The sequence below is a fragment of the Rattus rattus genome, chromosome 9, assembly GCF_011064425.1.
Source record: "Rattus rattus isolate New Zealand chromosome 9, Rrattus_CSIRO_v1, whole genome shotgun sequence".
NCBI classification, from domain to species: Eukaryota; Metazoa; Chordata; class Mammalia; order Rodentia; family Muridae; genus Rattus; species Rattus rattus.
In genome coordinates this window covers 79,578,870-79,650,958 of record NC_046162.1, presented here as the reverse complement: position 1 = coordinate 79,650,958, position 72,089 = coordinate 79,578,870, and the positions used below count along the sequence as shown (strand labels likewise).

The following is a 72,089-nucleotide window of genomic DNA, read 5'->3' as shown; positions in this document are numbered from 1 at the left end:
TAAGATCTCTCCAGTTTCATTACCAGTGTACTAGCTGCTGTGAATTTTCCTCTTAGCACTGCTTTCTTTGTGTCCCATAGGTTTGGTTATGATGTGACAACATTTTCTTTAATAACAGAAAGTCTTTAATTTCTTTCTTTATTTCACCCTTCACCAAATTATCATTGAGTAGAGAGTTGTTCAGTTTGCACAAAGGGTTATTTGGTTCTCTGGAGTCTAACTTCTTGAGTTCATTGTATGTATTGGATATAGCCCTCTATTGGATGTAGGACTGGTAAATGATCCTTCTGTCATTTTGTCCTATTGACAGCGTGCTTTGCCTTACAGAAGTTGTGCAATGCTATGAGGTCTCATTTATCTATTGTTGATTTTAGAGCATAAGCCATTGGTGTTCTGTTCAAGAAATTTTCCCTTGTGTCCATGTGTTCAAGGTTCTTCCTCACTTTGTCTTCTATTAGTTTGAGTATATCTGGCTTTATGTGGAGATCCTTGATCAACTTGGACTTGAGCTTTAACCAAGGAGATAAGAACCGATCTATTTGCATTCTTTTGTATGCATGCTGATCTCCAGTTGAACCAGTACCATTTGTTAAAAATGCTATCTTTTTTCCACTGGTTGTTTTTTCCCTCCTTTATTAAAGATCAAGTGACAATAGGTGTGTGGTTTCAGTTCATTCCTGGGTCTTCAATTCTATTTCACTGATACAGCTACCTATCTCTGTACCAATGCCATGCAGTTTTTATTACTATTGCTTTATAGTACAGCCTGAGGTCAGGGATGGTGGTTCTCCCAGAAGTTCTTTTATTCTTGAGAATAGTTTTCTATATCCTGTTTCTTTGTTGTTATTATTACAAATGAATTTGAAAATTGCTTCTTCTAACTCTATGAAGAACTGAGTTGAATTTTAAGTGGGGCTGCATCGCATCTGTACATTGTTTTCAGAAAAATGGCCATTTTTACTATATTCATCCTGCCAACCCATGAGCATAGGAAATCTTACCTATTCTGAGATCTTCTTCAATTTCTTTCTTCAGGGAGTTAGACTTCTTGTCATACAGATCTTTCACTTGCTTGGTCAGAGTCACACCAAGGTATTTTATATTATTTGTGACTACTGGGAAGGGTGTTGTTTCTTCCTCAGCCTGTTCATCCTTTGAATAAAGGAAAGCTACTGATTTGTTTGAGTTAATTTTATATCCAGGCACTTTGCTGAAGTTTTTTTTTATCAGGTTTAGGAGTTCTCTAGTTGAATCTTTGGGGTCACTTATGTATACTATCACATCATCTGCAAAGAGTGATATTTTGACTTATTCCTTTCCAATTTGTATCCGGTTGACCTCCTTTTGTTGTCTAATTGTTCTGGCTAGTACATTGAGGACTAGGGTTGTTTGGTTCTCTGGAGTCGAACTTCTTGAGTATTTTTATATATTGAATATAACCCCCATCAACAACATTCACCAAAACCGAGTTAGAAAATCTCACCTTCAATGCATACCACACTGTAGCCAAATATAAGCAAATAGAACAACCTATAGAATCTATTATATAATGCTAAACTACTCCTGAACATCAGACCTGTCCTGGACATACCCAGTGCCACTCTACTGGAGAAAATTTATTTTAATTCTCCGTCCTAAAAGGTATAAGGGAATGTTCACTTGTTAACTTTACCCTAATGGCTTGGTTCTTTTTTTTTCCTTTCCTTTTTCTTTATTTTTATTAGTTTGTTTCATTCTTTCCTTAACAAAATAAAATATAAGATAAAACAAAACCTATCATATTGAAATTGGAGAAGACAGAGCATCAAAAGCAAAGGAGTCCAGGAGAAGACACGAGAATCACAGACACACTCATTCACACACTCAGGAATCCCATAAAAACACTAAGCAGGAGGCCATGATATACGTGCAGGAACTGTACAGACCTGTGCAGACCATGTGCATGCTGCTCCAGTCCTTGTGAGTTTATGAGAGCTTTGCTCAGTTTGATTTAAAGGCCCTTATTCTCCCATTGTCCACCATGCTCTCTGGCTCCTATATTTTATTCTGCCTCCTCTTCCATGGGATTCCTTAAGCTCCAAAAGGAGGGATTTGATGAAGATATCCCATTTAGGGCTGACTGTTCTCAGTCTGTATAATGCCTGGCTGAAGGTCTCTCTATATATTTGTTCTCACCTGCTGTAGGAGAAAATTTGTTGAAGATATTTGAACAAGGCACTGATTTGTGAGTATCATTAGGAGTCATTTTAGGACTACATTTTTTCCTTTCTCTTTTCAGACATTATTTTTTTAACCTAGGTTCCTGAGCTGTCAAGTCTTAGCTTCTTGGTTACCCAAGCAGTTTCATGTATGAACTACTCCTTGGGAGTGGGTCTTTTGTCAAGTCAGTTATTGGTTTGTTATACAAGTGTCGAACCAACATCACCCTAAAATACTTTCCACAGAATACCATTTAAAATGGTGATTATTTTAAGTAACTGGGAAAATAAAACAAATGCCTGGGATATATAGGATTAATAAAAAGTTATTAGAAATCCAGGTCTGTAGACACTCCATAATTTATTGACTGTAGCAGATTTAGAAATATATTAATTTTTTCCTTTTATAGAAGCTTTATTGAATTGATTTTAAATCAAGTTTACAGACAGGCCAAAGTATTTGATCATCAAAGAATATGTACACATCATTTTTAACTAAGAGACTCTGAAATTTAGTGTATACAAAAATAATACATTCATCTATAAAACACTGAAAGATATAATGGTGACATTTATAGAGAAATTCTCCTGTGTAGAGTTAAATCCCCTACACCAAGCTTTTATTCAACAAAGCTTTTTTTAATTACTTAAATTTTCCTGTAGTTGATCTGAGGCTTGTTTTAGAATATTTGCTTGAGAGTAATAAAAGCAGGGCCTTCTACAGCAGACATTAGTTGTATTTCCACCTTAAGAAAAATTTCTTTTTTATATATTTGATTTGCATTTATGCTGCTGTTATTAAAACTAAGTCTTTATGTATGTTAGCTATGTGCTCTGCCGTGAGGCTCTGCCTCATTACACTTGTAACTTTGAAGACACATTTTGCTTTTAATCATGTGCGTGTGTGAGTATGGATACGATATCTAAATATATTAACTTTATAATGTTTTAAAAAAGAGACAGGTTTCACAGAATTTCAATTTTGTCATAAGAGGAGGCAGATAATGTATCAAAGCTTATATTTTTTGTCAAGACTAGAGGTTAACTGTACCAGGACTTTGACAGTCTTGAAGGTCTGAATAAAAATACTCTTCATTAGCTCATATATTTGAGTACTGGGTCCCTAGTTGATAGAACTCTTTGGTAACAATTAAGAGGTATGGCCTTGTTGGAGAAGGTGTGTCACTGGGGGTGGGCTTTGGTTTAAAGGAACACATCATTCCTAGTTAGCTCTTCTGCTTCTTGCCAAGAAATAAGCATCCATCCATTGCTCCAGTGCCAAACCTTACATGGCTGATGTCGAGTTCCTGCAATGAGGGTCATAATCCTCAGAAAGTTGAATAACCAAATAAATGCTGTCGTTTATAAATTGCTTTGGTTATTAGCCAAAGGAAAATATCTAAGACAATGGTATATAGTCCAATACTGCCGAACTACTGCCCATATTGTGGGACTGAGTTCTGAATCCTTAGAATCTTCAGTGATTTTTAAATAGTGACCGAATTGAATTGTATTGTAAACATTCTGTTGATATTTGAGAATTGATGGCCGTTGCTGGAAAATTCTACAAGTTATTCCACAGGTGGGGTGTGCCTACATGACCATGAGAGACACATCCCTATCTCGGTATTGAGCAGATGCTGGGTTTTCTGAGGTTAAGCTGAATTATTGGTTATGCTTCTATAATGGACACAAAGTGTGCCCTGCAAGTCTAACTGTAGGTGGGAAGGATGCCTGCACCTGAGGTCTGGGATACTTTGAACTGTAATATTCTTCTCTTCTTGTTGTAGTTTAGTGAAGCTCTTCCCCAGGTATAAAGTGTTTTTGCCCTATAACTCTCCCCAGTAATTGAAAAGTTGGGTGGTTAATGCATAATTAATGCAAATCTTTAAAGCATTCTTCTTTCTCATTCTTAAATCATTTCAGTAGCTAGTAGTTGAAGGTAGAAATATATTTAAACATCCATTCTAGGAAGAACATAATCTTAGTAGATACTATTTTTTAATTAGCTTTTAACCCACGTTTTCAAAACATGGGAAAAAACTTTCATATGAGAACTTTTAAAAATGTTCAGTCCTTTTATTAAGTGTGAAGCTTATGTAAAATCTGAGAAATAAAATATTTAGTGTAGAACTTGACAACTCAGCACATTGGTTTCTTTTCTGCTAGTTTTGCTTTTATTAAGCCTTCTCATGGAACCTATTTTAAACAGTGACACAGGAAAGAATATTCACTGACCATCACTTTGTACATTCCATACCATAATTATTTCAATAACAAAACAAAACCTTTGGTAGTCTACAAATTCTCATTATTTTGAGTCAGAAAAGAGATGTGTTACATTCATTCATTTCCCTATACAAGTATGAGATGTTTCTTTTATTAGTCACTTCAGGATCTTTGTGACTACACATAATTTTATTGCAATAAATATAGGTGAAAATCTGAATCTTAAACAAGTTGTAAGTAATATCAATGTGCATAAATGTTTAATAAAACGAAGTATTAACACAATAGAATTCAAATAGATCATGATAACCATGTAAAAGCAGCAGCATGAGTAAGTGCTTAATTAGCTCATCATAAAGATAACATTGACTATTGCAGTATTAATCAGTGATGACTTGGCAGGTACTGTAAGAAGAAAGAAAATCCTATTCATATAGTTAATTGACAAAGTCTTGCTTTCAATTCTTTTTCTTTCAAAAGAGCTGTCTCATTCACGTTTGGAAGGCTCCTGACCAGGCAGTCTGTGCATGGCAGATAAATCCAAGCAATCACATTGCAATATGAAATTTAGTATTTTCGGACACTCTGTGGGCATCTTCTGCTTTTGACAGACATCCATCCTCCCTCACGAACACCCCCACACAATGAGGAGTGAAGTGGCAGCCCTAGACTACTATTGGCAGGGGGAGTAAGAGACTAAAAATGTAACACATATTTGAAAGATGGGAAAAAACACTCTCTTCCCTACCATTAGAGCCTTTTCTCAAGAATAGTTACTATTTACCTAAGTCTGCCTTTCAAGATGGTATTTTGGATATAATTTTTCAAGTTATAGACTACCTATTAAATAGGATTCCAATTATTTGCATAGTTTGTTTTTCCTGATATCAATATGCGTATCAGGCTCTTTGATTGTAGAAACTGCCAATAGCTAAGGTTATATTTTTAACATTAGAAAATATTGCCGGGACCAGAATATTGAGCTCAGGAAAGCAGGAACTGGATATTTTCTCCACCGTCAAGTGTATGTGACAAAATCCAAAGTTGTCAGTCAGTTTCACTAAAAATGATCAATATCAAATGGTCGGCACTGAAAATATAGATATGTGTGTAAACTTATACAAACTGAACAGGTTATAGTAAGGACAAAAGAGGCCGTTAACTTGAAAGGGAGGAAGAAGGGGCCACGGGAGGACTTGGATGGGAGGAAAGGGAAGGAGAAGTGATGTAATTATATCATAATCTAAACAATTAAAGAAATAATTTTTAAAGTGATGTATCAAGTGACCATGGCCTTTACTGCTAATGCCTGTACCAGCAGCTTGACCTTATTGCTGGACCAAACCCTGGCTAAATGGAACCCATGACAAGCAGGTTCATTTGATTCCATGGTTTAAGAGACAAAGGAACAGGCTGACACGGTGAAGAGACTGCTCCATCCCATCTTGGTAGAGGCGAAGGGAAGAAACTGGTGGGCTTTTTTACTTCTTTCTTTTGTTCAGTATAGAACTATAATCTACGGAATGGCACTGTGAACATTCAAGGTGAGTATTCTTTTCTCACATATATGTGGGACAGATGCAGGTTCTTTCTATGTGCATGCCTACTGTATACTTCTGCAATTACAAAATATCAGACTCTCACTCAAAGCTAACTGAGATGCAAATTTGCTAAAATATAGCTACAGAATGAAGGAGGCATTTGGTGACTTAAACTTTCAGGCTTTATTTTTCAGACAAAGTAAATAAATCTGACAAAGCCATGTGCAGCCTGACTGGTATAGTATAACCATAGATTCCTAGTCCTCTATAAAATAAATATTTGGTTATTATTTTAATATTGGCTAAAACGTAACTGAAGGTTAATACTGAGAAACAATTTTTGTACTTAATGCCACATGTCTTGGTAAGTTATAATTGTATCAATTTCTAATACGTGTGCTTGTATAAATCTTGGGGTTGTCTACATTATTCAAGGTTGCTTTTGATATCTCTTTCTTTTGACTGTATTAAGGGATCGATTTAAGATGAATGTACTTTCATATTAATATCATATATTTGTAATTCATAAAATCCTAAATCCATATCACATGGATATATTGTTAACACTCATCATGAAACTCTGAGGACAATATTCCTGCATCAATCTGTCACAACATGCTTTGCACTGGGCACCAAGCATATACTAGTCCTGATTAAGCACAGTTAAAGAAATTCCTTTTTCTAGCTGTCTTTCTTATTCATTACTTTTTTTAGATGCTTAGCTGAATTCTTTTCAAAATGGTTTTATTCTCATGTGTTCATGTGTGTGTGTGCATGTATGTGTGTGTGTGTGTTTGCACGCATGTGTGTTCATGCATGCTTGTATATTAAATGTGTCACAGTAAATTTGAAGACATTAGCAGTAAATTTGCAGGGTTTAATTCTCTCTTTTCCTCATATTCATCTTGGGAATTATACTAAAGTCTTTATACTTAGCAACAAGTCACTTTTTCCACTGAGCCATCTTGCCAGTCCAGATAATAATTAGTTAGAGGGGAGAAAGAAAACTTACATGTTTACAAACATTATTCCCACCTTGTTCCTTGGTAATCATCATCTTCGCAGCCTTAACTTCATTTAATCAGCAAGATTGTGTGTTCTTATTATTACTATTGTTCTCATTTTGTGTGAATAAACACTAACAGTGTTTGTGACTATACGGTTTTTATATTTATTACTTGAGAGAGCACTCCCAGTAATTGGTTTTGTGACAAATGCATGTGATAACCACAGCATTTCCCAGAAACAAGATGCCACTTCAAAGAAACATGTATTAAATTAAAAAAATATCATTTTATGCATGTACTGAAAACTGAGGCTGTGCTTGCAATAAAACAAGCAGCTTTATTAAACTTTGAAGAATATGTGGCTTTTTGATCTATATTAAAATTGCCTAATTCTTTGCAATTAATCCCTAATTCCACTTAATTTAAAGATGCTTTTTCAATTAAATTAAAACTCTGCTGTTGTAGTGTTAGCCTTGCAATGCTCTGCCCTCTAAACTGAGTTCTATTAAGTCCCATTGTTTCATATGTTTATGTTTCACAAAAAAAGCTTAAAAATAACCTGTACCATTAATGATAACCTTTGGTATTGCTTCTTTTTAAAAAATTTTACATTTGAAAATGTAGGATTTCCCAAGGCAAGGCAGTAATTATATTTACATTTATTCACCTACTCTTGAGGAAACAGCGATCATTGAATAACTGGTTAATTGATAGATCCTTCCTTAAACTAATATTATTTGTGCACAGTTATATTATTAAGCATTGATCAGAAAGTAGAACCTGATATGGTGGAACAAATCTATAGGGCCAGTAATGTGGAGGCAAAGGCAGGATGAAAATGAGCTTGGAATCTCTTAAAATGAAGAAGTCTGGAGATGTGGCTCAATGGGAGAGCCCCTGGCAACATGTCCAAGACCCCGGGAGAGAAGAGGCATGGACAAAACCAGGTAGAAGATTTTTTTTTAATTAAAAACAAATTGCATGGCTTTAAGAAAATATTACTTAGGATATCATACTTAAGAAGGTAGAACCAAGTCTGAGTCTGTGTGTGTTGTTAGAAAATCAAAGAAAAAAAATTAAAAAAAAAATTTCCCAAAGAGAGATGTGTTAATTGGGTCGAGTTAAAATAGCCTCAGAGGCATCAAAAATCATCAGGGTCACATTAGGGTAAGAAATGAAAATGCTTCCTCTTGAAATACTTTGACTAAGAATGAGCCCAAGTGTGAATTCTCCACTTCTCTTCCTGTGTCTTCTACCTGTCTGTAGCGGTGTCTTCTACCTGTCTGTAGCTCATGGTTTTTTAGCGCATTTGTAATCTGTTGTTTAATTCTCACTCTGTTTCTACCTGAATGCTCTCCATCTTGCAAGTCTGTCCATAACAAAGGGCTTTGGTTTCTTTTCTATTGAACAGCACACGAGCTATTACATGTTTTTTATTGAAAAGTACCACATGAGTAATACTTTACAGAAACTTTTAATAGAGTTTTATAAGGCAGTATGTTATTAACTCCAACTGGCCCCAAAGCACTACAAGCAAACATTCACTTATCAAATAATATCCATCCCCTACTTCCTGGAATAATGGGGGATATTTATTAGCTAAGATTTGCTTCCAATATATTTTCTTTTCTCAGCACTTAACACACACATATACACATGCATTGCCCATGAGTAATGCAGGGTAGAGTACATAACTTAAGATTAAAACTGTGTATTAGTTTAGGTTTCATAAGTTCATTTCATGAGACATCAGAGGCACGTAAGCTTGCTAGTTCTGTTGTTCCCTTAAAGGCATGTTCAACAAGTAGACTGAGTACACCTGAAAACATTAGCCTTAAGTCTTAAGTGACCCCAAAGTGCATTATTAACTCAGCAGTAAGGTACAGCACAAGCACCAGTCTCTTTGAATGTAAGATGTATTTTCATAATATTGTACTGGTGTAGACAGAAATAGAAGAAAAGTTTCAGAAATCCACTACAGAAGTGAAAGGATGCCAGAACAAAAATAGCAGGAAAAAAAGACACAGTGCAGAAGGGGAGGCCCATCACGTTCTATGCTGGTCCCTAGTGAGGAAGAGAACTTGGAAGTTCCTTTCAAAAGATAGGCAAGAAGAGTCAGGCGATCCTTTAAAGATTTACTTACTTGTTTTGTGTAAGCACACTGTCATTGTCTTAATGATATACCAGAAGAGTACGTCAAATTCCATTACAGATGGTTATGAGCCACCATGTGCTTGCTGGGAATTGAATTGAGGACCTCTGGAAGAGCAGCCAGTGCTCTTAACCACTGAGCCATCCCTCCAGCCCAAGTGATCCTATACTAAGGACAAGACCTTAGTTCTCACCAACATTCTAAACAGTCAGGGTTTGGTTGACTCTTGCAGTGGAAGGTTCAGCAGAGGGAGATAATCTGATGTTGTCAAGCTATGTGAATTAGAGCATGGTAGTCTGCTGCCGTGTTGAAAGAGAATCTATTAGGAAAACTTGAGTTATACTGAGGGCCTGAAGTCATGGGAGCAAAAGAAAGAGAGAACCAAAATTAAGAGCATTAGAGAAAAAATATTGAGGTTGTTATAGAATCCATGAAATATAGATTATCATTAGGGAATATTTTGAAAACGTATATTCCCCCGAACCTGAAACGCCTAGAGAAAATGGATAAATTCCTTTAACATATGACCTACAAAGTTAAAGATAGAAACTTTGTAATTGTCCGCAACAATGAGATTGAATTAGTAATACAAAGCTTTGCAACAACAAAAAGCTCGAGGATCACTGTGATTACTTCTGAATTCTGCCACACTTTACAGAAAACAAACTCAGAAACAAACAAAAACAGAACCACTACCAACAAAATACCTTACTACAGTGCTCCTCAAACTGTCCCATGACACAGAAATTAAAGGGTCACTGTCAAGCACACTGCATAAACCTACCATTACCTCATTGTACAAACATGGTAAGAATGCAAAAAGAAACCAAGCTGGAATCGTTTCTGTAGTACAATTTAGGCTTATCCCTGACCAGCTTGCAAATAGATGAGACTCAGACTATGGTTTACTTGGCTTTGACAATTACTATGTCTCTTAGAATTGCTGACCTGGCTACCTGTCCAGCAGTGTTCCCCAGATACTTGCTTTTTCTCCTGACCAAAGTTCATGCTCCATTTCGCTTCATGGCAGCTTCTTCCTCTACCTTCTTTCTTCCTTCTTTTTTCCTCCTTTTTCTTCTTCTTTTGTTCTCCCTTTCTTCTTCAACTCCAACAGGTAACTCAAAACCCACCTCTAATCCCTCCAGTAATTGACTACTGGCAATTTTATTTAACCAATAGTTATAAAATAAGGAAATATTTGAATAACAAAAGCTTGTGCATGTGAGAATTCACTCATAGGGCTACACCTTTTGGTACAGAATTTAGCATTACAATCTATAACATCAGATCAAACATTTTCCTTAATAAACAGAGATGTCAAAACTACCAATAATTTTAATGCAAACTCAATGCAAGAGTATGTCAAGATGATAACGCATCACAGGCTATTTAGCTTACAGGATAAGGGGATGGTTCAGAATATGTAAATTTATAACTATAAATCAGCATGTATAGATTTAAGGACAGAAATCATAGGATCATATCAACCAATGCAGAAGAGGTCTGTGATTAAGTTCAAGATCCCATCATGGCACAACTGATTAAACAAGGAACAGAAAGAAAATGCATAAGTTTAGGAAGGCTTCATGCAGCTAACCTATAGCCTAGCACAGACTGCATGGGGGAATGAGATCACTTTCTCATTAGAAGTAGATGCCCCCTCTTTTTACTCTTATTCAGTGCAGTGGTTGCAGACTTAGCTAGATCAACCAGAAACAGAATTGTTTAAAATGGAAAGCATAGAGAAGGACCAAGTTGAACCCTCTCTCTTTGTAGATGATATTATTCTATACCTAAATGATCTAAGGACTTCACCATGCTGGACTACACAGTGAGTTCCATGCCATTCAGATTTACACAGTAGGACCCTTTGTCAACCAATCCATACCAAACCAAACCAACCAAACCAAACTAAACCAAAACAAACCAAACCAAACTAAACTATAACAAACCAAACAAAACTGAAAGATATAGTAATTAAAATTGCATGATACAGGGGTTGGGGATTTAGAACAGTGGTAGACACACTTGCATAGCAAGCGCAAGGCCCTGGGGGTTCAGTCCCCAGCTCCAAAAAAAAAAAGAAAAAAAAATGCATGATACTTGAAGGAAGCAGACATGAAATACAGTATAAAGCAGAATGATAAGAATTTTCTTTCCATTATTTTTAACCTCTTGAAATGGTTGTGTCTATCCTATGCCATTTCTCAATTGTGTTTTTGGGAGCAGTTATGTTTCCTTTTCTGTTTTAACAGGTTTACAAGGATAGAAATTTCCCTCCAAAATGGACTGAAGTCTCACACATAAATGACTTAGATTATTTACATGATACTGGCATCTTAAAAAGTTGATAATTGCCACAGGTAGCAAGGGGCAGAGCCAGCTCTCTGGCTGTCATTCCCCCAGGGCTGGCTCATCTGATCACATACCCATGAGGTACAGGATTCCTTTCTCACGCTGTTGGAACTGACTTACCCACTTCGCCCCTTGTTGACTGCACACTGGACAAACCAGCTGGACAAGGCAGGAGAACTGGCTCAGGTTTATGGGTGTGGGAGAAATGGCAGGCTGACCAGCTTAGATAACTCTCAAGCTTAGATCCAGGGCTTTAAGTAGGGCTACCCCAAAATCTACACCATCAGTGAACTGCTGGAATGTGTGAAGTGCTGGTCCTACAGATCCAAATCCAAAGGATAACTAGGACAACAATGGGATATATGAGGATAGTCCCATTGACTATCTAAAATTGCTAGCATAGTAGAAGCCAGGGGCCTCAAACCAGATCAACAACTCATTGTAATGAATATTTGAAAGTAGAGAAATGTGGACAAAAGGATATGCTGTGGAACACACTGTGACATAAACACACCTCCACAATAATATATGTTTTCTTCTCTTTTGGGATGAAGGTTGCGAAGGTGGAAGGCAGGTATGAGGGAACCTGGAGATGATTTGAATTTAGGGTCTGTGAAATTCACAGAGAACCAATAAAAAATGTTTTTACAAAAGTTGATGGTTGAATTTTGGGATCAAATATTGATGTTCCAATCCATTAAGATTTTGGAGAAAGCTGGAATCACATATGAAAAGGATTTTCGGTGATCTTGTTATGGATTAAATTGTGTCCTACAAAAAGGTTGTTCAAATTTTCATGTGGCCCAAAATGTGTTTGCACTTGGAACCAACATTTTTGTACATGTAATTGCTTAAAATACATGTAAGTTATGCCAGAGTATAGAGAGTTGGCTTAGTGACTAACAATGCTTGTTACTCTTCCAGAGGATCCAGATTCTACTCTTAGCACCAACATGGACATTCAAACCCAACTGGAACTCCAGAATATATGACCCCCTCTACCAACCTCGGCAGATATCAGGCATGTGTATGATACACAAATATACATGCAGAAGAAAACACTCATACAAATAAAAATAAGTACAATGAAGGAAAGATTGGTCTATGCTGGAACAGAGGAGATGCTTTATTCTACTGGATTGAAGATTGTCTGAGAGAAAGGCATGTAAAAGCCATTCGATAACATAGGCCAAGGACAGTGTGGTGCAGATGGAAACTCCTGGAATGGGATGAATGACAGCCACCAGAGTTTAAAAGCAAGTGTTTCCCTGGTCATGCTCCAGTTGTAGACAAGGATTGGAAAAGAGAGCACATCTGCTGTATGAATCTGCACAGACTGTGGAACTTTGCTCTGGCAATTTGTTTCTGTACAATGGTCTCAAGCTGACTAGCTCTTTTATACACAGAGCATCAGAACCTCTGTCTTTACATGTGACCTCTGTGATTCCACAAGAATAGCTCCAATCACATGGGAAGCTAAAATAAAAACCCCAAGGCTTCCAAAGTCTAGAGTGGCTATAGCTGTTTCTCCTATGTTTTATGGCTTGAAGTCCTCAAAGGACAAACCCAGATTCACAGAAAGGGGGAATAAGTTACTGTTCTTGTAGAGAGGAATGTGAAAGCATTTTTTTGTCCATTTCAATCCACTCCTAATATTGGAAAATGTAGACTGACATTGTACTTTAATATCAGATGTGAATTTTTATCACCCTTTTAAAGGCGCAGGGACAATCTGCCAGCCATTTGAAACAAATACCCTTTATGCAGCTGATCTACCTCATGCCTGAGCAGCTGTTGAAATGCAATGGGACTTTTTCACAAGCTGGAAGACCTTGAACTCCAATAAAAAAAATTCTCCACTCTCCACTCAGAAGAAGGTCAATTCAAATACAAACCACATGAGAAAGCTTACAACTGTGAGGGTAATTAAATATTTACAAAGAAAGAATAAGCCCTGAGCTCTGTGGATATAACACAAGAGACTCAAGTAGGATGATTTTCAATGATTAAAGATGACAAGTGTGAAATTACTCAAGTAAAGGGAAGTAATCACCTTAAAGAGACCACAAGCAAGTATATAGTAAAACCAAACTGTAAGTTTTTCATTTAAAATTATAGTTAATTAATATTAAACACAATAGGTTCAGTGGAGGCATTAGACTTAAGAAAAAAATGTTAAATTATGTAATAGAGCTAAAAATTCTGAAAGAGTTAAAGAAGAAAAAATCTACACTGCAACATAAGTACACACACACACACACACAGACACATTTACACACACATATAAACACACACACACACACACACATATACACACACACACATACACACACAAGATACACACACAGACACATACACACACATACAAGACAGACACACACACAAACACATACACACAGAGACACATACACACACACACAGACACATACACACACAGACACACACAGACACACACAAACACACACACATACTACACAAATACACAGAATGGGTGTGCAAAAAAGTAGATATCAAATGGAGCAAACTGATTATTATATGAACTGATTTTTAAAAAAATTTTTCACATGCATATTTAAAGGTATCAAATTTCAAATGCATGGCATTCTAGACACTTGCCAATATCCACAGAATATGTACCACAAGTAATGAACATTGTAGTCAATAATCTATCTACACTGACTAGGCAGTGGCCCAGGCACATAACCCCAATACTTCTGAAGACCATTGAAATTTTCTGCTCTGCCTAGTAATTCCAGGCTAGAGTTGTGACATGATAATCTTACTCAAACATAAAAGTAGTTTCCTAGTTTGGAACTGCACTCCTCTTCAAAGAATCTATGAAAAAAGTACAGGAAAATAAATCCACCAAAACAAGGTCATTTCTTGGATAGCTAAGCATTTAGCGAGTCCAACACAACACCTTCAGGAAATGCTAAAGACATTGGGAGTCAGCTGGGTGTTATTAGATGGATGGATGCTGATTTGTCTGTAGACTTTCCACTGTTCTGTTAGAGACAATAGGAGGCATTTTTGAAGACTGATATCTAGGGTGTTTTTAGTCATTATTGGAGACAGGAGATATTGTTCTTTGCTTCTCCCATTGCTTTCAAACTAAAATAAAACCTTGACATTGGCATATTTGGGATTGGCTGATTGAAATTCTGTGTACAGTTTCTCCTTGTAAAGTTTCTCATGATCTTCTTATTGTTTTGAGCACATTCAGGACATAGCATAATATCTTCCTCTCCTGAGTTTGGGAAAACACAGGCTGATAACAGGAAGAGAGACTTCATCCTTTGGGAAATGTCTGGAACCCAGGTCTCAGCAGCATGAATTGCAGGTGAACCAAGGCTTTCCTCTCTGCAGGGAGCTGTGTGCCATGGACAAACACACCATCTGCATTCAAAGTCTGCATCCAAAGACTTGTGGTAGAATGGCTTCTACAGAAGAAAGATAAGGACAGCGATTCACATCCATAGACTGAACATCTCTCATAGTAATTCTTCCCCAGGCTGAAAACTTGGACTCTGGAGTTGAAGCTGCAATTCCCACTCTTTCTACTCTTGCAGCTGTATTGAGGCCTGGGTCCTCTGGAGACTATCTTGAGTTTCTTAGGACCGGATTCATTCCGGCCTCAAGAGATGTGTTAGGAATATGCTATTTTTGTTTAGAATATGCATGTATCTGGAGTCTCAAAAAAAAACCCTTAACTTTTTTGTCATTCATACTGAACTCTCAGAGTATTCTAGAACACATCATTAATAGGCAGTAGGGTGGAAGGCAGAGAGTTCTCTGGTATGGATTTTCTTTAGGTTTGATTTGCTAAGAAGTGAGTAGAGAAGGGAACTGGTGGCTTAGGATCTATTTCAATGTTTGAAGAAACATTTGATTCCATAGGTTGTACTGTGGTGGGCTCCTCAGTAAATGGAGCAGCTTAAAACCGCAAGTTGGTTTTTGTCATAAGTGATCTGGCTGGACTATGGCATTTTCAGGCAGGTTTGAGAGAAGACAAAGGCAGTAGTGGTACAGATGCCAGCAGCTCACATTTTAAATATTATATATCATGAGTGACAATCAATAGTAATTGCATTGTGATAACCAATGTGTACAAATGTATTCAACCTTCAGAATACCTTGAATACTTAAAATTTTTATGAATACATATATTCCATGTTTGTCGATTAAAATATTTTTACATAAAAAGTACCATAGCTGGATAAATATCTCAGTGTTTGAGAGCTCTTCTTTCTTTTCTAAAGGAACCAAATTGGTTCCCAATACCCAGGTCAGGTTTATAACGTCCTGTAATTCCAACTCCATAGAATCCAACACCCTCTTCTGTCTTTTGTGGCCAGATACTCACAGGGCACACATGCATACACATAAATAAAAATCAAATAAATATTAAAGTATTAAAATCAACTGGGAAGGGTGGTATATACCTTTAGTACCAGCACTTGGGAGGTCAAGGGAGAAGAATCTATGTAACTCTGAGGCTACTTGTTCTACATAGAGAGCTAGAGACATATCCCGAGACCCTGTCTCAAAAGAATAAGTTAACTAAACAAATAAAATGAAAAAACTTAAAAATCAAGTAAAATGAGTAAATTGTAAAAGCAAACTGGACAGACACCATTTGAACAGGTAATTGTCAGATTGACTGCACATTTCTAATTATGTAAGACAACTATTAAGGAATGGGAACTGTTGTATATTTTATTTCTCAATCTTTTGGTAAAGGTTTCATTATCCCATGAAAGTATGGTTTTAGAGGTTTTTTTCTTTTTGAGACCCCACTTTGCTAGTCTAACATGAGCTTCCAGTGGGTTCTAAGTGTTTTGTTGCCTCGTTTACAGGCTCAGTACTAGTAATTGCTTACCAAACTGGATGGTGCCAGAGTCCAAACACTTGAAAAAATTTCTTCTCAATGGGAATCTTTACCCATGTGAGACATCATTCTCTTGCATGTACAGGCCAAGGAGATTTCAACAGCTTAGAGATTTGCATTATGCTTTCAAAATGTCATGTCTGGTCAAAAGCAAAATGAAAACATTTCTTTCTAAATGCCTATATTTAACTGCACATTTCTTAAATCTTGCTTCCTTTGGATCAATATTTTAGATATATTTCTTAACATTTAGAAAGACATTTGTACCATACTTTAATTCAACCCGAAGTTGACTGCAAAGCAGAAGGTCATTAGGTTGCACTGTTTTGTCTAGAACTTAATGGGGTCTCCTGCCTCCAAGACCATTAAGGAATAAACATTGAAGCCACTCCATCCATCCCATCCATAGCGAACTACTGCTCTCTATGCCACGCACGAACTGGACTGACTCTGCCTTTCTTCTACTGCAATTGTTGTCTCGAGAGTGCTAAGTAATGAAATACTTTGTCTCTGGTGGTTTCTGAAACAAGACACCTGTTTTCTGAACATGACCACCATTTTAAAATTATTTTATTCTGTCTCTTCTGTGTGGCTAAAGATGAAGACATTTTTAGGAATATAATAATATACAGTTCAATTGGAAAAATTACAAATTAGAAGGATGTCACTCATGACTGACTTTAATAAGAGCATAAGAAGTGTATCTACTAAGGAGAGAGGCTGGCATGTTAGCAGAGTGGCACAGCGGATGCGTGCTGGGTCAACAACCCAGAGGTCAAAGGAGAGAGGTTGGCATATGTTCCAGACTATTCCAGCATTCATTCTGCTTGCAGTTTACTTAAGTGACTTTTACTGTCCTTTGACTTTAGTATGGAATTCATAGAAATTCTCCAAGCAGAATAAGAAAGAGTCCTGTACATTACAAACACAGGGACTAAACACAACCAAGGACAAAGCTCCCACTGTAGGAGAGTGGGCTGCAGAAGCAGCCGTCTAGGGAAAGAGCAAGCAGTAAATTCAATGAAGATTTCTTCCAATTTCAAAATTGATTTTTATAGTGCTTGGCTGAGAGTAGATACTCTTATGACAACACTATAGTGTCAAGTAAATATAGTTTCTTGAATCCAGGAAGCTTTTGGCCTTTAGCCTTGTTCAAATAAAAACGAAGTTACAAACAGAAGCCACTTGCTCCTACGTTCCTCCTGAATTTGCAGAAGGTACATGGTTGGCCCTAGCCTGCCAGGAAAGTAGCGTCAACTTCGATAGTCAACAGAGGCCAATTTAGACAATCGCAACTTGTAGCAAGCAGTAGCATATTTCTTGCATTCATGAATATACATTCTTAATGTATTTCAGCTATAGAAAATGGATAATATGTAGTTTAGTTATGCATATATTACTATAATTTGGAATGTGACCAGTCTCTCAATGGCTCATCTTGGAAGCTTGGTCTCCAGCTGCTGATACCACCACTCGAGATGACAAGATCAGGGAAGCTGTGGTTTCATCACACATTACTTTCTCGGTGGATCATAAATTGATGGCACTTGGGGGAGGTGGTAGATATTGTGGTACGGTTGGAAGCAGTAGGTATAAGGAGGCTTTTGAATTCATGTAGTCTTTTCCCTGGATCCTTCTGATTTGTCCCTCTCTTCTCAGAAGTCACAAGATGAGTATGTCTGCCCTATGCCACTCTTCTGTCACTTTTACCATAAAGTTTGGTTTCATCACAGAGCAGCAAATAATGAAGTTAGTATGAATTGAAATGTCCAAAATAGTGAGCTCCAAATAAATCTTACTCTTTAGAATAACTTCTCCTAGATATTAGTCAATATTATAAAATAATTATATACAATCCTGTAATTATAATATGTACATACCTCATTAGAGCTTTAATTGATATTTCCCTAATAATGTAATGTTAAAAATATTTACCCTTGCTCAGTGTGAGTGAGCTTGGGATGGGGAGCATCCTCATAGAAGCAGGGGGAGGTGGGTGGGATAGGTGATAGCATTTGAAGTGTAAATACATAAAATATTGAATTAAAAAGCATTAAAAAATACTTCCCAAATCATGTTTGAAATTCTTTATATGCTGAATTCATGCTTAAATATTTTGCCCATATTAAAGATTTTATATTACTACTGGCTTTTGAGAGTTGTTCTTGTACATTCTACAGAGAAATTCCTTACCAGGCATTTGGTTTACAAATGTTTTCCCAGTCTGCATCTTGTTTTGCATTCTTGTAGCAGTGTTTTCAATGATCCAGATGTTCTGAGTTTTGGCAAAGTTCAGTTTTAAATTGGGCTGATTTTGCCTGATTGATTTTTTCATCTCATGATGGATAATACTTTGCTCCTTTGCATGACTAATAATTTTGTATTGAATTCTAGGATTATAAGGCTTACTTATGCACACATGTGGAATATGTTTGCATTCTAAGTCTACAAGGGCTTTTTATTGAGCTAGTTAAGAAACCCTATGGGTAATTTAGGGTCTTGACTTTTAAACTTTGTTATTAGAGGCAAGGAACTGTTTCATCTAGAGATAACTTGACTTAGTTCTGAAGCAGACAAACATGGTTTGCTAAGGTCTGAGGAGTGTGGCACTTACAGAATTCCCCCTTGGTGCACTCTCTGAACTTCAATGTACTTTAAAAACATTATTTGTGTGTGTGTGTGTGTGTGTGTGTGTGTGTGTGTGTGTGTGTGTGGTGTGTGTGTGTGTGTGTGTGTGTGTAAAAGCTGTGTGTGTGTGTGTGTGTGTGTGTGTGTGTGTGTGGTGTGTGTGTGTATGTGTGTGTGTGTGTGTGTAGTGTGTGTGTGTGTTGTGTGTGTTGGGTGTGTGTGTTGTGTGTGTAGTGTGTGTGTGTGTGTGTGTGTGTGTGTGTGGTGTGTGTGTGTGTGTGTGTGTGTGTGTGTGTGTGTGTGTGTGTGTGTGTGTGTGTGTGTGTGTGTGTGTGTGTGTGTGTGTGTGTGTGTGTGTGTGTGTGTGTGTGTGTGTGTGTGTGTGTTTGTGTGTGTGTGTGTGTGTGTGTGTGTGTGTGTGTGTGTGTGTGTGTGTGTGTGGTGTGTGTGTGGTGTGTGTGTGGTGTGTGTTTGTGTGTGTGGTGTGTGTTTGTGTGTGTGGTGTGTTTGGTGTGTGTGTTTGTGTGGTGTGGTGTGTTGGTGTGTGTTTGTGTGTGTGTGTGTGTGTGTGCATGCGCATGTGCTGCGATGTGGAACAGGTTGGAACCACTACTCTAGTTATATGCTTTCTTGTTGTTTGCATTATTTCCTGTACTGTCACGCTCAGTTTCTGAATTTCTCTGGCTCTTTTTACTTGAAAGTGTGGCTGACTTGCTTAGAATAGAAATGCAGCCAAAGGGAAATAAAAAATAAGGCTTTCTGTATTTTGTGAAATCTATCCCTTAAGGGAGATGTTATTGTTAGATGAAAATCCCATCACCATATCTTGATTAACAGACAAGTTTATATAGCTGTAAGGTTAATTACATGCACAATATACATCAATACCTAGCACTTATATTTTTAAACTGAACTTTGTTTTTTTAAAACAAAGCTCAGGAAAATTTACTTTTACAACAGCTTTTTTTTTTAAATATGTAAGTAGATTCTTACAATATACTACAGCTTATGTCTTGTAGCTTTTTCCCAGCAGCAGCATCTGGCCGCCATATCCAAATGAGTGGGCACAGATATCCACATACATACTAGTTCTGCTGCATCTATCTTTCCCATACATAAGATGTATGTACTATCACTTCCTTTATTCATGTCCACATGGGATAAGAAGTTGGGATGTTGCCTATCTATGAAAGTGTTAGAAGGAGTATCTGATCTCGCTTTATCACTTGGCAATGATGTAAGGACATTGTGAAGAGGATAAGTTCTATAGTTCAATTATTCTATTTCAGAAATGACTTCAGTAAGTGTCTAATTAGATAATCCGACTGCTCAAACAATGCAAAATACCCTTGTACTTCAGGTGACTTTAGTCACAAGGGGAAGATGTTCTTTGAGAAATCAGCACATTGTGTCAGATTTCTCTTACCAAGTAGAATTTTCCCACAGGTTTTTTATAAAGCTATCCTTCTTGCTCAGAATTTAGTCTCATTTCTCTTGTTCATTGATTGAATTTATTCTTTGACAATTTAATACATGCATAGAGTGCATCATTTTTGTTCCAATCCTTTATCTTCCTCCTACCCCTGCTAGTCCCTCATCTTTCCTTGAGAATATTTTCCCACATCCAAGTCTTTTTGTTTGTTTTGTTTTGTTTTTGTTTTTTGTTTTGTGATGGGATTTTACTAGGGCTGGATGTGTGACCATGAGTTTGATGTGTCCACAGGAATCTGGTGTGCTTAGCTGTGGGTTCAAAGTTAAAGACAGTAACTCCCCTCTCTCAGAATCTGTCAGTAGCTGATAGTTCAACATTAAGTATTTGGAACCCCGCAAGTCCTTCCATCACTCTTGACTGACTACTGACATGGCAATATTTTGCAGATCAATTGCAGATACCAAGAGCTGCTATGAATAAGGGCTCGCAGTGGCTGGTGTTGTGCCAGGGGAAATCTTACAGCTTTACTCAGTCTTCTGCCATTCTTTTTGCCTTTCTTTTACAGTGCTCCTATAGACTTAGATAGGTAGTATAAATATATCCTTTAGAACTGAACTCTCAAATATTTATTTTTCTATTTCATATATTTATAAGGATATATGTTTGTAAGAATATATATTTGTAAGGATATATATCATTATGAATCTTTGATTTTCTTCAATTATGTGATGTTTATATCTTGTGTGCATTATTAGATGAAGGCTTCTGTTTCATTGAAAAATTAAAATATTAATAAAATTATCTTCTGAATATTGTTTTTAATTTGCTCATTGAAGGTATCATTTGAGCTATATTGAACTATTGAAGTCAGTTTGAGAGTATTGATTTATCTTTTATTTTATCCCCTTCTATGTAATCTGATTCACAATTCCCTTTGAGCTATAAATAAATAGATATTGAGTTTTGTGAATTGTACTCACTTTAATTATGTGACAAAACAGTGGATATTGATGGAATAAATGTGAAAAATGACCTAACATTTTTATTCATTCCAAATGACTTTAAACTATTTAACTCAAATTAACCAGACTTACATGAATTTCAAATCTAAAGCTATAGAAAAATGAATGATTGTAAGTAACTATTTGGTCACTTTCACATTAAGAGTACGATTACATAATAATTATCTTTGGAGGAAAAAATGTTTGACAATTTAAGCGAAAATATAATTTTTAAAACACTATCGCAAGGTATTTGACATAAGATGTGTCTTTAACATAAAAAATAATAATAATACTACAGTGGATAAGAAATCGAGCAAATGCTACCAAAATAGGAGCTAGAATGTAATACTGATACAGGAACAAAATAGCCTTTACCTATTAAGTCGTTAAATCCTATATTAGTCAGTATTCTCTAGTGGAAGAGTACTGACGGGGTGCATATATATTATAAATACAAAATGACTAGGTCTCATTATGCAGGGCCATTTGTACACTGAGTATGAAGAGGCTGAAGTATGCTAGTGTTTCAGCACAGGTCATGGCTAACTCAACAGTTCCAATGTCATTCTAAAGACCGGACATTTTTTGGAGAGGCATTTCTTTTTATTCTTCTTTTGAAAGTTGAGTATTTTTTTAGTTGCTTATTCATTCCTAGAATGGGCTTTTAGTAGGTCTTTTAATTTTCTCCTGTGGCCACTTGATTGCACTCATGCTTGTATGTGTGGGCACATGTATGTCTGTATGTAAGTACATGTTCTCATATTTAAGAATTCCTTACTTTCTGGGTAAATAATTTTACAGTTTAGTTGCTATATTTTGCAGCAAATCTTTGGATGATGTTTTACAGAAGCCTTTAAGTTGGAGAAGAGTGTAGAGTCTAGGTAATAGCTGTGCTCCTTCTGTGTAGGGATCATTGCTTTAAATCAGCTTGGTCAGTAAATCCCCACTGCCACATGGAGAAACCTGGCTTTCACAGTTTCCATCCATGTGTTTAATTATTCATTTCTAATTTCTGTGAATAGTAGAATTGGAATTATTAATGACCATAGCCATGGGAAATCATTTTATAAACTAAGATGCATTGATTACATGGTGTCAATTCACTCTTTCTAGTTTAAGCTTATTTTTCTCATCATTCTTCCATAATTCCTTTAGGGAATTTCTTTCATATATTTATAATATAGTCAGGTTCATTTTGTTACAACATAGATTATTTTCTGAGATGCTTTCCCCTTCTAAATAAGTCTTATTCTTTGCTTATATTGAACTCCAGTACTACAATGTTGGTTTCTGTATGAGTAAACTTCCTGTGGGCTCAACTAAGAAAAGGGGTCACAAATACCTTGTTTCATTCTGCAATTTTATATGAGGAGATCTTCTCTAGACCTAGAATGGGTTTTGTTTAGCGTAGGAATGAATGTGGCATGGATGCAGGTTTAGACAGCAGTAATGAGGGCAGAAAGTTCAAGAAGAAGTTCATTGAGCTTGGTCAAGGCTCATAGACATATTTTTAAACAGACTGCTTTAACATGTTAGCCAGTGGCCCAGCAAATGCTATCACTTGTCTAGGGCTGTGAGGGAATATAAGCTAAGAAGACATGTTGATGTTGACAATTTCTGAACACAGGGTAGTAGAAAGCACTTGGTTTTCAATGAAAGTATAAGACTAATTATATTTACAATTGTTTACATAAAAATTTAATCCCCTGCTGTCCTGGTTAGTGTTTCCTGTCAACATGACAAAACCAAGAGCCAGTCACCTGGGATGAGGCAAGTCCAGCTGAGGAATTGCCTTAATCAGATAAGCCTGTGGAGACAGTTTTGGGACATGATCTTGATTGCTCATTGCTGTAAGAAGGCGCAGACGGTGCCAACATTAGGCAGGTGGGTTGGAGCTGAGTCAGGACATTAGCTGAAAGTGAGCCAGCAGGCAGATTGCTCTGTGGTTTCTGCTTCAGTTACTGCTCGAGCTCCTGCACTGCCTTCCCTGGATGATGGGCTGTCAGTTTTCCAGATTGCTTTGGATGAAGTGTGCTATCACACTGTAAGGCAAACCAGAATACCTTTCCAGAATACCTAGATTATCTGTCACAGAAATGAATGCCTCCTCTGACTTCTTGCTAGCGATTACACTATTACTACCACATAGTCATGCATCAGTCTTAAAATTCTCAGACATTTTAATACCCATATAGTAGCCAGAGAGGAGCATGGTGGTTACTAGGACCGGAAAAAGTAAGTTCAGAGAGTTCTTAGTGAGATAGTACACAATAAAAATAAGTTTTATTTAGGTAGGTAAAACAAAATCAAGAAATCTAGTGCACAGCTGAGTGAATATAGCCAATATTAAGACACTGCATTTTTAAACACTGCTAAGATTGGAGAATTTAAAATTAGATAGTTCCACAAGTGATAATCAGGTGAGGACATTTGTTATATAAAAATGTTCCGCCCATCCATTATATATGTGTGTATATATTGACCTTAACACACACACTGGTCAGTTTGTCATATGACTGAATAAATGTATTATAGCTTCCATTGTTTTTTCTTTACATTTATGCATGCATATATGCATAATTAGGCATATTTATGTGACATACTGCCATTTTAATGTATATGTATATATATGCAATTTCTTGATCAATTCAATATGATTAACATTTCTATTAATTTATTATTATTTTTTAGTTGGCTGCTTTGAGTTCCTCTCTTTTAGTTATTTAGTTATTATACAATTTAACAAATTCTTTTGAGAATGACACTCCAATGACACACATACACACACACACGCGCACACACATGCATATGTACACACACATGCACACATGTATATGCACACATATATGTACACACATATGTACACACACATATGGACACATAGACATCGTAGCTGACTGCCACGTGGTTACTTATGATACTTCCTACTATTCTTCTTTCCCGTCACCCTTTCGTCCTCTAATAACCACTATTCTGTGTGTCAATTGGCTTGTTTTAAACACTCAACACAGAATTTGTTTTGCATGCTTGTTTAACTTAATGCACTTACCAGTGTCCTACAATTTAGAATCAACACTTGTACATTTAGCTCATCAGTTTATTTGAGGAGGGTCTCCCATGCACATTTTAGAGTGAGAAGTAAAATGACAGTATTTTTGTTTAAGTTTTAACAGATCTATTTAAATAAAATAATGAATTTATTTTAGGCTTTGTTTACATGTCCTCTCTACTGGAAGTGCTGTAAGATAGCCCTGTGTCCAGGATAGTTAATGATATATGAAGTCTGTAGTCTGAAAATGGATCCAAACCAGTAACAATTCCTGGAATTATATTTAAAAAAAATCTGCCTGATAATATTATATAAACTCTAAATAGGTTCTGCTTAAGCAACATTGATATACAATCTCAACTTTCAGTTTTAAAACAAAGAATGTGAGAAGGAGAATTGCAATGATAGCTTAGTGTGTATGTCATGGTTGACTAAAATGCATATGAAACCAACTGTAACACATCAAGTGCAGGGCACTTTATAATGAACAGGAATTGATGGTCTAATGATTCTAAAGGCATGGAAGGGACAAACTCCTAGCATTGGCTTTCTTACTCTTTCCCATAGCAAAACAACAAAGAGAGAGGAAGGGTAAGAGAGAGGAAGGAACTGAAAAGAAGCCAATTACCTGTTGAATCTAATCCCTAATCCTGTGATTGCAGCACTAATCCAACTTTGGGTGCAAGTCCTTATTACCCTGACACCTTCACCTAAGTCCCATTTCCATCCTTTGTCATGAGGAGTTGAGTTTCTAATGCATGGACCTTGGCGAGCATGTTTATGCCAAGCATCCCTTTTATCACTTGTTGATTCCACCCTGTTCTTGTTTTGGTCTTGCTGGAACATGAAGCCATAGTGCTGGCACAAGTCTGTTAAACACTTCAGAGCAGCTTGCTCTTTAGAGTTTCTCTTCAAATACAGAAGTAGAAACTTGGACTCTGTGACTATTTTTCTGCTTCAACTGCTGCTATTATTCTGCTTCCTTTCTCTCTCACCGTCAGGGCACTCTCTTCACTTGTTTTTTTTTCTTTTGAGACCATCTATGTATTACTGAGAATGAGTGTCAGTCACTTTTTTTTGTGGAGCGTCTACTTTATTATTTTTTCTAATGAAGGTTGGCTCAGTTCTCTGAGACTCCTCAGCTGTGTTCCTATTAAAATCTGCTTCATCTTGGATAATTTTCTTCAATTATTTTACATAATTACTTTTCAAAAAATCCCAAGTTAAATAGTATCCCTTGACCCTATTGTGGTTTTACAGAAGCAGGTGAATGATTTATCTGGTCCCATGATTGTGCTTCAGATGTTAATTTCGATACAAGCTTCTTCAATACATGTTTATGAAAATAAAGTAATGTTAGTGAATGCTGTCCTTTTTTTTTAAAATCACCAAGACAACAGTGTTTTCAAATTTACCATAAAAAATGGGGATGAGAACAAGGATTTAGATTTTCTGTTTTGAAAGGGACAGTTTTGTAAAGGAGAGCAGGGGGAGACTAGATTTCAATTTGGGAATATTTAGAGGCAATTTCCTTTGGGTTTTAATCTTTAAACATGGTCTAGGGCTATCTGCTAGGTGCCTCGCTAGAGAGTGAAGGGTACATATGATATAAGAACAAGCAAAATGTTTTGCTCTGTGGCTTAGCTTAATCCCTACATAATTTAAATTCCTTTGTAAACACACCAAACACTACCAGAAATATTCCTAAAATAATTGATTCAAACTACAGCAGTATCCATCTGTTTTGGTCTTGCTAAAGTATGATTGCAAATGCGAGTGTCATTAAATTTGAAAATACTTTGACAGCACACTTTTAAAATGTTGAATTTTATTGATCATTCGTTTTCTTGGACACTGATCAAAGTCTCTAGATACTAGCTTATAATCCAGATCTTGTTTCCCTTCTTGCTGATTTTCTTCTGGGTATAGAGTTCAGTTGGGGCCATTTGTGTTCTTTATGTGACTCTAAGCTTCAATTGATCAGACTTACATGCTGCTCATTTTTGAGAATAGTAAATGTTAAACCAAATAGGTGGACTAGATTTGATATGCTCCTCAACTAAAAACGCTCTCTCTGATGTAGACCAAAGATGTGGCAAATACAGGCACATCACGAACACATGAGGCCAAACATGTAAGTTCCAGGAACAGCTTGGTATGTGCAGATAACTGTAAGCTTTAGCTTCAGGCATATTGGACCACTTGCAAGAAATCTAAACATCTTATCTTTGGTACCTGTGGCGGAAGCCCATTTTTCTCTTTCTGTTTCATGCTTCTCTGGCATCAGAGAATATTTAGGCAAAATTAACAAGGTTTTTAGAAATGAATGGCAGATGCCTGTAGACTGTGGTTTTAGGAATATAAACAAGATGCCCCTATATCTTCCATCTTATGACATACAACTTTATGACCATTTTAGTTAACTGTCTAAAATGCACACATTTTGACTAAATTAGTTTTAAACTTACCCTACATCTGGAATTTTAAACATCCTGAACATTGTTAAGCCTCACTGAGTCCATCATTGGAAGGTAATAAACATAGTTTGGATAGTGTAGCTTTTGAGTATAATGTGAACCAACCTGTATGAAATGTTAAAGACCATTGCTAGTTCTGGCTTTTGTAAGAATTACTACCTCATAGTCATCACTGTGGTTATATCACTGCCATCACCATGATTAGGCTTTTACAAATTCTAATACCTTTGAGGGTGCTTAGTCTTCCTGAGTGACAGGGAAGAGAAAGAGAATTGTTAATGGTGCAAGAACCTGCAGCTCAAAGTAATTAATTGCAGTCACTTAGGGGAAATGCTTTCCTATAGTCGGTGTAGCTTCTGCTCCTTTAGCAATTGCTTTAGAAGAACAAAAAGTTACATTGATACATACTTGTCTGCTGTGGTGTGTTTGTGTGTGGGGAAGTGTTGAGCATGCTGGTGTCCCTGAGAGAGACATCAGTCTGTAGAGTATTGTAAACTCTTTGTATTGAAGTCTCAGCATATTTTTTTAAAGCAGTTGTAACCTCTGGCTAAGACACTGCCGTCCCATCAATCATCCACAGTCATAACTCCTTCATCTGTTATGTATCATTCCTTCCTTAATTAGTATTACCAATTATCTGTGACTTATTTCTTCAATGTGTTATTATCATAAGAATGATGTCTACATCAAGGGTAACCAGGATGTGCCTCTCCACTTTGTTCTCATAAGACTCTTCTGTTGCCCTTGACTGAATGTCAGCTTCGCTCCAAACTCATTTTACATTGGTTCATAAACCTATAAGCTGACTGTAACCCTCGCCCCACGCAGGGTAATATAGTCTTGCAGCCAAGTGTGTAAATAGTGCATCTGAAGAGTTGAGATCCCATTTCATGCCATTTTAAGAAAAACAACAGTGAAGTCAATTCAAAAAAATATTTTATACTTACATTATAAATTATGAAAAGTTGGGGACAAGGAGAAATCTGTCATAGTTTAGAAGCTATTCTTGGTTATTTTTATAGAGAGTAGAATTTAGTGGCTAGTGTCTGGGTGTTAGATTTCGTTCTTTTGTAGCCAAAGTTTTTTAATTAGATTTAGATTTAGGGGATTATTCTGTCTCCAGGTTCTTCTTATGGGCAGAACATAGAAAATTATGTTTGCAAATAAAGAAATGTGCTTAAATATAGAAACTCACATGCATATTTATATTTGATAATATTTTTCCATAAATTGTACAGTCTCACTCTCTCCTCCTTTATTATTAACTTGTCTTGCTCAAAGCACCTTGGCTTTTGTGTTCTTGATTCTGTTTATTAGGTCAGTTCCTGAATGTGCCAGTCACCTATCATGACTGTTGCGTTCTCCCCGAATCCTTTCCTCCTCAGGCTATAGCACTGACCCCAACCCCCATCTCCATTATCCAGGACACCACCAACAGCGAGCACTTGTGACTCAGTCACTCCCTTTACTTCAGGTACAGGACCTCACCTGGATCAAACTTGTAATTCCTCAATTGAACTTTTGATTGCATTGATGGTTACTTACGAACACTTTCGGCTAGTGAGCTGGGTCAGTGAGAGGGTAAAGGTGCTTCCTCCAAATCTGATGACCTGAGCTTGATATTCTGGAAAGATAAACTACTTTCTCCAGGTTGTCCTCTAACCTCTATAGTTACAGTGGAGTGCATTTATGAGTACACGCACACACACACACACACACACACACACACACACACACAGACACACACACTCTCACACGCACACACTGAAATACCCCCCAGAGAGTTTTTATTTCATATTTGTTTCTTGCATCATTATTTATAACTTCTTTGAGAAACACTACTGCAGAACTGAAGTTTAGTTCCTGCAGCAATAACTCGGTTGATTCCTGCACAGAATGGCATTGTAGTCAATTTCGTGTCATCCACATTCCTTGTTCTTTGCAAGCATTCTCAATGTGACTGAGGGAGAACAATTTTATGAGTTGCTGTGAAAATTATTAGTCAGTTGTCAGTATGTAAGCAGTGTGTTGTACCTTTAAAATAATTTCAATAGGTCTTTTTTTATTTTTGAGGTAGAGTGAATAAATAACCCATGGTGGCCTTGAACTCCATCTCCCTCTGTCATTGTCTCCCAAGTACTGAGATAAAAACTGTGTACTAACATTCAAATTATAGGTTTCTTTTAAAAATATTAGAAATAATTCATTAAAGTAAAAGTACTAGCTGGGCATAGTGGGGCACATGCAGAGGCAGAGGCAGAGGCAGAGGCAGAGGCAGAGGCAGAGGCAGAGGCAGAGGCAGAGGCAGAGGCAGAGGCAGAGGCAGAGGCAGAGGCAGTGATGCAGAAGATCTCTGAGTTCAATGCCAGCCAATCTACATAATGAGTTCTAGTGCAGTCAGGTCTACACAGAGAAGCTTTCCCAAAATCACACATAAAACCCCAAACAACAACAACCAAAAGGAAGTATTTTGGAAATTCTTTAAATATATTGAGGACTTTTAATAATGTTGATAAACACTTTCTTAATTGTTCTTGTAGTTAGAATTACTAATTGATATCATAACCCCTTTTCTTATTTTTTCTACAAAATTCATACAGAAAAGTATGAACAGAAATTCATTCAGCCATGAAGCTAGGGAGGAAGCTCAGGAGTGATTTGCACTGTCATAATGTTTCCTCCCCTAAAATGACATAATTTTCTCGGAGTTTTATTTAACAATATGGTATCTTAGAGTAGGCCAGTGGCTGAAGTCACTCAATTTCACTGAGTTTTCTTTGTGCTGTTAGAGGTTTTGCAAAGTCAAAATATTAACTTTCTGGGTTTGGGGTGATATATTGTATGTGCTATACCAATCACACTTACTTCTTCACTTGGAACATCTACTGCTCCCATATGGCCAGTAACATACATGGGTTCACACAGATTAAAAAAACCTAAACAAAATAGAACAAAACAACAACAACAACAACAACAACAACAACAACAACAACAACCCCCCAAACTGGGTAGAACTGCATTCAGTAGAGAATAAACACTCATTATGAAATATTCATTGGGGGGTTGGGGATTTAGCTCAGAGGTAGAGCGCTTGCCTAGCAAGCGCAAGGCCCTGGGTTCGATCCCCAGCTCCGAAAAAAAAAAAAAAGAAATATTCATTGATTTTGGCAGCTCTGATGCACTTTTATGGTCATTTCCACAGGTCTGGTAGAATCCATTTGTGACAGTTTTTCTTTGTTTGAAGTATTTTAGCTATGAATTAAGTATCTCCAGCTACTGCCGTTGTTGTTGGATCTCTTTTTCCTTTTAGTTTATTGGTAGCCTTACTTTTTTTTTCTCCATTTGATGAGCATTAACCTAAAGGCAATGACAATATCATCTTAAGGTCTTTCAGTCCTAAAATCAGAGGCTAGTCTTATTTCATGTAAAATAACTATTTTTGTCATCTTGTCTTCAGTATACACTGGAATCCACAAGAAGTAGACTCCAATGGTCTTGTGAGTAGGTTGAGGGCAAGCAGGCAAAGAGCAAGAGCTTCCTTCTTCCACATCATTATACAGGCTTCCAGCAGAAGATATGGCCCAGGTTAAAGGTGTATCTCCCTGTTTCATGATTTTGAGGAGTGGGTATTCTTATTTCAAATTTAGAAAAAAATAAACTCATTAGTGTGGCCTTCATTTTTGGATTTTAGTTAATTAAAGGGAAAAGCTGACAACCATGAATAACTATCGCATTTGTGTTTTTCATGTTAACATTTTGCATTTAATTATACTATCATTCATCATTTGTATTAGATTTCACATTTGTATTTATTAGGCTCTGATTTTATATTTTTAATACATTTATATTCATATTTGTTATGCTTTGGCATTGTGATCATTCCCTTATGTTTAAAAGCTCATTTTTGTTTCCTCAGTTATTTGTTTCATAATTTTCTTTATATTTACTGCTTATATTTTCCTTTTTCTTAAACTTTTAGCTTCATCTCAAGTGCTCAATGAAGTATTTCAATGAATTCCAATTACTTTATACTTTCCATTGTGACATGTTCTCTGTCCTGATGATTTAATAGTAAGTGGATTTTGTGGCATGGTATTTGGTCACATTGTGAAACCCTAGGCTATGTTATTTAGTGACAAAAGCTGTTTCTAATTGTGGTGTGACTCAGCCCTCACATAACTTTTTTTTTTTATTAACTTGAGTATTCTTATTTACATTTCAAATTTTATTCCCTTTCCTAGTTTCCAGGCCAACATCCCCCTAACCCCCCCCCTCCCCTTCTTTATGGGTGTTCCCCTCCCCATCCTCCCCCCATTACTGCCCTCCCCCCAACAGTCTAGTTCACTGGGGGTTCAGTCTTAGCAGGACCAAGGGCTTCCCCTTCCACTGGTGCTCTTACTAGGATATTCATTGCTACCTATGAGGTCAGAGTCCAGGGTCAGTCCATGTATAGTCTTTAGGTAGTGGCTTAGTCCCTGGAAGCTCTGGTTGCTTGGCATTGTTGTTCATATGGGGTCTCGAGCCCCTTCAAGCTCTTCCAGTCCTTTCTCTGATTCCTTCAACGGGAGTCCCGTTCTCAGTTCAGTGGTTTCCTGCTGGCATTCGCCTCTGTATTCCTCACAAACCTTTAATCCCAAACGATAAAAGTAAAGTTAGTTTATAGAAGAAAGCAACCATTTTAAAAGTGATGTCTAACTGAGTGTCAGATAAAGTAACAAATCAGAGAAGGATTTTACAGAATAGGACATGCCCAACCCTCATGAGAAGAGAAAGAAAAGGGAAGCTGCTTAGGTGCAGAGCAATAGAGGAAAGAGGCAGTTTTCCTGGGACAGTTGTAAAGAGGCAGGATGCAGAGAGAGAACAAGCTAGCCATGGATAAAGAGAGATAATAAGCTAGACATGGATAAAGGCAGAATGAGCCAGAGAATAAGAAGGAGCCAGAAGATAGAAAAGATCTCCAGGTTTTAGACCAAGCAGAACAATTCAGGAGAAGTTTGGAGAGACAGATTAAATCAGAGGATGGAGAGGACTTTTGAGCCAGAAGAGCTGAGTTGAAAAGCCAGCCAGAATTAAAAAAAAAAACTGGTAAGGGGTAAGCTTATTAAGCAGTTAGTCTGAGAGGCTGCAAATACTCAAGGCCTAGATTAGATTGTGCAGAGGCTAGAAGTTTCCAGGACTAGGCCCAGGTTAGCAGAGGCAGATAACAATTACATCAGGTGAATAAAAGATCGTTTTCCAGGGTTTCCCGGTTTTCAGACACACGAGAACTTGACATGTTCCTTGCCTTATTTATCTTTCTACTGAAAATCAAACATGAAAGATTTGGAGTAGAAAAATTACTTACTGGCTAAGAGTGCTTGTGTCATCTGAAGAGGACTCAGGTTCAGCTACCTGCATCCACGTGATGGCCCACAATCGTCTCTAACTCCAGGTTCAGGGAGATCCAGTGTCCTCTTCTAGCTCCTCCAAGCACTAGATATTCACTTAGTAAACTTACATACATGTAGACAAAACACTAAACCCTAATTAAAGTAGGTTTCAAAACACATTCAAACACGTTAAATAAAACTAAATAAAGCTTTAAAAATCATGGGCAAAATTCATGCTGAGACTTTTTTTTACTTGTACTCACTTTTAATGATGATATACCACAAAATATAGAATATCAGCCATCTTAAAGGAAGACTTTACTTTTGCATGGTGTCTGGCTGTGTAAATTACTGACTGAAGAACACAGCATTCAGCCATACCTATGCTGAGACATTTTAAGTTTTATATAGTTCACAGTTTCTACATTTTAAAACTCTCCATGCTTACAAATAAAACTGGCACTGTAGTGTCCTTCATCAGGCACAATGAATTCTAAGGAATACTGTGCACACTTTCATGGAAAAGGCCTTCAGTGAATGCCTGTGTTTTGTCCCACATGGGAAGTCTTTTGGCAGCATTTCCCTTCCTCGACTTTCTTTTCCTGTGTTTTACCAAACCATAAAGGTAATCCATAAAATAATTCTAAGTAAAGATGTACAAAACAACAAAAGAATCCATAATTCACTTCTATGTTTTCATTTGTACTTTACACTACTCCCAAATGCTTCCTCTACTAGGAGAAATAAATTTGAGTGACTATAAAACTATTATGCCAAAAGGCTGCATTTACAACAATAGTAATGTCTTGTAGTCACACAGGTTCATTACTAAAAATATTGGATGAGAAGTCACAGTAAAACTGCCACAGGAACCTTAATACCATTCTGACAGGTTTTAGTAGAGAAGGCTCTGGAATTATAGCAAAGTCGAGATTTTTAAAATAAAATTATGAACACGAAGAGTCTTGCATTCTCATCATATCCCAGGTATAAAACATCATAAATTCCTTTTTATATTATTTTAGTCATTTGAATCAGAAAGTTCAAGAAAATATTGCTAGGTAGAAGTTCTGCTTGAGGTATAATCAATTTCTTCCTTATTTTTTCTAGTGAGCATCACCACGTGCCATTTTTATACACAAGCTTTGTGAGAGCATTTATCTAATTAATCATAATTCACAAGAAGACCAAACACTCTATTTGCACTTTTATTGTGTTTTATATTTTGTAGACACACACACACACACACACACACACACACACACACACACACATTCATTTTATAATTTGATGCTCGTCCCGTACTGTATATCTAGTGTGCTGTCTCTATACCACTATACCAGGCAATACTCCTGAAGCTGTCCCTGCCTTGGACTTGTGTTTGATTTTTATTGTTGTGTTTAAGTGTTTGTTGTTACTGCTCTTGTCTATTTTCTGATTGATAAGAACTGGACGTAAGTCTCCTTCCAACACTGTGTTGTGCTATACCTGTCATGAAAGTGAAGGTGTTAAAAAAATTAAGTCCTTGGCTTTGTTAGTTTCTCTGACCATAGAGAGCTGTAATTCTCTAATTGATTAGGCTCTAAACGGAGTCAGTCTTTTTTTTAGTGCTAACATCACCTGGCCTTTTCACAGTTGCCAGGGGTGATTGTTCTTCCTGAAATTCCTTGAGGATGAAGTCATTGGAATGGGTCTCATTGTCTGTTTGCATGTAGACCAACGTAAAATCTATTTCAAATGTAAAGAAACACTTAATAGTCTTTACAACATTGTTAGACAACTATGTAGTAAGTGCAATTAGAAGTGTTATAGAAAGGACATTGAAAGCTTTCTAGAGCAAGCTCTGATAGTTCTCTGATCTAAGTAATATGCGAGTCTCAATTATTTGGTCAGGAGCTCACAATGTAGTTCAGTGCATAAAGCCACTTGCAACCAAGATTGACATGACAGCTTGAGTTAGATCCCAGAATGTAATTAGGTAGAAGAGTAGAATCTACTCCCTAGCTTCTCCATTACACTACACATGTCACACCATCATCCAGACCTATACAAATACACAAATAATTGCCAAAATGTTAATAAAACTGTAGAAAGATTGAATTGTCTTTTTAGCTTAGACATAGATTAATTGAGGCAACAGCCTGAAAGGTTGGCCAAGCAGACTTATTCCCTGGTAGACCAATAGATGCTCAGAGGTTTTCCTGCATCATATACTTACTTTGGCTAAGATCTATAAACTTACTAGCTTGAAAAGCTTGTAACTTATAAATTGATGGTCATATTAACTGTACAGGCCCAAATGAGAAATACATTTTTAACTGCTCCCTTGAACTTTCTAATGATAACCGATAGGATTATTATGCTCAGGAATGATTTATAAGTTATTATTTATTTGTTAAAGAAAAAATTTATTTCTTCAAACTATAAAGAGATAAACCCTAACAAAGATGTTAGAAATCAAACATAAGAGATGCATTGATTTTTAGGTAATTTGTGGGTCTCTTGTTTCTGGATGTTGATACAAATAATTACTGTTATGTATTACCACATTTCTATCTCTCTCCCTCCCAGAAATGTTGACATTTCCTGAATTTTAACCACCACGCCTTAGTTTAGTAGAAACGTCCTTTATTTCACCTGTTAAATTGGCTATGTTTACAATAATGTTCAAGGTAAAATTATAATTATTAAGCTGCAACTCTGATTCTTCTGTGACACTAAACACATGTTCTTCAAGAAATACTAGTAAACTAGTGAACCTCTGTCAATAATGACTATGATAATATAGAAATTATGTCAGTGGGATATGCACATTAATATTACATAAAGGAAACCAATAATAAAATTACATTAATATTTTCTATTGTGATAAAATACCCTGGGAAATTCACTCTCAGAAGTATGGGTTTATTTGACTCACAACTTTTGGCTATAGTTCATCATCATGGGTAAAGCAGAGGCAGCAACGACTTAAAACAGGTAAACATGCTGGTACAGGGTTAGGGTTAGGGTTAGGGTTAGGGTTAGGGTTAGGGTTAGGGTTAGGGTTAGGGTTAGGGTTAGGGTTAGGGTTAGGGTTAATGTTAGGGTTGCCTAGAGCAGCGAGAACAATGAATTAATTCATATTTCCTTGAAACTTTCCCTCTCCTATCTCTGTCTCATTTATTCAGCCCAAGGCCCAGAAGATAAAATTTTGCCACCCCAGTTAGTCCAATTAAACAATCCCTGACCAGTGTAAGCTAGAATTATATATAGATATACAATTATCTATTGAGATTTCCTTGTCTGTGATTCCAAAGTCAATTGTTATGTGGACAATTAGCATCAACAATCACACATGGATTTCTTGCTATTCTCATAAAAGCACCTTTTGTGATAAAGTGCTAAGCTGTCTAGGATCATTACAAAATGATCTGATCCTGATAAGGAATATTTATGAATAGTCTCCATCTTATCATAGTTGCTGAATGATTACAAATGTGTTCCCTGTGTTATCAGCAAAAGGATCATAATTCACAAAGACTTTTATTCAGACTTCACTGAAATATTTTGACTTGGAAATCAATGTAAAGACAAGTCAATTATAAAGTTTGACAATGATTTCAGAGGGCCCTTTTTATAGAATAACATATACAAATGATCAAAGAAATGACATAGTTCAACACTGTAGGTTATCAGAAAAGTACAAGTCAAAACTGTTGTAAAGTAACATCTTGTCTTTTGCAGTTTTTCCCCTTTTCTGTAAAGTTTTCAAAGTTTATTGAAGTGATAACAGGTATTACTGTTGGCAAATCCTGCTAATTAAGGCCATTCTCTACCATAACTGGATTGCTCCTCTGAGAGCAGTGCAAAGTAGTAGCAGGGCTTCCCCTTCTCTGAATTTGTCTGGCAATCCAGACTCCTCCTATCCTCTACCCAGGGAAGGTTGAGTAATGCTTGGCAAACCTACAAATCCCTTCACAAACTCCCCATAAGAACCGTCCAGCATGTACCTGTGCTTCCTGGAATACATATCCATACAAATGAGGCATTCACAGAACTTGAAATTCAAGCCAATCATTTTCATTTACTCTGAAAACTATTTCCACTCTCCAAGGTCCATATACACTCCTGGTCTACCTTGAATAAAGTGTATGCATACAAGCTCACCCAAAATAAAGTGTATGCATACAAGCTTACCCAAAATAAAGCACACACCCTCAGATCATCTAAGAGAGCTGCTTCATTGAGGACCATCTGCTAAAAGAGCTATGACACTAAAATGCTCGGAGAAGGCCTATCCCAACAACCCCCAAGGAAGGCTGCAGAACCCCACCTGTTCTAGACTCTGCTTCATCCTTCCAGCCCTGGATACCCTGAGAGGGAGAAAACAGAGGACATAAAACCACAGCTGGACCACAACACACATACCACATATCAGAACTTCATATTTCAGTATTTTTCAAAGAGTATCTTTCTACGGTATGTATGTTTGGCTGTCAGATGGTGGACATGTAGACCATTTACAAATTTTGCCTTCACAGATAATGTTGTGCATCTATAAACACGCATGTGTAGATTTGGGGGGTGCACATTAGTCATTTGTCTTGTGTATATTCTTAGGAATAGAGTTGGTGAGTCTGTCCAACACTTGGAGGAATTGTGCAACTGTTTTACAAATTGTCTACATCATTTTACACACTTATACCAACATTTGAGAAGATCCAAATTATCAGTATCTTTGACAACTTGTGTTTGTCTTTTGACTTTTAATATTCTAGTATGTATATGCCTTATGTTTCTAGTAAAATTTTTGTCAAAATATTTGTTTCTGACCTAGTATAAGAATTTCAAATTTGCTTTGGGTATTGTTTCTATGACACACATATGCTATTATTTGTCCTTGACCTACCTTAGTCTTCCTTTCCTTTTTTACTTCCTCCTCCTCCTCCTCCTCTTTTTTCTCTCCTTTCCCATATCTTATAGATATCACCACAGCTTATTAATTCTGGCAAACTCTATCTTTAATGTTTGTGTTCACATATCTATGCATTCACTCTGGTAATCTAGCCCAGGACTTTGGACATGCTAGGCAAGCATTCTAATACTGAACCATATTCTTAACTTTTAAGTTTTATTTTCCTTTGAGTTAAGATCCCTCTATATGACTGACCTTTTATTTTAATGGCATTTATTAAACTTTTAATATATGAATTAAAATTATATAAGTGAAGAGTTTTGAATAATTATTCCTTCAAATTCTATTTTTTTCCCATTTCATATCATTGTTCTTTTGGGACATATATTATACAGTATCCTTGCTGATACCACACATATCTTTAAAGCTTGATGTTTTTTCATTGTTCTTTTCTCCTGAGGGTATATATATCATTTTACTAACATGCCATCAAATTTAATTTTTTGCACAATCCATTCCCTTGTTGACTGCCTCTAGTTAATTTATTTATTATGTTTTCTAAGTCCAAAGATACTTATATAACTGATATTTGATAAATCATCATTTCCATACTATATTTTTATTAAGTGCAATTTTTCTCATTAAAATATTTGTAATTGCTTTCTTAAAATCCTTGTAAGATAAGCATGGTGGAGTATACCACATAATCACAATTATTTAGAAGGCTGGGATGAGCAGGCTGTGAGTTCAAGCCCAACCTGGGAAACATACTGAGATCTTGCATATTTTCCAATTATTGAGAGAATATTACTTCCTTTAATCAAACCCATACAGCATATAATAAAGGCCTTACACGTTTAATACATTGTGTAAATTAATGACTATTCTTTTCTAGGTTGTTTGGTTATCTGATCAGAGACTAATAACATCTAGAACAAGCATCAAGTGTGTGTGTGTGTGTGTGTGTGTGTGTGTGTGTGTGTGTGTGTGTGTGTGTGAGAGAGAGAGAGAGAGAGAGTCATGGTACAGTTCTAAGATAAATTCTTAATGCTGGAGAGTGCAGTCCTCATGGCATTACTTGAATGTTGCTCCAGGTTTTTCTCCAGAGTACTCGAAGGATGGCGTGGCCTAGAGGCATACACAGTCAAAGGATTTTCTTTTCTTTCATCAGCAGGATATTTCATTTTCAGCACTCATTCTTCACAGCACCATATGAGAGCATTAGAAAACAAACAAAATCCACAACCATTGGGTTTATGAGAGGACGACAAGGTGGAGGCAAGCATCGCTCAGTCTCACCAGCACTCCTGCAGACGTCTGTGTTTCAGTACTGAGCTATCTGAGCAAGTGCCAAGGAGTTCTTCAAAGCCTTGGACCTCATTCAGACTGCACATCATTTTAATAGAAGTCATAGCCAGGCATGGCTCACTTGGGAATATTCAAAGATATTGAACACCCATGCTGAATCATCTTCCCACTACTGTAATTTGACTGTTCAGCCCAAGCACCATGAAACAGAACACTGCCATAAATAAAATAAGACCCATCTATGCAGAAACAGCTATCATCAGTTCATGTCCAAACAGAAAATGGCCCATCTCCATGGCAATTTAAAGAATTACTTCTCCCTCTGTATCAGCATTTCATGTTTCATGTTTTTGTTGTTGAAAATTACATATTTGTTATTCCAAATGAATTTGCAAATTGCTCCTTCTATCTCTATAAAGAATTGAGTAAGAATTTTAATGGGGATTGCATTGAATCTGTAGATTGCTTTTGGCAAAATGGCCATCTTTACTATATTAATCCTGCCAATCCATGAGCATCTTTTCATCTTCTGAGATCTTCCTCAATTTCTTTCTTCAGAGATTTGAAGCTCTTGTCATACAGATCTTTCACTTGCTTGATTAAACAAGTGATTAAACACCAAGATACTTTATGTTATTTGGGACTATTGTGAAGGGTGTAATTTCCTTAATTTCTTTCTCAGCCTTTGAGTAGAGGAAGGCTACTGATTTGTTTGAGTTAATTTTATACCCCAACACTTTGCTGAAGTTGTTTATCAGGTTAAGTAGTTCTCTGGTGGAACTTTTGGGGTCGTTTAAGTACAGTATCATATCGTCTGTAAATACTGATATTTTGATTTCTTCCCTTCCAATTTGTACCCCTTTGACCTCCTTTCACTGTCTGATTGCTCTGGCTAGGACTTCGAGTACTATATTGAATAGGTAGGGAGAGAGTGGGCAGCCTTGTCTAGTCCCTGATTTTAGTGGGATTGCTTCAAGTTTCTCTCCATTTAGTTTGATGTTAGCTACTGGTTTGCTGTATATTGCTTTTACTATGTTTAGGTATGGGCCTTGAGTTCCTGATCTTTCCAGAACTTTTATCATGAAGGGGTGTTAAATTTTGTCCAATGCTTTTGCAGCATCTAATGAAATGACCATGTGGTTCTTATCTTTGAGTTTGCTTATATAGTGGATTACATTGATGGATTTTCATATATTAAACCATCCGTGAATCCCTGGGATGAAGCCTACTTGATCAAGATGGATGATCATTTTGATGTGTTCTTGGATTTGGTTTGCAAGAATTTTATTCGTAAGGGAAAATGGTCTGAAGTTCTCTTTCTTTGTTGGGTCTTTATGTGGTTTAGGTATAAGAGTTATTGTGGCTTCAAATTTGGTAGTGCTCTGTCTGTTTCAACTTTGTGGAATAGTTTGGACAGTATTGGTATGAGGTTCCAGCATAATGAAAACTATACTCAACAATAAAAGAACTTCTGGGGGAATTACCATTCTTGACTTCAAACAGTCTTACAGAGCAATAGTCCTAAAAACTGTATGGTGTTGGTACAGAGACAGGCAGGTATATCAGTGGAAAAGAATTGAAGGCCCAGAAATGAACCCACACACCTATAGCCACTTGATCTTTGACAAAGGAGCTAAAACCATCCAATGGAAGAATGATAGCATTTTCATTCTTGGAATGGAGCTGGTACAACTGGAGGTCAGCATGTAGAAGAATGCAAATCGATCCATTCCTATCACCATGTACAAAGCTTAAGTCCAAGTGGATCAAGTACCTCCACATCAAAGCAGATACACTCAAACTAATAGAAGAAAAAGTGGGGAAAAGTCTCGAACACATGGGCATTGGGGAAAATTTCCTGAACAAAACACCAATGGCTTATGCTCTAAGATCAAGAATTGACAACTGAGACCTCATAAAACTGCAAACCTTCTGTAAGGCAAAGGACACTGTTGTTAGGACAAAATGGCAACCAACAGATTGGGAAAAGATCTTTACCAATCCTACAACTGATAGAGGGCTTATATCCAAAATATACAAAGAACTCAAGAAGTTAGACTCCAGAGAGCCAAATCATCCTATTAAAAATGGGGTACAGAGATAAACAAAACTTTCTCAGCTGAGGATTATCGAATGGCCAAAAAGCACCTAAAGAAATGTTCAACATCCTTAGTTATCAGGGAAATGCAAATCAAAACAACCCTGAGATTCCACCTCACACCAGTCAGAATGGCTAAGATAAAAGACTCAGGTTACAGCAGATGCTGGAGAGGATGTGGAAAAAGAGGAACACTCCTCCATTGTTGGTGGTATTGCAAACTGGTACAACCACTCTGGAAATCAGTCTGGAGGTTCCTCAGAAAACTGAACATTACACTACCTAAGGACCCAGCTATACCTCTCTTGGGCATACACTCAAAAGATGATCCAACATACAACAAAGACACATGCTCCACTATGTTCATAGTAGCCTTATTTATAATAGCCAGAAGCTGGAAAGAAAGCAGATGCCCTTCAACAGAGGAATGGATTAAAAAAATGTGGTATATCTGCACAATGGAATATTACTCAGTCATCAAAAACAATGAGTTCATGAAATTCATAACAAATTCATAACAGGCAAGTGGAATGTACTAGAAAATATCATCCTGAATGAGGTTACTCATTCAGAGAAAAACACACTTGGTATGCACTCATTGATAGTTGGTTATTAGCCAAAAAGCTCAAATTACCCAAGATGTAAACTGCAGACCATAAAGCTCAAGAAGAAGGATGACCAAAATGCAGATGCTCCCACTCCTTCTTAAAAGGGGGAAAATATTGATAGGAGGGGATATGGAAGCAAAGTTTAAATCAGTGACTCAAGCAATTGTCATTATTCACCAAAACTAGATAAGATGGATGAAGCTAAAAAATGCATGCGGAAAGGGACTGGATATAGATCTCTCCTAAGAGACACATCTAAAGAACGTCCAATCCAGAGGTCAATGCTAGCAGCAAATCACCGAACTGAGAATAGGACCCCCTTAGGGGAAATTAGAGGAAGGATTGAGAGAGTTGAAGAAGTTTGCAACCCCATTAAAAACAATAATGCTAATGATCCAGAGCTTCTAGGGACTAAACCACTACCAAAAGACTATACATGGACTGACGCAGGGCTCCAATTGCATATGTAGCATTGAGGTACCAGTGGAAGGGAAAGTCCTTGGTCTTGCCAAGGTTGGATCTTCAGGGGAATATATGGGAGGGCAATTAGGGGGATGTATAGGGGGAATACCCATATGGGAGAGGGGGAGGGGGAGGGGGGAGGGGATGGGGGCTTATGGATAGAAAACTGGGAAAGGGAATAATATTTGAAATGTAAGTAAAGAAATATATAATAAAAAATAAAAAAAAGAAAATGACATATTTGATATGTCATGGCTTGTCTTAAATGTGTTGCAATAACTCATGGGTTAGAGTCTTGGTCCCCTACCCTATGGTGTTTGAAAGGTAAGTCGTGCCATAGGTGATTGGATAGTGAAGGTTCTTATATCATGAATGAATGAATGAATGAATGAATGAATTAGTTTAAGGGCACACAGGTTAATGATCTTTGGGAAGACAGTAGAAACTTTAGGGAATTTTCCTTAATTGGAGGGCATAGATAATGGTTCTGGGTTCAGAACATGCCTTTGAAGGGTTTGTTTTGACACAGTACTGTCACTCTTCTCTCGCTCTCTTCATCCACTCTATGCCTCTCTATTCCTCTCTCTCTCTCTCTCTCTCTCTCTCTCTCTCTCAGTTGCCCTCTCTCTTTCCATTTTCTTCTGCTCCCCTCTCTTCTGCTGGGTTTTGTCTAGTTTACCGATGAGAAAGATAAAAACAGACTTGGTCACCCATCTTGCCTTATTGAGTTTCAGTAATGTCTTTGGAACTGACATTATTTGCTGTATGCGGCTTTGGTTAACTTTGGCCTGCATATTTGCCACTTTAGAATAAGAGCAACTTTACTGAGGGCATCACTGCAATTCCTAGAGAACTACTTTCTTGAAGAGACATCTTTTAGGAGCACTGTGACATTTACTCCAAGAAATCTGCTTTTCAGAATCAACATTAGAATATAAGTCATAATAATTAAGACCTGAAGTCACTTTAACTAACATTCATCCAGAGTTTTTCTTCCGCAAGAAATCAGAAATATCACAAGTCCTGTTTGTCATCTATGCACCCGACCTCTTAAATGATAAAGAGAAAAGTATATTATAAAGATAAACTCTCGGACAGGCTACTATCTACACTGACATAAATTATGTGAATAATGCCATTTGTGTATTAAAATTAAAATAATATTTTTCCTACTAATGAAATTAGAGAAGTTAGAAATTGAAACTAATCTTCAATGAAGTTTTGTTGTACTACTATCAATTAAGGCATTATGAAAAAAATCAAAATAGTAGCATACTGTTTAAGATATGAAATGGAGTACTTGAAAATAAGTAGGTTTTAGGGACATGATATTGTTGAATTAGATTTCTTTTGTCTGTTTCTTAGAAACTTTTATATAGAGAGAATCAATGATGATTCTGATATAGAATTCTTTTCAAAGTTGATAGCATACACTTGTCTTATGAGTCTGTTTCTAGTTCAGCATTTAAATTTAAGCATGCTTCAATAAAACATTCACGTGCTAACTGGGGAAAATTTAGTGACGATTTGGAGTGACAGGATTGAAGCAAATTGAGAACTGCCTTTCATGCCACGGTGAGAAGTGTTCAATATGTACGTTCTGTCACGAAATGAGGAACGGGATGAAGGCTTTCACATGCTAATACTAGACAAATGAATAGTGCCTAAAATATGTCAAATAGAGTAGTAAAAATGATGGGAATGAATTAAAAGCATTTTAAAGCATGGGGTGATCTCCGGTTGCCTGCTATAACTATGCTCAGTGCAAGTCATGACCGCTGAACAACTGTGTCAAGCAAAAGTATGATTCCTGTTGTCCAACAAACCGCCAGGGAGAAATCCCCCAGAGTCATCGCTCTGGTTCCCTATTCTCTTTTCAAATTTACTTTGAGCACTTTCTTTTATTTTAAGCCATCATTTATTATTTATTTAGATTTTCTTATTAGTTAGCATACAAAGTGGTAGGCTCCATTATGGCATTTTCACATATACTTTCTTTTATCCCGTCCCCTCCCCAAGTGCGGTCCCTCCTCTTCCTGTCTCTTTCCGCTTACTTATTTCTCAAGCTTCTGATCTCATGTCACGTGTTTTCCATTTCTTTCTTGTTTTATTTCACTTCACACTTAACATGTCTTCTTTCCCCATCCCATGGCCCTTTGGAAATTTCAAGACCTAAAGGCAACTTGTATTTAAATATAACCACATGCGTTTTTTAAAAGTAAATATAGGTATAAATTAAAATCTAGATCTGTGCCTGAGAAAAAAATATGTAGCGTTTGCCATTCTGAGTCTTGCTTATTTTGCTTAACATGATGATTTCCAGTCCTGTTTATTCAATATCATAATTTTTATCTTTGTTTATATTTTAATAAAATTATATTGAATGTATATGTACTATATTATTAATCCATCTATCTTGACGGATTGATAGCTATCGAGACTGTTTCCAGTTTTCTGGCTTTTGTGGAGAGTATAGTAATAAAAAGGATGTGCAAATGTCTCCATGTTAGGACTCTCTCTACCACAACAGCTGTAGCCAGTAGTACCTCAGACAAGCATGGTCCTTCGTGCTTTTAGAGATGCTGTGGTTTTAGCTGGCTTGATCTTGTGCATATGCATGTAGTCAAAGGCTTTGTGACTTCATGTTAAACAGTACTGAGATGTCTAACAAATGTGCTGTAGCCAGCCACTACCTGTAGCTCTTGCAGTCTCTCTTCTGTGATTCTCTGAGTCTTGACGGTAGAAGACATGGTATAAATGGCCCACTGAAAGCACTTAAGAACCGCTTATGCTCTGTATGTTGAGCAGAATGGGCCTCTGTCTTACTAGCATTCACTTCAAAAAGAACATTCCGTGATGAAATTTGAGAGATGTGCTAACAGATGGGCATAGCAATAAGAATTCAGAGGCAGTCTACTATTCCGTCCATTTAGCAAAACAACAGTACTTGATGCTGTCTTTTGTACCACTATCTGCAGGCAGCAGGACAAAGAACAGCGTTAATGATTTAAATTGGGAAGGTGTTTCTTTGTGGAAATACATTTGTTCACAGTTCTCTGGTCTGGAGTCTTTGGTTGATCAGTTACAACTCTGTTTCTGATGTTTGGTAGAAATCTCTGTCTCTGTCTTTTCTCTCTCATTCTCGGTGTCTGGGTGTGCAAGCATGTGTGTAGAGGTGGTGTGGAAAGCTGACCTGTCTGTCTCTACCTCAGGCACTAGGTAGCCACATCCTTGTCCCACAAGTGCTTTAAGCCTGAGCTATTACCCCCATCCCCATCCCCATGTTGTTTTTCACTCTTATTTTGTATTGGCAGAAATTTCCATCACAGCTACATATTATTTCTACATGGAAAAAGTGTGAAATGCTGTTTTAAATCCTGATTTTTCTTAATTCATGCCTATCTCTCGCCTATTTCCTCAAGAATGAAATAGCTCACTAAGGCATGGAATCCGTTCTTCATGACTGGGGCGTCCCTTTACCTTGTGGCTCTCTTTGACCTATAAAATGCTGAAGGAGTGAAAATGTGCCAGTCTGAGCCTCCCTTCAAAAACAGTATGAAAATGAATCGGGACTAGAACCACTTGCTTCAGATTGCTGACTTCAGGAATAAGATGCTAATAAATTATTGTTCTTTGAATCCAGAAAATATATTAAAGTAATGTAATAAAAATGTATACTGACATAGAAAAATATTTTAAAGTTAACTTTTGATTCTAGACATTTCCCTCTAAGGACTAAGTGCCATAATTTAGTTAAATGGCTTTTTCTGCATACATTAGACTATGTGTTTTCTCTTTGCTAACAGAAATAAAAATCATGTATATCATGTCCCTCTTTCTATATCTCTGTGTGCTGTGCTAGATTATGTATTTGAAGAAATAAAATATATTCTGTGCTCTCCTAATTCAAATTTAATAGTAAATCAAATGTAACTAAATGAAGACGATCACCATTGCTCTCTTCAAAGTTGTTAATTTAATTATGCTACTTGGGTTTTCTACTAAGGAAATTGTAGTCAACTGAATTGCCAGTCTGAGCAGATGGGACTTGCACAGCAAGATGGCAGTTTACTGTGTAAAGCTGTCAGAAAACAACATAACGTGTTTTACTGGGAATTAACCTTAAAGAAATAATACTTAGGCGTCTCACATCCTGAGATTGTACTTACTGCATTAGTTTTCTTCTTCCTTTTAATCCAAAATAGATTCTTCTCTCATTCAATCTATTGTAACTACAGTTTTCCCTCCTCCCCCTCCTTCCCCTCTTCCCCACCTTTCCCTCCTTTCCTCACCTTCCCCACCTTTCCCTCCTTCCCCTCCTTCCTCACCTTCCCCACCTTTCCCTCCTTCCTCACCTTCCCCACCTTTCCCTCCTTCCTCACCTTCCCCACCTTTCCCTCCCCTCCTTCACCACCCCCTCCTTCCTCACCTTCCCCACCTTTCCCTCCTTCCCCTCCTCCCCTCCTGCCACTCCTCCCACCTCCTATCCTCTCCCCCAGATCCACTCCCTCTCCATTTGAATTTAAAGTTCAACCTTCTTGGAAATTCTGTTGCTTTGGGGACTTTTGGTTCCAAAAGAATAGACATTCTTTTGGAGAACAGATGTTGCATTAATAAAATTTGTCTTCATTTTCTAGATTTCTGAGCACATTTGTTATGCTGTTCATATCCAGCATGACATTTGACCCAATTCTAGTTTACAGAAGCTACGTGGGTTTAGTGCCACCATTACCCAGTCTTACCTAATTGTATCACATGAAGTGTAACCTTTCATCAGGACTGACACTCAGGGAAATCTGCATCTTTCTGTCCCGTAAAACAGGACAGTGCTTGCTGCAGTTCTATTGCTCAGATTTCCTCACAAAATATACAGTTGATATAAATACCTTTAATAATCTTAGCAGAGTACATAATTGCACATATTCACTGCTTGGAAAATAGGCCTTCCTAAATTTATAAATCTTTGTGTGTGTGTGTGTGTGTGTGTGTGTGTGTGTGTGTGTGTGTGTCTATTTGTTATATGTTAACAATTAACATTGCGTTCAACTTTTCCAATTTGGACTGTATCAATACTCAAGTCGTTTTAACACGTTTCTCCTGGAACTTTAATTTGTGTGCAAGTAAAGTATTTGATATTTAAAGATGTTTTTTAAACTGAGTGATTTCATAGTCTGGTTGCTATTTCTGTCAGGAAAGCTTTCTAAAAGATACCAGATGTGAATTAAATTCTCCAAGGGAAATCAGCTCTGTTTTTTGGTTTGTCACAGCATCAAATGCCAAAGAAAAAAATGATAAGAAAACAAATTGCCCAAGATGATATATTTGACATGATGGAAGTTTGAGGCTTTATCTACACAAACAGATTATATCAACTTGAAGCTTAAAATTCTGATTTAATTTGCCCTGCCTCCTATGGCTTGGGTAGACTGATGTGAATTCTAATTCTCAATGTCCTATAAAATGGATGACACAAAGCTTCTCCTTTGTACTTTGTCTCCAAGGTATGATCAATAATCTTCCTTTAGTTTTCTCTGACATTCAGAATAGAATATTAATTTGGCTTTCTGCTATAGTTTATGCCTCGTTTTGAAAAAAAAGAAAGGAAAATATTTAGTCAAATGAAATGTTAAAGCTGTTTATTTCGGAAGAAACTTTATCAGAATTAGCTTTTGCTCCTCATTGAATGGTTGTATCATGAGCTCATCTAAAGAACAGTGAGAAATCTTTGTTGTTTCTGTGGCTACAGAGTAGACACCATGTACAAAAAAAGCAAGGTATTTTGAGGACTCTAAGTTCATGTTAATATTTTGAAAGGAAGATGATTATGTAAAGTAATAGAGTTCAACTGAGAGCTTGTTCATGGAATCTGGCTGGTGGCTAAACATGAATGATAAATAATGTATCCGTGAAGCCTGCAGTTTAAAGCAGAAAGGACTATGTCACATACCAAGAATTACTTTGAGGAGTTCATAAGAATATGAATGTAACATAAATAATTTTACAATTTATTAACACATATGAAGACTTTAAGCTGATTTAAAATATTGCCCTTGTTTTTATGTGTCATACTTCATTCTTCTTCTCCCAGGTTTTAATCTTAAATTAATAGACCAAAGTTAAATACAGTATTACATAATTATATGAGAAGTATACTTAGTAACAGTCAATTTTCTTTAAACCCTTAAACATATTTTGAATAAAAAATTGCTTGTTATAAGAGCCACTTGAAATGCATTGTTTTCTTCATCATGTCCAAAGAAAGATATAGGACTTGAGAAATTACAAAATTTATACAGAATAAATGTGATTTTATATTGAAAAGTTAACATCTTTTCTGACATAAAGATAGCTATTTTTTCTCGAATCTATGAATAGCAAGGAAAAACAGGAGATTTGGAAGGCTAGGCTTTATGGATACTATTTACATATTTTGTGGTGCTGGAATTGAACCCAGGACCTTGCTTCCAAGGTAACATCTTCGCGCTGAGCTACATTCTCAGTCTCTAGAATATCTGACAAAGCAACCAATGCCTAATGTCCTTAGGATTGTCCTAAGAGTCCATATATACCAAAATTCTAAGATACACAAGTGTTTGAGATGGCATGATATGATCCCCCAGTATATATTCTTCAGTATACTTCACATAATTGCTAGAATAGATAACACACACAGTGAAGTCTAAATGTCATAATTTTAATGTTATATTTTTACAGCAACAAGAATGTTTAAAAGTTCTACACAGTTATATATTGTTTTCAATTATCTCCTATGCATATGGATTTATTAACTATAGGCTACCTTTAAAAGGAATAAACTGTTAATTTAATAACTGCATATAAAATCAAGGAGATATAAACTACTCTGCATGTTTATTTCCATCCCTTTAAATTAGTTTTAATCTTTCTGAAAACATCAGGTTAAATCTATATTGCAGATTTTTTCCTACTTTTAATTTTATTTTGAAGTTTTTCATACTAAACACACAGTATTTTGGCCTTGACATTTAAGTGAATGCTATTATGCTGTACTTTGTGATATTATATTGTGATGTTGTGCCATGTTGTTTATTTAACTAATCCTCCAGACTCACCTCACAAGTGCAGAGACTACTGGCATGTTCCACTATGTCTAAATAAGAAGGTTCTTAATTTAAAAATCTAAGCACATTGGTATGTGACTTGTACATGTAGGGTCATGTTTTTCACTATAATATTAAATATCTGACATTAAACATAGGTGTATTTATAAGAGCAAATCAGATGAAAATAGCATCATGATCTCTAGCTTTCTTCTAGATCTAGTTCTAAGCTCTACTGCAAACTGTGATGACAGAAATATGGCACTTTGTAAAAGTATTATTACTTTTAATTTGTGCAAAGAACTTTATACAAAGGAAAGGACAGAAGAAAACAGCCTAGAGAGGTGGCAACAGAGGAGAAAGAAAGCTGAGCAGTCCCATCTGAAATGACAAAGGCTGAGAGAGTCCAGAGGGCAGAGCAGAAAAACCCAAGTGCAAGATTCCTCAGTTGTTATAGTAAAAATTTAAACTCAAACCTTGGTTTCTATTCCATCTTTGATCATTCAGTTCTCAGATAAAAAAGCACACAACCTTTATATTTATAACAAGCACTTGAAGACTAGATCTGGGCAGATATCTGCCCTCTATGCTATTATCTACTTCCCTATCACTAAGCCCCAGCTATAACTTGCTGTGTTCTATCTGGCTTGCTCTTCATTCCAATTGGCCAGCCCTCATGGCAATGTTTTCCTAACTCTCCTACCCCATGGCAACTCTCCTCTCTCCACCTTCTTCTTTCCTCTCTTGTGGTCTTCCTCAACCCCCAAGCCTGGGAACACAAACTCTGCCTATTTCTCTTCTGCCCAGTTATAATGAGCTTCCCCTTCGAAAGGCCATATTAGTTTGATGATACTGGAATGACAAAGTCCTACACTTAGAGCCTTACACAACAGAAATGCATCTCTCTCATCTTTAGAGACCAGACGTGTTCAGAATAAACATGTTGGCAGGGTCTTTTGAGTCTTCCATTCTTGATTTGTAGACAGGCATATCTCTACACATGCTCTTCATGTGCTTACCAGCCTGTGTCCTAATTCCCATCCATATGAACACATTTTAATTACTTCTCACTTTAAAGACCCATCTTCAAGTTCAGTCACATGTAAAAGTATTAAATGGGAGTGTAAAATTTTAGAACCTCAGCTGCGAGGCAGACCTGTTTCAGTGACCTTTTGACCTTTCTGGATTCACTTTTGTACCTCAGTCATTTTCTACTTGATGAAATTCCTTCCAGGCCATTATTGCTTGTGATTTATATACCATCCGTTGTGATGCTGCCTCCTCTTTACTTAAAGTCAAATTGGGTCACCTTCTATCATGACTCTCATGACTCTCATGACTTCAGATGACACTCCCTGTTGCTGCTGCTGACACTCTGTGGACAGAAACGAAGGATTTCAGTAACATTGTTCTGCATAAGAAGAATGACATCCACAGTAAGAGAAGTTAAAAAACTATGCACCTACAAAGCAAGTAGGGGTGAGACAATGAAAGACCCCCATGAGCTCTCCTGGCTCTGAAAGAGTCTCATCCTTTCCCTTGAGAAGGGATTGATTTTTAGAAACTTACAAACTTGTTTCTTTTTTATAAATTTATATTTGCTTGTAATTTTGACTGTAAGCATGCAATACCTAGTACCCCTCAATACATATTCAAACTGTATAATCCAGGGGTATTAATCTTTTAAAGTATAGTGGAAAAATATATCATACCAAGGATAGTCTCTCTCATTGACAACAGGTAACAGGGCAGCTGTAACCTGAGGCAGCTGACACAAGTCACAGAGTTTGACTCATGACTCCAAAATGTTTCTTAATTCTTAGACACAGCATTTAAGAGAGAATTTTGCATCAAGTTATCACATATATTTGTAGTTGGTTAGAACTGGAGCAGAAAGTACATATCCACCATAGTCTCAACTTAGAAAATACTTAGTTGTCACTGTAATAGTTTGAAAGACTATAACTTAAGAACAGAATAAATTATTTTGTGAATAGTTAAGATTTCCTCTCTAGGCTATGCAGAGACTTGTTGTGCCAGGTTGGGGGAGGATACACAGGGATACCTCTACCTGCTCCAAGGTAAGGGGTGGAGGAAGGGTGGTGGGGGTTGAATGGGAGGGAGGTAAGCAGTGAGTGGGATATAAAGTAACTGAGTGAGAAAAAATTTTTCTTCTCTAGTGTCAACCTTGAGATTCTTCTCTAAATTTGCCACTTCCATCTAACAGGTCAAGAAACAGGAAGAGTTGATTGTTTTTAAGTGTGCTTTCACATGAGACTTGGCATAAACATCCTATAAATGACGAATACTGGTATCTCTGGTATCTATAAATCATATGGATAACCATAGACATCTGTTATATACATATATGTGTAAAAACAAACTTTAAGTCAACTGAATTATGAGTATTAACACAATTTTTAAAGTATTCATATATAAGCTAAAATAAAATTTGAGGTAACAGTAAGTGGCAAACTATTATATCTAGAGATATAATAGTTTCCTCAACATTTTAGAATATTTTTGATATAATTCACAATAGAAGAGCTGTGATAATTGGAATGTCTATTTTGTCTTATCTCTGAATATCATTTTCTTATCATTAAAAGTGAAAAAAGAGAAACAAAGAATTTAATCATTTTAATATCTACATAAGAATGATAAAACTTGTAAGTAAAATTATAAAACTATAAGCAATTTAAGAATAATGATCTATTTGCTTATTTGGCAAAACATATCTAAATGAAGGTTTCAGTAAATAATATGGATTAAATGAATGAAGCAGATTCACCTTCTGCATGTATGTGTGCATGTGTGCACATGTGTTTCTATGTTTGAGCTTTAGAGCTGTTATGAAGGAAGCCTAATGATTCCTGCTGTTAGGATTATAACGGGTCCTCCATCTTTTCTCTAATCATATGAGCCACTGGGAGTTTTGGTATTGAAGTCTCTCTCTTTCAAGCTTCTGTGGAATTGCTTTTCCAGCTATTTTAAACTAGTGACCTTTAAATCCCCCTTTACCCTCTCATCACAAATTTATCCCTTTTGCAAAATTTTCCTTGGCTCCCTTAGAGTTAGTAAAGTCATCCTATGTGACCCCTTTTCTGTATCATTCGGGAAAGTTGAATTGTAATTATATTTTTAATGTCAGTTCTTTCCCAACCGAATAGGTTCTTTGTGAGGGCCAGGGCAAAACGTTAATCATTGTATTCCTGGAAACTAAGATGGCGATTCGCTCAATTATAAAGCTTAAATGCAGAGCTTTAAAGATATAAATAAATCTATGAAAATTCCGTGACATTTTACTGTAACTTGTTGTTTTTCTACTCAAAATCTCAATATTGATTCACTCATAAATTTCATGGACTATTTGATCTTCATAACTGTAATATCATTTTTGCCTCTGATATTTTAGTTCTACTGAAAGGTTAAATATTGACTCAAATGTGCTCATGGGACAATTGCTATCATTCTTCCCTAGTCAATGTTTATGTCGTTTAGATAACCTGTTGCCTTATACATTTCTTCAAATTTATTAACCTACCAAGATTGAACAGCTTTCTTAACCTTTTCACCAAGATGACCAACATGCACATTTTAGTAAGGGATATGTCATTAGATGTGCACAAGACGGATAAAATGGACTGTGTGTTTCTCTGTTCTTCCTACTTTTTGCACAAAATTATCACCTTTGCATTATATATGTGGTGTGGGTGGAGAGAAACAGTTGTTTTCAGAAGAATGCTAAAAGTTAAAGTATTAACATTAAGAAACACACTCACACACACACACAGAGAGAGAGAGAAATTTGTCTTGATTAGTTTGAAAATATGAAAATTGCAAATTCTCTTTTGGTGGAAAGACAGAAGTAAGGAACTAGCCATGGAATAAATTATGTTTTAGTAGTTTAAATCTGTTCAAAGGTATGCAAATAGACTTCATTGGTTAAAAAAAGCCATAATTCTCTGATACTGACAATCTAATCTAAATGTTGGAATAAAATTCCAAATGAATGGATATAATGACAATTTTGGAATTTTGATCTCTTTAAAAACCACAGAAATATTATAAGAAAATCTTTTCTAAGATTTTATTTATTTATTATATATAAGTACACTGTAGCTGTCTTCAGACACACCAGAAAATGGTATCAGATCTCATTACAGATGGTTGTGAGCTACCATGTGGTTGCTGGGATTTGAATTCAGGACCTCTGGAAGAGTAGTCAGTGCTCTTAACCACTGAGCCATCTCTCCAGTCCAAGAAAGTCTTTTTGTTAAAATCCCAGGTGTGAGAATACGGGGCTGCTTCAACTGACTATGATTTGCCATGTGTTTTAGCAAATGAATGGTTTTGCCAGTTGCAGATAATTTCTATGATTGTGTGATGTTTTTAATTCTGGGAATTTTTCAGAAGGTGAAGTTGGTGGTTGTTGGTCATTCGGAGGTTCATTGCAGCTTTTTACTAGTCATGGTCGAAGAAGAAAGAAAAGAAAGAAATCAGATTCGGGGATATCTATTCCTCTTCTCCATTTTTTCCTTTCCCTCCTAGCTAGTGATAGGGGTGAAACCAAGGAGATAAAAGATGGAAAGAAGAATCCACAAAGTAGCAATATCAGCTACAAGCAAAGAAGAAAGAAGTTAGGTCTCCCATCTTTCTCTCATTCCTCTCTACCTCTTCGTCTCTTATCTTGTCATAAGGAGTAAAACTCAGGCAGGGGGGAAAGAGTGGGGAAAAAATCAGAAAGTAACAAAGAGTAGGTACAAAATGACCCAGTGTTCATGAAAAAAATATGTAATTATTCATCATTTTATTTATTTAACAATATGGGACAATGTGTAACTCTGTCCATCGGTATTTTTGTGGATATATCTCCTTTAATAATTTTTCTATATATTTAAAGCCACAACCTTCACCCAGCCTTTATAAAACAGGGTTGAAGAGCTTGTAGATATTTCAAAATCTCTAATGCTTAATGATTTAATATGTTTCATTTAAGAACTTTGATGACTGACATTGAGCATTTTCAGATCAATGTTTTCATTTCTGAACATCTTATTGAATATGCATAAGACTATGTTTAAACCTTTAATCACAAAGATATGAAAAACATCCATTGGTAACTTCCTTAGCTGGTATAATGCTGTATAATGCTAAGACTTATAATAGGTATGAGATGCTTTCTCATTTACATCATTGTAACTGAGAAAGAAAAAAATCCATGCATCAGATGAATATGTCACATGGAAGCATAGTACAACTTTCAAAAACAGGTAGTTTTTCATTATTGATTTGCTTGCAGAGCTGGTTTTCCTAAGAGATCTATTTTCTTTCCTGTTTTTAAATTTAAGTATAATCTTTATCATGAGTAAAATCAATTTTACTTCATATGCAGTTCAAAGTGATTTGAAGGTATATCAGTTTCCATAGATTTCAGCTGAAGTAATCTAGTGACTTGGCACCCCAACATCCTGACCAGTTGGGATTCCCAGCACTATCGTACCTTTGTCTCAGGAAACTAGACTAAGGAAATGGAAAAGTGGCTGTTCCTTTAAATGCGTGGTTCCAGTTCAAGTCTACAAGATCACAAAGAATGATGTCACTAAAAGAAGCTAATGAGAGCTCAGTATCTAATTCTAACTAGTGGAATTATGAATTCTTTGAACAGAATTTTAGATAATTGTTATAGAACATGACAGATCAAGAGTAATAAATGATGAGAGTGAGGGTCCCAGCAAAGGCAGATGACATCAAGACATAAACAGAAAATTTGGAACTGAAAAATATAATGTCTGTACTTTAAGTTCAATGAAGAATTTTAACAGCAGACTTAATAAAGAAAAAGAATCAACAAACTTTACAAAAAGTCAAATCCACTGAAAGTTTGAATGAATTTGTGTTTTGTTTCACAGACAGTCTTTCAGAAGTGTTCTGTGTCTCACAGTGCTATCTCGCTCCATCCTTCCCACCACCTCATCCCTCCTGTTCTTGAGTACTGGGAAAGACAACTGGATTAGGGGCAGGGGGGATGGTGGGGAGCAGGGGGCATCTCTGAAAAGATCTAGAAATCTAGGACAATGGCAGCTCCTGGAATGTATCTTTGAAAGTGACACTAAGATTCCTAGCAGTGGGTAATATGTAAACTGAACTGACCATTTCCTGTAACCAGGCAAGAGTTCCAATCGGCATTGGGATACCAACCCAGACACAAAGCCTTAGACCCACAATTTATTCTGCTTACAGGATGTGCAGGGTTGGAGGATGGAGCAGAGTTTGAGGGAGAGGCCAGCAAATGGCTGGCCCAACCTTAGACCCATGCTATGAGAGGGACGCAACCCCTGACAGTATTGATGGTATCCTGTTGTACTTGCAGACAGGATCCTAGCATAAATGTCATCAGAGGGGCTTTGCCTGGCAACTGTTGGGAGCTGATGCTAAGATCCACAGCCAAACACTGAGTGGAACTTTGGAGAGTCCTAGAGAAAGGTTCGAGGGAAGCAGAGGGGTCTAGGACATTACAAAAAAACCTATAGTGTTAACTAACCTGGACCCCGTGGGGACTCATAGAGACTGAACTGCCAATGAGATAGCACGTGTGGGACAGACCTAGGCCCCTACATATGTAGCAGCTGTGCAGTGGAATCTTCCTGTCTGACTCCTAAAGCCAGAGATCGGGCTATAACAACATACCTTGCCTTTGCATCCCTTTCCCCTCACTGGGCTACCTAATCTTGCGTCAGGGGTAGGGGATGGGCCTAGCCATATTATGGCTTGGAATGCTGAGTCCATGATGTCAATGGAAGGCTTCCTGTTTCTTGGAGAGAAGTGGATAGGGAGGGATGGAGACAGTAGATGAGGTGAGAGGGAGGGTCTGGGAGGAGAGGAGAGAGGGGAAGCTGGGATCGGACTGCAAAGTGAATAAATAACCTCGTCAATAAAAACATAAGTGTTCTATGAAACGTAATACTTCTTACTGGAAACAAAGGTTGCAGTAAGTTAGTTTTAATGCAGTGATCAAAAGGGCAATGTTCCCATCTCCTTGAAATGCCATGTAGCCAATTTAGACGTAATGTTTCTTAAACCACTTAGAAAAGTTAGGTTTCAAGGCAAATAAACACTCTGATATTGAAAGAAAGTATACACCTTGCAAAAAAAAAATGGAATGTTAGCGCTTAGTATACCACAATAGGGCAAGGAAATGATGGGCAGCATTAAAATGGATTACAGATAAACGGAAACAATCTTATCAAATTAGTAAACTCTGAATTAAGGCTAATGTGGGAATATAGATCACTTAACCAGTGCAGATAAACAGGAAACATGTATTCAACTGAAATCTGTGGATTGATTTTTATTTTTGCAGTTTCATTACTTTAGTAAGTAATTCTTTGATGTTTATATACCTTCAAACACACACACACATCACTTTAATTTTTTCTAAATATCTATATAATTCTTTTGAGAGTTAAAAACAAATTAGTGTTCTTATGATATACAGATGTTTTATAATTTTAAGAACCATTACTGATAACAATTAGGAAATTAGAATGAAATTGTTCATGGTTCAATTCTAAATCCTACTTTTCATTTTTGTTGTTTGTTTCTTTATGGACTCTTTCTCTCTCTCTCTCTCTCTCTCTCTCTCTCTCTCTCTCTCTCTCTCAATTTGACTGTATTCATTCTTTATCCTAGGCTAGACTAGAACTCACATCAATTTTCCTCCCATCACTTCCCAAATTGTTGAGTTTTAACAATGAAACCTGGCTTTTAAATTCCACCATTTATTAGAAATATTTATGTATTCTCTGAGCTTCAATTTTTCACTAAAATGATAATGTATGTCATCTAGAAATGAAACTTAGAATACATATGATTGTAGAATATAGTAAGTCAATAGTAATAATATTGACATTATTATCCACTGGTAGTAATGACTTCAAAAAAGCTATTTTTCAGATTTGACAGGGCAGTTATACACATGAGCTCATAGCAGCTTGGGATCCATGTAGGAGACTCATGTAAGATTAAGCCAGTGAAAATCCCAACATGGATACAGGGAGGACTCAGGGAGTCTCACCTCTGGCTGAGGAGTTATTGATAGTTGGAGGTGGATGGGAGAGAGAAATGCTGTTTTTCTCAGGAATTTGACCCATGTATCAGTAGTTGGTTCTGCATCCATGTATATACAGTGAGGACTAAGTGGACTCTTTTTAAGAAAAAGGAGAACAGGTGATATTGAGAAAGAAGAGTGTAGAGAGGAGAGGTCATAATAAAATTTAGGATAATTACTTGTGTTTCTTTTGCTTTAATTGTTATTATAAATAACATGACCCATAGCCACCTTGGGATGAAAAAGCTTATTTCATATCCTATACTTCTAGGTAACAATTCATCATCTCTGAGGGAAGTCAGAGCAGGATCTCAAGGCAGGAACTGAGGCAGAGGAATGCTGTTTACAGGCTAATACTCAGCCTCTGTTCTTAGCACTGGGCCACTTGCCTGTGGATGGCACTGCTCACGGTCAGCTTCATATTCAATTAGCAATCAAAAAAAAAATAGTCCTACAGTTTACACCCCCAGTCCAGGCTGACGGGGAAGTTCCTCGGTTGAGGTTCTCTCAGCCAATATAGTAACATCACTTCTTCTTTGGATGTGTAGAAAAGCATTTGCATATATAATGCTATGGAAGGAATGTATACAGTGTAGCAAAAGGGAGAAGGACCTAGCACGAATACATCTGGATGTAAATAATTTTACTTGGTATTTCCTGGTTGCTGTAATGAAGCTCTAATACCTCCTGCTGTTGAAATCACCTCTTCATGTTTCCTACTCTTCCTGTTTGGTAGGTTCCTGGATGCTGATGTTTCAGACAAGAGGCAAAGCTGCTATCATGCAGCATCACCAGCAAACGCAAAATATCTGTGGTGAAACACAACCAACACTGATTCTCTTTGTATTTCTACAGCTCAGCTGTAGGCAAATGAGATCTGGTAGCTGACAGCAGGCAAGCTTTGTGCTATTCACAGGACAGCACAAGGCCATTTCCACAGGATAGCACAAGGCCATTTCCACAGGATAGCACAAGGCCATTTCCATAGGATAGCACAAGGCCATTTCCACAGGATAGCACAAGGCAATTTCCACAGGATAGCACAAGGCCATTTCCACAGGATAGCACAAAGCCATTTCCACAGGATAGCACAAGGTCATTTCTACCAGAAAAGATTTCCCACAGTCTAGTTCATCTCTCATCACGCTCTCCTCATGGTTTCTTGAAGGTGGATCTCAAGAGTGCAGAAGGGCAAACTGGAGTTTGTGAAGGGTTAAAATCAACTCTGCTATTGTCACATCCCTTCATATTTAACTGACCAACCTAAGTCAGGGGACTTTACTCACCACCAGGGCTTTAGGCCAAAATTCTCCCTTTTTTTGGAATGTACTAATTTTTTATTGGATAATTTATGAATTTACTTTGCAAATGTTATCCACTTTCCTGGTTACCTCTCTTCCATACCCCCTCCCCTGCTTCTATGAGGAAGCTACCCTTCTCACCTACCCACTCCCACCTCAACACCCTGGCATTCCCCTACACTTGGGAAACAAGCCTTCACGGAACCAAGGACTTTACCTCCTATTGATGCCGGACAATGCCATCCTCTCCTACATTTGCAGCTGGAGCCATAGGTCTCTCCATGTGTACTCTGGTTGGTGATTTAATCCCTGGGAGCTCTGGGGGAGGGGGTCTGGTTGGTTATTTTTCCTATGGGTTCCAAACCTCTTCAGCTCCTTCAGTCCTTTTTCTAACTCTTCCATTGGGGTACCCAGCTCAGTCTGATAGTTGTAAGCCTCCTCACCTGTAACAAGGACACATGCTCCACTATGTTCATAGTAGTCTTATAATAGCCAGAGGCTGGAAAGAACCCTGATGTCCTTCAACGGAGGAATGGATACAGAAAATGTGGTACATTTACACAATAGGGTACTACTCAACTATTAAAACCTATGACTTCATAAAATTGTTAGGCAAATAGATGGAACTAGAAAATACCATCCTGAGTGAGGTAACCCAATCACAGAAAAACACACATGGTATGTACTCACTGATAAGTGCATATTAGCCCAAAAGCTCAGAATACCCAAGAAAGAACAAAATGTGGATGCTTCAGTCCTTAGAAGAGAGAATAAAATACTCACAGGAGGAAATACAGGGACAAAGAGTAGAGCAGGTACTGAAGGAAAGTTCATCCAGAAACTGCCCCAACTAGGGATCCATCCCACACACAGCCACCAAACACAGTCACTGTTGCTAATGCCAAGAAGTGCTTGCTTCAGGAGATTGATGGTGCAAAATTCTTGTCCCCATAGTTGAACAGTCCAAATTGACACGGTTAGTCAATGTTTCAGGAGGTGAAGGACAAGTGGGAGGAGTTAGCAGAAATAACCCAACTTGAAGGTCTCCGTGTAAAATACTTAAAACTGTCTACCATGATAGACATATTAGGATATTAATTTATACAGGATATTTTTCCAAATTATATACTGGGAGAGTGATCACATGTGAGACATGACTTCCGAGAACCACCTCTTGTATTGTTCAGTTTTCACATCAATAAATCACGAGGAATTGTATTGTCCTCCAGAGCTTGCCGATGTTTTGTCTGTTAGCGACTTCCTGTGTCCTGGACAACTTAAATTACTCCTGATTCTTTCACATACTTTAAGTTATTTGCCTTGGTGAAGAAATAAAATTGAGAATATTTTGTTTTAAGTATCTAGAACTCAGACACTCTGTACATGTCTCAGGAGGAGGTGCCACTTAGGCAGTATGTTTGCTTAAAATGTTCTCTGCTGGAAATGTCACTGGTCACACGCTTGCATCAGGAATAAAGGATGGCCACAGATTTAATTTGATGAGACTGGGTGTTGTGAGTCACAGTATCACCTACATTTCTCCTGGATATTTGCAGGAGAATCTTGCAATTTTTATTTTTATGTTAGCATTTTCAAAGACTCAAGAAATAGAAGTATTTGATAAAACAGACTATTGGATTATTAATTGTTGACATTTCTTTAATTTCTTCCAATGTGACTTCATTGCATAGACTCTTCCTAATAATTTAAGGGCAGAGGAGAATGGGTTTGAGAGAGGCTGTGTAAAAGATGCAGAGGGAATGAGGTAAATGAGTCACGGAAGGGAGACAAACAACAGTGGGATATTAGGAAAGATATGGGAGGGGCTGGGAATTTAGCTCAGTGGTAGAGCGCTTACCTAGGAAGCACAAGGCCCTGGGTTCGGTCCCCAGCTCTGAAAAAAAGAACAAAAAAAAAAAAAAAAAAAAAAAGAAATGGGATATTAGGGTTCTTTATTTTTTGTCTCCAAAGACAATAACAGTTGGGCCAAGAATATTTTACTGAAAAACAGGAAAAATAGTAATTCACCAGCTTACACATACTTTATTCCAGAAATTAAATTGCATTAACATTTAAGTAACTTAAGGCTTTGTCCTGGCTTTCCTCAAGCCTTAGTCCTGGGTGCTTCTGCTTCTTTCCTCAGTGTGCCTATGCTCTGGCCCCCTGATATTCAGAGCTTCTTACATGCTGTGCACACTGGGATCTTTGCCACTCAGTCTGAGGCACTCTTTGTCATTCATTAGGCTTAGGTGTCTACTAAGGAAAAATCATCCCTAGACATTTGTTTCTTTCCTATTTAGTGTTGACTGTACAATTTCAAAACACTTTAATAGTCCAAACACACACACACATTCACACACACACAAACACACGGATGAGTGAGGGGGATACATTATGTGTATGATTTAGTGGTATAGCTTAGAAGTAACCTTCAAGAGAGGGGCCTGGATTCAGTTGCTAATTTCATATAACAAATCTTTGTGTGTGTGTGTGTGTGTGTGTGTGTGTGTGTGTGTGTGCACATGTTGTGTGAGTGTGGGTACATATGTATGTGTATGTACATTTAAATACACACACACATATATATGTATATATGTATATATATGCATTACAAAACAAATATACTATAATACTTAAATATGCTTAAGATTTAAGCCTCCCATTAAACAATTTTAATGAGTTCATACTATTTAAAAAGATTTATTTGTTTTTATTTTGAATTATTTTATTTTGAATTGAAATTTTGAAAATTTGAAAAAGTATTTTATTTTGAATTATTATTTCTGTGAATATTTTGCCTATGTGTATTTAACAGCATGAGGAGAACAAAAAGGAAGGATTTCCTAGAACCGGAGTCTATGTGACTGTGAGTTACCACAGATTGCTGAAACCAAATCTACGTCCTCTGCAAGAGCAGAACATTTGCTCTTCCCTGCTGCCACCCCATTTCTCTAGCTCCTGCTGAATTTACTTTAACGTGATTGAGTCTGAGCTGAATAAATAGGCAATTAGTACTTTTTAATGAGTGAGTAAATGCTTTCTTTGGGATACATTAGGTAAAAATATACAAGGGAAGGTGGAAACGTGAATCTCAACATTTACATTGTAGCCCGGGGTAGATGAAACCTAATGTTCACGCTGAGTATGCATGTGCGATTCTTATTTCCCTTTAGATCACATAAATCCTCTAAATTTTACAAAGTATAATTGCCTGGATATGTGTGATGGCTTCATTAATGTACATTATATTGAAAACAGAAAAAGTTACAAGCATTTTCTTTCCTTTTTAAATTTTTTTTCTCTTAGAATTGAAATGACGGAAGAGTTACCATTGTGGTAATGAAGCTGAAAGGAAAGCAATTAAATATTCAAATGTCTGAAAAATGGCATCCATTAAACTCACATTATACTGCTATTAACTAAGGATTCTTCTATGCTGCACAATAGATGTTTGTGATTATCAGTTCAGAAAAGATAAAATTGCCTCATCCACATATATTTGTTTGTGTCATATTTATAATAACTATGTTTCTTTAGTTTTTATAGACTACATTGGTCACAAGTTGCACTCATTTTTTTGGGAAGTGCTAAATATAGTTACTAAGTAGAAATATAGATGTATGTATTAAAATTAGTAGTATCTAGTGGATAGTGATTTACATTATATATTACATTACTCTTTTCTTCATTTATTATTGATTTATTGTGAAGAAGTGGAGGAGGGGGATGCACGTCATGTAGTGCATGAGAGTGTTCAAGGCAACTGATGGGACACAGTTGTGCTCATACTATGTGGAATCTAGGGATGAGACTCAGGCCATCAGGCTTGGTGGCCAGCACCTTGACCTGCTGAACCATCAGAATGGGTAGCTGTATTTTGTATGTTTATATTTGATGTAACTACTCCTACTTCCTCGGCATGGTTGAACTCAAATTTAACATAAAGATTGGTATGCCTTATTGTATATATTACTGGCTGTTTGTCTATTTAGTGTCTGATGCCAGACATCAAACTCAGCCCCTCACATGTGTTGGCCAAGTGCTCTGTCACTGTACTCTAGCTCTGACCCAAGATAGAGAAATTTTAAAAAGTTGGTATCAATTATCAGTGTCTATACATCAAAGATTAAATCTGTTTTTATTACCCAGTAATATACCTTATCTTCATAAGTATACTCCAAATTTGGTTTCAGTATACTATAAAAATTCATGTGTTATAGTTTAGTGAAACAATGTTAATATATGGCACTTTTGAGAAATGGAATTTTGTGTGCTGACATTTTGTTCATCCGGACTACAATCTCGAAAGGGATGTGGAACTCAGACTTTGTAGGCTTCCTTTCACAGGTTTTCACCACTGTAAAGCCATCAACCTATCTCCATCTTCATGAGATCCTATTCTATGGCAGTTTTTTTCCTCAGGTCATAATATGATAAAATTAAATTTTGTCCCATTGTCATGACAACTGGATCCAAATAATACAGCAGTAGATAGTTCTATGATAAAGATAAAGGTAAAGACACTGCTGACACTCTCTGGGAAGAATCAGGATGTCTTTGAATAGAATTCCATCTATTACTCCATCTTCCAGGTACAAGTGATCCTGAGGGCTGCTAGACTATATTAAAAAAAAATGAATGCTTGAATGAAAGTGGGGCTTCATTGACTTAGATTCCGTGAGGTTATATTTCATGATGAAATGAAACTCAGTAGCAACACTACCCACAATTCTCTAAGTAAACACATTTCTGTGTTCTAAGAAAGACTAACAAAATTAAAATCATTCATCTTATCAAGAACTTTGGTGCAATAATACTTTGGTCTGTTACTGTTGGTGCCAATCTGGGGTTACTGGATATTCTTTTGTCTCCAGGAGAAAGTTAACACAATGATCCTATGAGAACTAAGCTAATGTTGATTCTCTTGCCATGAAATATCCTGAAATATGGCCCTCTCTTCTCTCTAAAGTTATTCTGCCTTTTGAAGTTTATTATAATTAAGAAAAATATTAATACGATGGATGGATGTGCTCATTGAAATGAGACTATTGCCAAAAAAAAGTCACATGGAACCAGGATTAAACATCTGGAAGTATCTGAAAGCTGAAAGGATGTGGATAATTTTTGCGTGTATTAAAGGATATAAATCATTTGGTTATTAACAAGAGGTTTATAAAGACACATCAATATAGAATATTGAGATTAGCCACTACATATTTATCAATAACACATTTTCAGATCAATTATCCAACTCAAGTTTCTATTATTTTATTTAGGAGTTATGTTATCTCCACTTAGCTCTCCTTGTTGCTAGGTTTCCACGTCGCTAGCCATTTTCTCTGAGTTCTATATTGGCAGCAGTGGATATATATACTAACTGAAGTTGGGATGATTAATCTAGACTGTCAGCTTGATGGGATTTATAATAACCATGCAAAGAAATCTCTGGATGTGTTAGGATTTTGATTCACCATGGAAACAAATCTCTGGGCACACATATATGTGTGATTATCCAGATTATCAACATTATGGAATCTGATTTTAGAATAACTAACCTAAATTAGAGTAGTGCCATTCTATAATCTGAAATTCAGGATTGTGTAGAAAGGAGAATAGGAAGTGAAGAGCTATTTCAACCTTTTTTCTTTTAATTTCTAACATTATGACAAGCTATCTAAGCTACCTCCTATTCTTGATGTCACATTTATCCTAGTATTATAAGCCAAAATAAACCAATTTTTTGTTAAAGTTTTTTGGGGGGTGTCAGGTATTTTGTTACAATAATGAGAGCAGTAACTAACAGAAAATGAAAGATTTATTGTAGACTATGTCAATAACTGTAATGATTAATTGTCTATTCTAGAAACACCTGGGAAGAGAGTCTCCATGAGGTACTGTAGGATGAATGGTGGGGTCCCACGTCCAATTCTCCAAAAGGCTTGGGCTTCTCAGGGAATCAGGACATGGGAAGTTTGACTGAGCTTACCCTACACCTCAACCAGGCGAATTGAGCTATGGAAAGTCATGGGACACCGCTTTGGGGATGGGGAAGCATAGTCTGAGAGCTGGACAAAGCTGGAACTGGCTCATGGGTCCCCAGGGCCTGTAAGGAGGCTGGTGCAGGCTCTTGGGCATCTAGGCTCCTGTTGGGATGCCACAGAAGAGCTGAGTAGGGACCTGTGGGGCTGGATCTAGCCCGCCCGGGCAGAGGGGCAAGGGGGAACTCTGGCTGGTCCCACTGGGGAGAGTCTTTGGCTGGACAGTGGTGGGCTTGAGCCTAGTGGCACCTGCCTCTGGGGGCACTGGGAGGCTTTCCTCAGGAAATTAGTCTGTAGGTGAAGACCTTCTCTGTGGCTCCCAAGGGAGGATCCTGAGGAAAAGAGACAGTACATGGTTTCAAAGCGTTTATTGTCATGGTGGAAGGTAGAGATGAGTAAAATCGTACCCCACTTCTCAGAGTGGGCCTGAGATTAGATATCTTTTGCAGGGAGAATTGTCTGGGAAGGGAAATTCATTGCCTAACCTTCAGGCCTCTGTCTTGAGCCTATGTGACTTGTGGTCATGTCCTCTTCCTGTGAAGGAGCTTCAGGTGTTACCTTCCTGTGACTGATGGTCACAAATCTATGGAGGACTGTGGGCTAGTGGCAGACCTGGTTTCCTGGGAGTCAGGCAAAATGCCTACCATCCCTCAGGGTCTCCGGGGTTCAAGCCTTCTCAACCAGGAACTAGGTTGTCTTTCACTGTTCTGTCCCACAAGGTACCATCTAGGTCAGGGTGGTTTGTATACATGTTGTGGGGTACGAACATGAGTATGTTAGTTGATGTGGGAACACCCACCCTAAAAAGAGATGGTATCATTCTCTGAGTTTGGGTCCTCAGTGGTTTAAGAGTAGAGATAGCAACCAAAAAACAAAGTACACATACATTCATTTCTTTCTGCTCTTGACTGTGGATGAAACTAGCTCCTTTGAATTCCTGCCTTGACTTTCCTACAGTGATGCTTTTTGAATTCAAAATTATAAGCAGAATAAATTCCTATCATCAAACTTGCCCCTGATTTTCAGAATATTTTATTACAAAACCAGAAATGAACATTATAGGTCAGGAACCATTCTTGCTCTACATTGTGTTTACCTTAAATCCTGTGACCTTCAGGTAAAATAATTGTATTGTGCTAACCTAGCATGCTCTTAGCTTCTACCAAACAATAGGCTAAGAGTGTCATCAGAGAACATGTGAGGCTTATAGGGGAGATTTTCTCCTTTCCTATAACTCAATACCTGATATTTATACAATACATTTGAAAAGATCCTTGATGTGTGATTTTCTTTGATATATTACTGTAAATGTTTTATGAAATTGCTACTATGCCAAGACATGATACTGAGAAAACTTGGATCTGTATTACTGGGGCATGTTTATTACCATCTGGCTCAAGAATAACCTCTTAACCCCTTTGAGTATTGTCATAAGATCAAAAAACTAAAGGCGATCACAAGTAATTTCTTCTTCTTCTTCTTCTTTTTCTTCTTCTTCTTCTTCTTCTTCTTCTTCTTCTTCTTCTTCTTCTTCTTCTTCTTCTTCTTCTTCTTCTTCTTCTCCTCCCCCCCCCCCTCCTCCTCCCCCTCCCCCCTCCTCCTCCTTCTCCCTCTCTCTCTCTCTCTCTCTCTCTCTCTCTCTCTCTCTCTCTCTCTCTCTCTCTCCATATTCTGAAATGTCTGTCCCAATGATCTAATCCTTTCCCAAAGAGCTTACCTTCTAATGCCCCCTCTAGGAAATTAGGATTCAATATTTGAATTTTGCTGTGATGAAGACAGTTATAATACCTTGCAGAAGTTTAGCAAATGCTCACCCCTAGAATAAGACATGATCTGGAAAGATGTTATTGAAATCTATTTGACACACAGAACCAATAATCCTAAACCATTGAAATGAATGAGTTAACAGAAAAAGAGTCAAGGCTGTGGACCTTTAAACGATGAAAAGGAGAAAGGCAACTACAACAAACAGGATAGCATATTATTGAAATGTCCAATAACTGTCATAATAAATACACTTGTTTACAAAGGCATAGAAATTCAAGAAAAAAATTGTAGGCTTACAGACCTTCATGTTATTGAATATTTTAGAAAAATTTACATTTCCTCAGGGAATATATAACATGAACACCAAAAATCTATTTAGAAATATTTGAACAACATTAAACCAGCACAAAGTTTATAAAGTAGCCTTTTGTAGTATTAAAAGTGGAACAGAACATGCCTGTTGTACCTATGGGAAAAATCCAGATGACTTCATTCTGTAATGCTGCTAGCTAAAGCAGAAGCAGGAGAAGGAACCCACATAAAATAAACCTCACTTAAATTTGTTGGCTGGAAATTGTTAGCCAGGAGTGAGAGAGAAGAGATGGGCAAAAATAGATTTCTGATGTAAACACTCATGTGGCAAAACCTCATGGCATGCAGGACAAAAGCTCATTTGCAGATAAAAGAAAGCTCTCTCTAACTCAAAACCAATTAAGTTCTCACTAGGATAATGACTATTTGACTTCCTATGAGTCTGGATGATAGAACTGCTTGAACAAAAAGGACTTCCGGCAGTACCAGCAGAAAGGTCACATTAACCCTGGAGTTAACTGGAATGTGAGAAAGTTTCCCCTGGGGGGAAAGTCAGTGTGAAAACAACTTCCAGAAGTGTTCCATGAACTTGTAGACAACTTCAGTCTAACAAAGGAAGATAACACACGCCACAACTCTAAATAAGGCTGGCCTCTGAATTTGAGCCCAGCATAAAACATTTTCTTTTCTTTGACTAGACATGAAGACTAAGAAAAATATCATCCATCGGAGAAACATCAGTGAAAATCCAAGTAGTAATACAGATATAATGGGGCTTGAAGCTTTGACATTTTAACTATAATTTTACATATGCTTTATATTTAAGTCCATTTTGTATTATCCTAATGAAATCTTTCAACCGGGTTACATTTTAAAATTAAAGTGGTATATATTGCCTTAGTATATGGAGACCCAGTAGTGAAGAGTATCATTTGGTAGTGACTTTATTAAAACCAGAATCCCATAGAATTCAAGGCAGATATTTCAATAGGCAGGGAACACAGGGCAGTGGTCCTTCCCCTTCCCCTTCTACTAATAATGCTACACTACAGACACTCATTCACTGGGTCGCCAACCTCATGACTTCATCCAATCTTCATCATCTTCCAGAGTCCTCATCTCCAAATGCCCGCCCACATTAAATCTACAGTCTCCTAAAACTTCACAGTGTTCCTTAATCAACGTTTGAGCCTCCAGGTAACAACACATCAAAATATATCTAAATAATAGCGCTCGGCGTACTCAGGTAAAGCATACATGTAGCATACATGTAGGAAAAGAGAAACGGAAAATATGAAGGAAAAATCAGAATGAAATTCTTGAAAGGAAATGTGAAATACTTGGAATGAAAATTTTACTAGATGGTATTAACAACAAGAATAAAACAGCAGGAGAAATCAATGAACTGGGGTTGAAAACTGGTCAAAAAGCCCATGGCTGAGTGCTCACAGGATCTAGTGAGGACAATTCTGTTTTGATTTGTTAAGTGGTCTTTGTGAATTCATCGAATTGCATTCTAAATAGTATTTATAGTCACAGATTAATTCTGCTGACAACTCTGGTCAAAGAAGCTTTTTTTTTTTTTTCTGCTGTTGTGTGTACTGCTATAACTTCAGACACATAAGTAGTCAAAATGCTAATATGTGACAGAATATTCATATCACTCCCTCTATGACTAAAGGGGCATCTCCAAGGAGTGATGGGGAGACTTCAAAGTCATGGCCATTGATTAGTTGAATTCACAGCTGCTAGAGTCACCTGCAGCACATCAGCGTGAGACTGAGTCTGTCAGAATCTTGTCATAAACAGTGAAGGGAGCTCACAAAGCCTTACACCCACCTGAGGACTGGTGTGACTGGAGACTGGTGTGACTGCTGGAGGACTCCAGTAGGCCTGAGCATGACAATGAGGGCCATAGCATGCTTTGGCTGTCCCTCATGCCCTCTTACTTGTTAAAAAATTATATTACATTCCTAATGCTAACCATTAAGACCCCATTCCTTTATTTGGCACCTTCATTCCCACTGAGACTGATGACAAGGTCCAGTTATCAATATATTCAAATTCAGCAATGAAAACTCCACCTTTGACTCACCTAAAAAACATGCCCAATTAAAACAAACACACCAATTCTCCAGGGTTTTGTATTTTACCTTTATAAACTGCTGTTTGCCTATGGGCCACGTCTGTCTCCTCTCTATCCAAAGGCAGTCGTTGGTCCTTCTGGGGTAAACATCCCTGCCTCTTCCCTTTTTAGTTGTTCCTTTCCCTTTCTTCTTAGTTCTCTATCTCTTGTCTCTTATTGCTTGCACTTTGTTTTGGGGGCAAATAATCCCCAAATAGTTGTGCTGAGAACTTGGTCAGGATACCTGTCTATTCACAGCCAATGGTTTCTTGAGGGGTCAGAGACATTATTTTTCAGTGGTATAGCCACTGGTAAGTTATTCATGTTCCTGTAAATGACCAACCACTTATATTCCTACAAGCAACCCTAAAATCATCACTGGGCTATTCTTCATCCTACTTATAAAATGACATGAAATTAGGAGTGTGATCTGTTGAAGAGAGAAAAGTGTTCAGTTGTAAGAGGAACGGATATGATCAAAATACATTAGAGCCTGACTGAAAATGCCACTCTGCAACTCAGTATTATGTACAATTGTGGGATGCTACTTAATACCTGAATTCATTAAAATAGACTAAGATCCTTTAAACTTGAATCTGGAAAATGGAAATAATTAATCTTATACACAAGAAGCATAGATTTATAAGTGATGTTTGTTATTCTTTGCTATCTTATGTATCTAATGATTAATGTAATAAATGTTCGAATCAGAAAATTCTGTTTAAAGGTTAAAAAATATTTTTATACAATGGACAGATTCCTAGTAGTGTGAAACAATAGCCAGCTGTCTGGTTAATGTGAAAGGGAAAGTCAAAATAAAAAGGATAGAAAGAAGTAAGAAATACTTGAAGAAAAACTAACCCAGTGTTTTCTATAAATGATGAAAATTATAAATACAAAGATAAATTTCTCAGTGAAAACCTAGTGGGATAATACCAGTAAGAAATTCATTATGCAAAAAAGAAAAGAAATTCATTACCCTATATGTTAAGTGATTAACATATACTTTTCAATTACAAGAAAATGTAAAAGAGAATTCATAGATGTAACACCATATTAGAAACAAAATGAAAGAATATAAACTCCTCCACTAAAATTATGAGTGTCAGAAGCAAATAAAATGCCATGCCTTAGGCACAGAGACAAAGAACCTACACTTACTATGTTCTCTTCTCCAGACCACTCTGTCAAAGCCAAAAGAATTTGTTGCAGTAGAGTTGCAGTTTACAACATGTTTTAGAAAATTCTTCAGGCAGAAACAAAGTAACCTCACATAATACTTATATCTACATTAGAAAGTGAGTTATTCTAGAATAAATATATATATCAAATATATATATAAAATTTATATATATATATCAAATATATATACATATACATATATATATATATATGGAAAATAACTGACTATTCAGGAAAAAAACATAAATGTCTATAGAAAGTATACAAACTCACGGATAAAAGTAAACACCACAGGCTCCAAGCAAACTGTCACCCAGACAGAACAGGACTGATGCATATATTAAGGCACAAAGCCTGTGGGCCTATGAACTACATCTTCACAGACTCAGGCCAGACAAAGTTCCAGCACTGAGAGGGGAAGTATAGATGTGATCCCACCCCTAGCCAGGAAGCTACCTAAGATTAATATCCTCTGGCAAAGGAAAAATCAGTTTTCTCCAATGGAGTCTCACGGGATAGACCAACCACACTCCAGAGCAGGCTCCAAGCTTAGGATACTTGGTTAACACCAAACAAACTCAATTGTATTTTTGTGAACTTTTCATTTCATGTTGGCCTCTTTAGGCTTTTGTTGTCTTCTTTCTCACTTTTATCCTCTTCTCCTCCTCCTCTTCTTCCTTTTTTTGTTTTTGCTTTATTAGTCTTTTTTCTGTTTGATTTTCGCTTTTGTATTTTTTGTGGGGTACTTTTGTTTCTTTCTTTCTGTTCCTTGTTTTTATTTCAAAGAGAGAAAAGAAAAGAAGCATAAAATTGGGTATGTAGGAGGCTGGAGAGGAGCAAGGAGCGATTGTAAAAGAAATATCATGATCAAATATATTTTATAATTTTAATAAAATGAAACAAAAAATTTTTTAAAGGACATTAAAAACAAATTTCAAAAATTGAATAAAAACAACAACACAACATACCAAAATCTAAGGGACACAGGAAAGGGCTTTCAGAGAGAAAGCCTATAGTGAAAGTGTTTACATAGAAATCAGTGCTCTGCAATCAATAAATGAATAAATAAATGGTATACCTTAAGGACTCCAAAAACAAGAGCAAGCCAAATTCCAGAATATTAGATGGGAAAAGAATAATCAAAATCAGGTTTGAAATTAATGAACCAAGAAAAAATACAAAGAATTGAAGACACAGGAGTGTCTTTGAAAATATAAATAAAAATGACAAACTATCAATAGAAAGAGAATATATGCAAACTAATACAATTATAGACAAAGATAGAAATAAAAGATACAGATACAGATATAGAGATAGAGACAGAAGATGCAGATGTAGATATAGATATATTTCCCCCTCTCCAATCCTAAGGAGTACATATATTTGAGACAGAGCAGAGTGTGCTTGGAGAGGTTTGAAGAAAGAAAGGTTAAGGGGAGGAATGATGCAATTCTATTGCTATTTTAAAATGTAAGAGATTTTTATTACAAATGGCATTACAGTATTTAATGAAATTCAGATAATCCATGAGGACAAATTAAAAGTCCCTACTCTTCTAAATTTGAAAGTTTAAAAGTAAGTAGATAGATGTCTACATTCATACCCAATGTAAACCAAGATGTACAATAATCAATGGGACTAAAATAGTAATAAAATAACCACCAATTAAAAATGTCTAAAATAAGACGAGTGAATGAGAAAGAAATGTGGTGAATATACATGATGGAAGATTTCTCAAATGTAATGAAATGTATGAAGTTTCCAGGGTAATTGATAGAACTGGACAAAATTTCACTGAGTAAGGTAGCTCAGGCCCAGCGAGCCTGTACTTACATGGAAGGATCCCAGCACAAGTGGACCACAGTAAGTAAAGAGAGACAGCAAACTGTAGATAAAGTGAACTTAGATAGGCAGGAAGCAGGAAGTGAAAAGTTTAAGCATGTAGGTGTATAAGACAATGGAGGGAATTGGGGCAGGTAAATACCAAGGAAGCATGTTTGAAAGCCATATTAAAGCCAGCTACCTCACAGTCTGTGGTGGTTTGAATAAGTTGCCCCCGCCCCAGCCGTAGAGCATCCTATGTGTAAATATGTGGATCCCAGTTGGTGGAACTTTTTGGGAAGGTTTACGATGTGTGGCCTTGTTGGAGGTTTGTCACTGGAGGTGGGCTTTAAGATTTCAGGAGATTTATGCCATCCCCAGTGTTTCTCTCTCTGCCTCATGCTCGAGAATCAAGGTGTGAGCTCTCACCTGTTCCTGCCACCATGTCTTTGCCTTGGTATTGCAGACTCAAATGCTCTGACTTCAAAAGCTCATTTAAATGCTTTCTTTTGTGAGTTGTATTGGCCATCATGTCTTGTCACAACAATAGAAAAGTAATTAAGCCACAATTGAATTAAAAATTATGTAGGATGGATAGTAGAATGTATGTAAAATTAAAGGTGGGTGTCATTGTGATTTCAAAGATTAAAAA

The 72,089-nt window shown here is 36.9% G+C and overlaps 1 non-coding gene and 1 pseudogene across 1 annotated transcript; both read right to left on the bottom strand.

The window, feature by feature from the left end:
• Positions 1-14,544: 14,544 nt before the first annotated feature.
• LOC116910368 lies at positions 14,545-15,208 on the bottom strand (annotated as a pseudogene).
• Positions 15,209-32,580: 17,372 nt separating this feature from the next.
• LOC116910678 lies at positions 32,581-32,710 on the bottom strand. The gene has a single exon (XR_004389209.1). It is a non-coding gene; the product is annotated as a small nucleolar RNA SNORA15 (small nucleolar RNA).
• Positions 32,711-72,089: the final 39,379 nt, after the last annotated feature.